The sequence below is a fragment of the Manacus candei genome, unplaced genomic scaffold, assembly GCF_025592945.1.
Source record: "Manacus candei isolate 608988 ecotype Guabito, Panama unplaced genomic scaffold, ASM2559294v1 h1tg000050l, whole genome shotgun sequence".
Lineage (NCBI taxonomy): Eukaryota > Metazoa > Chordata > Aves > Passeriformes > Pipridae > Manacus > Manacus candei.
In genome coordinates this window covers 34,874,257-34,946,345 of record NW_026138098.1, presented here as the reverse complement: position 1 = coordinate 34,946,345, position 72,089 = coordinate 34,874,257, and the positions used below count along the sequence as shown (strand labels likewise).

Sequence of the window (72,089 nt, the reverse complement as noted above, 5' to 3'; positions counted from 1 at the left end):
TCAAACACAACAAATTCACAGAGGACAACCCCTCTGCCAGCCACTGTCATGGTTTAAGAATGGAACTCTCCAGTTTAGTGCTCTCACTGAGACTCTCCAAACCACCTCTTGCTTGTTCAGGGCATGACATGGATGGTACAGACTAAGGGGTGGATAACGTCCAGGCAGCTGGAGAACACAAAGCTGGACATATGGCACCACTGCAGCCAGACATGGACATACCATACAGCCTCCACCCACCACCTCTGTGGTGTCCCCACTCAGCTGGAACCAGAAACAACTGAACCCATCCTCCTCTGAAACCACCAAGGTTAATTCTACTACAGTGAGAAATGGGTAAACTTTGTTGGTACTTGCTGTTTTTGAAGACAGCAGTGCAGCATGGCCTGCCTCAGCACTGCTCTTTTTCAGGGATTGCTCCAAAAAAAGCAAGAATTGCTGCTTTTTATGTCCTATTGATTTTAAAGCTCCTAGTTTCTCAGTGCCATTTGAGTACTGTATAAATTGCAGAATCTCCTTACACAGAATCCCTGCTCTCAGGGCTCATAATTTTAATATACGACTGAGATGAACAACCCTTCTTCTAATGAGCACTGATAAATAATCCCAATTACATACCTAATATGAGTGTTTGCCATTCACCTCTAATTGCCCTTTTCCACTCATAAAGGGAGAGGTTTTCGTCTCACCTATATATTTACTAATTTTCCCTCCCATGTTAACATTTCCAGTGCTATTTGACATTTCATTCTCAGGATTTTCTCTTCCAATTATTTTTTATTTGCTGTGCTTTTGTGCCTTTTATTAGAGGTGCAGAGGGCCATCTGCCAGAAACTCAACCACTGCTGCAGGGTTGACTCAATGGTGTGTCAATATTTCCGTCTAGAAAACAGGCTTGTAATTAAATAGTAAAATAAAATTTATAACCCACCAAAAATCTGACCTGTTTTTCTCCCCCTCTGCCCTGCTTTTCTGCCTGGAAATGAGGTTCCTCTTGTTAAAAAAAACCCCCTTGTTGCCACAGAAGCGTGATACTGTCAAATACTACTCAAATGCAGATATGCAGGAATATATCCATCAAGTTTAGTTGTTTTTTTTTATATTCCCCATTAGAGGTCACTTTTATCTAATATTTACAGACTATAATGGAGCCATGCATTTACCTTCTGCCAGGCCTTTTGGGTTGGTTGTGGTCATTATTTTTATTCAAATTGAGAATCACCAGAACTTCCTCTTTATTTGCTCTCAAATATCCTTTTTCTATTCCTACATTTTGCTCAGTTGCTCACAGTCCTCTGACTTGCAGTGTTAATGGTTATACAGCAGTTCCCTCTAATTGAGCAGTGACCTCTTGGCTTCCCAGACTATTTTTATTCTTCACAAATTCAGGTTAATTTGCAGTCCCTTTTGCAGCCAGTTGTCAGTGTAGAGTCGTGATGGCCAATAAAGATACAAGGAGTCAGTTATTTGCAGAAAAGATGTCCAAATTCTCTATTTTCTCATCTGCTTTTTTATACCCTTTGCTAGCAGCAAGTAGTATCCTTATTTTAGGTAAGCAAGCAACAGCGTTTTCATTGGCTAGGTTCTGTGGGAGACACATTTGGCAAAGCTCAAGGTCTTATTGCAGTTCCCACATCCTAGGCCTACCAACTTTACAGTCTGCCTTTGTTTTCTCCATTAGGGCTGGTATTGACTTCCTTATCATCAAGGACACACCCAAAAGTTTGCCCAGTCAATATTTTCATCCTGGGAGCTCATAGACCCGCTATTAACCCCTTCAGCCAGTGAAGCTGCACTGGTTGTATTATGCAGAGCAGTAGGTTCTTTTTCTCCTGAGACTTCATACCAACCCCTTTATCTCCATTACCCCTTTCCTTCTCCCTTTCTAGCACTCTCTCTTTGGTGTTACCAGGGTGCTAAATCTTAGTTCTTTCACCATTCAGATGACTGCAACCAGGTGCTGTCATTTCCCTACTTGGTAAATGCTTATTGTTCTTCAAAATTAACATCTTGCTACTCAGTTGCAGCTTCTGTTTTCACCTCACCGTCTTTTTCTTTCATCTTGACAGCTCTTGATGTAAAAAGTTTTTTTCTTAGTTTCCTTTCCATAGTAATTTGTGTTGAAAACAGTCTCTGCAAAAAGATATTTCCAGAATTTCTTATTGAAGCAGCTCTTCAATATACTATTCTGTATGGTCTGAATTTTCTGAAGTCACCCTTTCTATCAGGAACTTTGGGTTTAGTTTGGGCAGGATTACTGTGGGTGTATAACATTACAGTCACTAGAAGCCAAAAAGGAAAGGGACAAGTTGTTTTGGTCCTTCTCTTGTGATGACTGTTCCTAAATAATTTGCACTATGATTTCCTGCTCTTGGCAGCCTGGGCAGGTCCTGAGCACAAGATTTTGTTGCCATACAGGGCTTCAGGCCAACAGCAACAAAGCCCAGACCCTCCACTAGCAAACTGCTAATGCCTAGAATTTTTTCCCCCCTTTTTGTTCCCAGCCCTAACACAGTCACCACCCTGGCTTCTTGAGGCTCCCCAAACAACAGGTGCTTTTGGTTTCCCATTGCCTCTACAAAATGGGCAGGCAGAGGGATTGGCTTCTGTAGACCTTGTAATTGCCTGACACTACCCTGTGCCAACTGGCAACCAGTCATTACTGGAGAAGAAGAAAAGACTTGGGTTATCTGCAGGGCTCCCAGAGCCCTGAAACAGAACGGTACAGGACAAAAGAGGGAGTTCCACCCAGCTGCAATTTCCAGGCCAGAGCTTTGTGTTTCAAAGAGCAATTGGAGACTTGGCTTCGCTCTGATTTGGAGCAAAAACTATGTATTGCCTGGTTCCCTCATAGAGGAAATCACCACGTGAGCAGCTTGCACCAGAGCGAGAAACCCCAGGAGTCGGAGCTGTGGTTCAGCACAAGCCACTAACATAGGAATGTGGGATATCTGGGGACACAATCCAGATGCCCAAGGTGCAGATGAGCCTGTGGGAAACCCAATTCCTCCAGCAGCACAACCAGCTCCTGGTGGAACACCAGCACACTAAGCGTCTCATTTTCCACCAGCATGCCCATTTTCCAGCAGCATTCACTGCCTTTCCTCTCTCTCTGTCTGGAAAAATGGTTCAAGAGCAGGAGAGATTTATTCCTCACAAAAGTGTCTCTAGCTCCTGACGTTTTCATTGTATTATTGCTAAGCCCAAATCTTGCTTTGTTACTCAGTTCTTGTCTAATCCTACCCTTAAATATATTGCAATCTTTCCCAGTCATCTTCTGGTAGACTATCTTCCTAAATTACCATGTCACATATACAATTTTCAAATTGGTGTAATTTAGCATATCTTGATTCCATTCACATTATTCTACAGGAATTTTCTGTGACAGCAGTATCTGAGCTGTACTTTAAAAGCAGTCTAATGCTTTAGAGATAGATCAGTTCCTCTTGGGTTCCTATGCAGTACCACTACACAATTTCATCAGTTGCATTAAAAAAAAGAGCTGGAATTATTTTTCATAATTTTGTACTAAACAAGTGTGAATGGCCTCCAGGAAACATCAAACATAATGGCTATCTTTTTTAAGTTTTCAGAAGTTTTAAGCGTTAGTAATGGTACGCCTTGATAAAAAGGAGATAAACGTCACATTCTTACAAATAAAAATTAACAAGCCACTATTAAAACCACCTTTGAGTCTGGTGACAAAAACCTGGCACTATAAACAAAAGAGTAAGTGGGAATTACACTGTGATTCAGCAGTGCACACAGGTCATCCATTCTGAAGACAGGGATCTTCACAAGACCACTTTGTTATGACTGAAATGAATTATAAACCCACATACTGCTGATTAAGGTTGTACACTCATCCCTCTTACCACATCTATTGCTTTGTGTCACTCTCTAGAGAGATGCAGTGGTTGTCTACATGAATTGCAAAAACTTCTGAAAGTTGGTAGCCAACCATGGTGATAAATATTCCATTTTGTTCAGTCATTCACTGCTGTTCTTAATATCATACACTTGCTTTGGTCAGGAATCTTAGTTGCCTTTTGCAACCAGACATGTCTATCTCATATTGGCCTTTTTAGCTTGTAACAAATGTGGGTAGAGCCTTCCCCAAATCCTACTTAGTGAAGCCTAGCCATGATAACACTTGCTTTGGTATTAAGTTATATTACAGAGTTATATTATGGTTTTCCAATGTTGAGATTTGTTTAAAATGTTTCCTCATTCCTCTAGTGAAACCGTCCAGTAGTAACTTTAACATTTATTTTAATTTCCTCTTTATCTACTATTTTATTAATCTTTATTATTTCATCCTACTGTTTTATTAATCTTTATTATTTCATCTCTCTACTTTATTAAAATTCAAAAATTATCCTTTTATTTACACCTTCTACAAGGCATTTTTCCCTTAAGTGATGCTTAAGTACGATCCCTGAAAGTTTAAGGATTCGTGTTTAGAAGGCATTTAATCCTTTTTGTTGGGTTTTTTTTTAATTTTAATGCAGAATTATTAGTTTTGCAAGTAAATTTAAGCCAAATTATCTCAAATTTTTATTCTTCTGAATACAGTAGAAAGGTTTTCTCATTTTCTTCCACTCTTATTTGCACTCTGAACCATTCAGTGAAAAGTGCCGCTAAGTTTGAAGGGTTTTCTTCTCCCTGAATCCCCCCCTTTCAATATAATGGGGAAAAATTTTTTACAGCAAGGGTTATCTTAGAGGTCTTTTCCAATCTTAATGTTTGGGTGAGTCTAAGATTAGGGCAGATATAGGATGATATTTAATGCTTGTTATAAACTCCCAGTTTCAGCATGGGAAGCTCTTATTTTCATCCCTAGAAAAAGCTTTGAGTACATACACACGATTAGAGTGCAGTTAATTAGTGTTATTATTATGTTTGTATTCACTTACCACTGAGGGATCTCGTTATGGGTCTCGTTGTGATAGCCTCCTGCAAAAACCGAGCAAACAGGAAATCTCCTTCCCCAAAAGCTCACAATCCAGAAAAAAAGCAGCTCAAATCAAGCAAAGGAAGGTGGGAGATAATGGACCAGTCTCAGTCAGAATTCTGTCAAGTCCTCCATTGGCAAGTCAGAACTCAAGAGACTACAGAGTTCTTCCCTAAAGAAAATTAGGTGGCTTTTGCTCATAATGGCAAAGGTGCACATTTGGCTAAAAAGACCTGGCAAAATAAAACATGGGAGAACGAAGTTTCCGTGGAGGAATCCATCACTGCCAGGAGATTTCCACCTGGGTTTTACTGGGATGTGAGTATATGCCACAGCACACGAGCACTGAGTGCTGGGTCACTGGTGTGGTGAGCTGAAATCCCTGATAGCACGGGAGCCTACAACGAGAAAGGGCTCCTGACAGGAAGAACATGCGCACATCATACCATGAACCAGACTACACTGAGCCTTCAGCCAAAGTTTGATGTGATCAGACTGATGTCACTGTAGATATTTGGCAGTATCTAGTGACCTCCTTCCTGCCAGGCGCTTCAGTAGATTCTGAATTTATTTTCAGACTACCCAGTATGACAGGCAGCAGCATCAGCAGTACTAAATTTTTGTTCCAGTTTTCCCATTGCTCTCTCTCTTTCAAGCTGAATTAACTGTAGTTTGAGCTGACACCTTCCTCCTAGAGGAGGTTTTTAGACTTTCAAAATTGTATAAAATCAGCCAGAGCAGGAGGTTGCAGTGGCACAGGTTACAGATCTCTGGAGAGCTCTGGAGCAGATAAAAGATGTGAATACTGGTTATAGATTTGGCAAAGTAAATACCTTGAAGCTGTATCGAGGTAATGTCAAATAAAAAAAGTCATTCAAAAGAGTCTTTTCTACCCCCTTAACTGCTGTAGTGAAAATTAAAATAATAAATCATTCTTTGACAGGAAGCAATTTTAAAAACCAGTTTTAGATTTGGATTCCGACGACCATTATGCACTTTTTGCACACCTTTCACAACACAATTTAGTAGAGTGACAGTTTATATAAAGAACAGGAACATTAAGGAGTTTCATGTGTGCTGGTTTCAATCCAGAGGAAGACATCAGTGTGGTTGCTGAGATTTGAAAATAGATTAATTCATCTGTTTCAGATGAATTAACTACAAAATCAGAAGCGCTTTCCATCATAACATATCTCAGTGCACTAGCTGTAAAATGAAACTATGGATAGTTTGAAACACACCCAATTAAACACACATAGCCTGATTAGTAACTGGGAAACAAAGCACTACCCAATTTGCAGCTATTATAACTGAGGGTCTTGTTTACATATCAGTTCACTGCTAATAAACTTGGCTTGCAGATTCCATACTGCATTGTGGGACACTGAACAAAACCTTGGCATGGCCATATGTCTCCTGGCCAACGACTCGTAGCTGGAGTTTTTTCCTAACCTGTTTCCAGGCAGCTCACCAAGTTATGAAGGAATTCAGGAAGCAGTATCTATAAGCAGAGGTAAGTTGCTACAGCTCATCTTATCAGTGCTACATTAATGGTGCACCTGACCAACCTTCCTGATACTGTGACATGAAAGAAAATACTTGAGAATCCAACATCCCAAACCAGCTGAGGTTGCCAGCCATTCTGGGCAAGAGTATGAATAGTCTCATCTAACAGACAACAATATTTATGTCCAATTAGGTAAGCTGGATGTTGGCTTCATCTAAAGTTTTGACATATACATTAAAAGCAAACTTAAAGTCCAGTGCCGAGTCCAGAGCCTGCAGCCAGTAAAGGGGGAACAGAGACCTTTAAATGTCACTGAAGCAGAAAATTGTTTTTCAACCAGTCCTGCTGCAGCAAAGATGTGTTTAAATCTATATGGAGGGGAAATGGCTTCTACTCTGATAAGATGCAGGCCTTCTCTACTTAAAGGCATGGAGGTAAGAGATTAAACCTGTCAAGATCCCTGAAGACTCAAAAATTTGAGTCTGGTTAGGAAGTGGAGATATTCCACCAGGAGGAAAAGAGGTAATTGTGTAGGTCAATGCCTTTTATAGCCTATGTCCAGGGAATGACATTGAGCTGCATTGGGAGATGCAAAGTGTCTCCTCTGACAAAGCTTATCAATAGGAAAAGGAAATATGTTTAGGGTTTTTTTTAGTCTCTTTACTTTCTAGGTGTTATTTTGAAGTGCCTGTATTTTCAGGCTGTAAGACTGGGGTACTGCTTGGGCAGGATCAACATCTCAAGCCAACTGAAAAGAGCTCTGAGAGCAGGGAGGAAGGTGCCTTTTTAACTAAACTACCTTTTTTTTGCACAAAAATTCATAACAAGGATGGAGAGAAATTATAAGGAGGAGCATGGAGCCAAGTGAGGGAGGATTGTGTGGCTTCAGGAAGAAAAGCTGGCCAGGTAGATGAATTGCCTGTGATCCTAAAAGCTGCCAAGGCGACTGGACCCACATCTGGAAGCAGTGATTGACCTGCAAGGACACCATGGGGAGAGCTGGCTATTAAACCTTCATTTTATTCTGCCTTATCTTATCTTGGGTTTAAAAAACCTAGTTATACTAATGAATAATCTAACAAAACATGGCTTTTGAATTTAAAGAGCCTTTTAACTCTTCTCAGAGTGGTTAGGAGTAACGTATAAGTACATCTGCCTCAAAGGTTTGGCCAAAAACACAACAAATTATCCATTGGGCACCTATGATCTTACATTCCTTGTCCTCAGCTACAAGAGTTTCAGGACATTTCACTTAATAAGCAGACTTACTCTGGTCCACTTAAACTCTCTAAGTCATTGGTTTTATTCTGCCATGAGTATGGAAACATTTACATAAACATTAAAAACCTGCCAGCAACATCAGCTCTTCTTTTACATCAAACATTTAAAAAGTTTATGGGTTGCAGTTTTCTGCATATTAGAATAAAGATTTACTGCTAATATAGACAGTGATATTGCCTAATAGTCCTTAACCAGTTTGATACACTAACTACTATCCATAAGGTTTGAGTTACATTACAGGAAAAAAACTGCACTCCACACAGGGAGAGTCACAATTTTGAAAATAATACAAAAGTGAATATAGAGGAAGTAGGAGAGAAAACCTGCGAATCAGCTTGTTGTGAATAACGGGCAAAAGGAGTAATGAGATTACCTCACACACTCTCTGCATACAGCACCTTAGAGCACTGCCAGAAAAGAACTGCGTTTTTTCAGAGTTTTAAAAACCAGCTTCAGTTGCTCTAGTAACACTGGGAAATAACCTAAAGTAGAAAACATGCACAAAATAGGCACTCTGCATGGGCTGTCACAGACTTATCCATCCATCCGGGTGTGCAACCATACCCATGAAGATTTGCAGCCTTGGATACATGTGAATTGAGCAAAAGATTTGGAGAATACTATTATTCCGTTCTTTATTATTATTATTATTATTCCCTTAATCTTTTGATGTATACAGGCCACATTCACACCTAAGTTCTGGTGGCTTTGCTTCTCTCTAGTGACGCAAAGCAATTGTAAACCTTGCTCAGCTGTGCAGCTAAATTAGATTTACTGCTCCTCTGAACCTCCAGAGCTTGGGAAAGCATCTGGAGCCTACCAGTGAGCATAGTCTTGTGCTTCCCATAAAAGCAGTATGTACACCAGATATGATCTGCTTCCAGTGTGTGTTGCATTCCTGCCATCACTCTTTTCTCTCAGGTTGCCTTCATTAAAATACCTTGACATTCTCTGAACAATATTTTACTCATCATACAAGTGAAATCCATTGTCTCATTTTTTGCTTCATCTAGAAATCTTTTGGTTTATGGCAAATAATATTTCTGAACTGATAAACAAATCCTAAAATAAACTAGCTGGCAGCTCTCCAAATTATTACAATTCTATTACGACTCTGAGCAGCGCTACCTCAGGGGAACTTGCTTCTGCAGTAGGAATCAAACAGCAACTGCTAAAGCTGAGTTGTACTTGTGAACTTCAGTTAATATATTTTACTTGAATTTCACTGTTTGTGATATTTTAGTCCAGCTGAAACCAGAAGAAAACAAACAGCTTCAGTATTTAGGAGGGGAGTATCCCAACACCCCATGCCATTTTCCTTTCTACTCTACAAGCTGCTTCCTTGTGCACGTGCCCTGAAAGTGCAGCAGAGGATTCATGTTCCTGCTGAATGTTGCACAACTACAGCAGTGGAGCAGCCTGTCCAGATCCTGATAACTTCCTTTATGGCCCTGGAGTCCACAGTGATATGGAAGCTGACAAGGCTGAAGCACGGGCCAGGATGATAGGATTGATTTTGGAGCACACCCCACCAGCAATCAAAATGTTTGTGCAACAGCATGAATACATTTTGCTGCCATATTATTACAAATACTTTTTTGAAAGATTTTTCTCCTGAGGGCCTTTTAATAGATTGGTTTATTGAATGAAAACTTTCTCCTACTCCCTGTGAAGATTGACTATGTTCAGTGAGAGCACTGTATAACATTAAACATGCCAGGAAGAGAGAGTAGCTGAAGCTTTGAATGAGGGCTGCCACATCCTATCAGTCTTCTCTAGACACTAGCATTTCATGTTAAAGGTGAGAAGGATTTTCAGTAACATCACTTCAATGCTTTTTTTACAGAATTAATCTACTATTCATTTCAGTACTGAGTGGTAGCTGCCCAGCCCTGTTCAGTATTTAGCTCCTATAAAATTTTTACACGGTCAGGAGTCCCCCCACTACAAATTACAACGCTTAAAATGTCATCAGCCTCTACTGCTTTACACTCACCACTAAAAATAAAGGTAAGAATTGGCACTGTTTATCCACAGCAGCTTCCAGGTGATGATTGGAACAACAGCTCAGGAAAGAACAAGTCTTTATACTTTAATCAGGAGCTTCACGGTCAGAAGAGAAGAGAATGTTCAGTGGCAGCATCAACAACATATTTGGCTGAAGAAATACAAAGGCAGCTGTGGAAAAGAACAAGGTGAGCTGAATGGCAGTGATCTCCAAACCCAAAGCAAAGGTCCTTGAAAAGGCCCAGTTCTGAGGGCTTAAATAGCAAAGTACTAGAATCATTTTTATCTTTTCTTTGCAAGTCATTCACACATTTTCGAGGAGAGTGCACATTATGAGAAGAAGGGTGTCAAGACTTAAGAGAATTATAGAGACCAGGCCTACAGACAAATGGAGAATACTTGGAAAAATCTTGATTTGCATTAAAAGTCCTTACAGAAATTTTTGGGGATATTGCATATTGCCCTCAAGCCAATCAGACACCTGCCTGGGAATGATAACCCGAGGAGTCACTTTTGATGTAAAGAAATGAGCTGTGCATGCAGCCTTGCAATGATAAACTCCCCTCCAAGGAGGTTTAGATTGGATATTAGGAAAACTTTCTTCATAGAAAGGGTTGTAAAGCACTAGAATAGGCTACCCAGGGCAGTGGGGAGCTTCCATCCCTGGAAATGTTCAAAAACCATGTGGATGTGGCACTTAGGGACATGTTTTAGTGGTGAACACAGTGGTGCTGGGTTAACAGTAGGACTCAATGACCTTAAAGGTGTTCTCCAACCTTATTGATTTCATAATTCTATGTTATATTCAATATGTATAATATTGATATTGGCACTATGACTAAGAATGCTCCTGTCAGGTAAGAGGCTCTCTGTTTCTCTGCCCATCTCCTCCTCATCTAGAGAAGCAGATTGCTATTAATACTGAAGAATCATTAGAATAATTTTGTTTACAACTCCATTGTGCATTGTTTTAGCAGAGTGGCAATACACAGTATTTGATTTAATACTGTTACATCTTGAGCATTTGCATTGACTTTTAATCATCTGATATACTGTGCTTCATAATATCTGTTGTTTTCATTTAGCATCTTTCCCTTTCTAGCCACCAAAAACCTCTGAATAGATCATCTTAACAGCTCTACTGGCCCTGTGAGCCAGAGAGTGCAGATCCCTCCAAATCAGCACTCTGAACTAATGAGCTCTCAATTAAAAAGCTGCCTTGGAGTGATGAATAGATGGTATAGCAGAAGTCAGCACCTGTACAGAAGAAAACAGAGATTTGCTGCAATGACAACCATTACTTTTTGTTACGTTAGAAAAATTAAAACCAGTAAAGGTGAAGTAGAAAGAAGAGAGTCATGACTTTTCTAGATTTGTTTCAAATGTGTAAGAATATACCAACATATCACATTTGGTTCAGGCTTGCCCTGGGTCATTTATAGAGCATCCTCAGTAACTCCCATTCCAGGCAGAATAAATGTTTACATATAATATACACTGGTACATACAGTTTCTAGATATATATCAGCCATAATATTAACTTTAAAGCAAATTTCTATTACTTTGTGAATCAAAATACAGTATTTTCTGAAGGAAATAAAAGACTTTGTCTTTGCTTTGGCACTCTGCAGTTGCATTCAGTAGGAACACAATAATTGACAGAGAATGCATTTAAATCCAGGGACAAGTATTATTTTTGGAGACATCAAGTAGATGGATTCACTGCAGATCATGCTGAGCACAGAGCATAAGACTAGACTCTCATCTATCCTCAACAGATTGAGAAATATCTTCAGGAATATAAAGGACTTGCAATAGCATTCAGGCAGAAGGGATGTGTTTAGAATTAAATGCTATCATACACCTCTGCAATGGGCTTTGTACCCTCCTATTATCACATGCACTGAAGCATAAAGCGATCAAGCTAATTATTTTTCTTGCTTTACATCACCCTATACGTTATGCTGCCTTTTACAAGAATTACTCTGAGATTATAATTACTACTCTGCGTACAATCACACCTTTTGAAATGTTCCTGCAGTCTGTTCAGTCATCCAAAGCTTTACTTCTGTTCTGCCCAACAGCCTCGACCAGACGATCAGCACTGATTTCCTAACATTCTTGATGCAGTTCAAACATATTGATCCCATCACCTTGAAGCCTTTTCTCAGAGATGAATAACTCCAGTGTCTTAAATGTTACATTAAGATCTATGCACCTTCATACCATATGCCAAATAAGCTTCCCTAAGCCAACAAGCAATGTATTGGATTTTTTATCAAAAAGTAAAAATTCAAGTCAACCTTTTGAGAAACTTTCTTCCTGTGAGTTCGGGGTACATTGGAAGTACACTGCTCCAATTACAGTTCCAATTCAAACCTGTGGATCTATCACCCTTTAGTCTGCTCCCTGTATCTGATTATACACTTAAAATCCACAACTCATACTTCCAAAAGTTTCAGTATATCCAGAAAGAATTTAGCTCAAACTCTCCCCTTTCTATCAATGTCATAATAACAACCTAACATCTGTTCTTTTTATCATCATGGATCTTACAAACATGAATTTTAACAAACATAAACCTCCAGAGATGCAAATTCTCACACAAGATAGTATAATCTTGGAATGCATACAGAATACCAGGAATTTGGAAACCTCATCATATACAGTAAGTCTCAATAAGATATTGTGGCTAGGATATCACACCCTGTTGGTACCACAGCATGCTTTTACATCACTATTTAAACACAAGCATTGCTGTATGGCAAATACATGGGTGCTGAAAAGAAATGGAGCTGCACACCACACAGAGTTTGACTTCAGGATTTGCCCACCAATCTTTTTGGTGTTCTGCTTTCATTAGGTTTCCTTTGTAAACACCACCTAGTGTTGTCTTTTAGTTAACCAAGATTCCCAGGATCATCCTAAACCAGTGCTTTGATCCCACACATTCATGTGGTGGTTGTGTTCAGCCACGAGAGAAAAGCATGCAGACCATGCAGAACATTAAGTGGTGTTTGCTTTGAGAACACAGCACTGTCTTTACCCAAAACACCTGTCAATGCAAAACACTCTTTTTTGATCCTAATTAACTGAATGTGGGTGCTGATGGTTTAACTTTTTCCCACATCGTCCCCTTTTTTGTTTTAACACGAAAGGTTCACTGCAAACAGGGCCAGGACCCGGGCTTCTTGTCTTTGGGTTTGTCTGATATGCTTCCAGAGGACTTGAAATATCAAAAATAGACAAATTACTAAAAAATCCACGATTGATGCCGACATATTACACAATCTACTGGCCACTGTATGCATAGCCTGCACTGAAGGGGCCAATGCAGAAGTAGCCATGGCTGCAGTAGCAGCTGTGATTGCTGCAGAGATGATAAAAGCAATTAGCCATCCAATGATGATTTCTTGATTGTGTTAACAGTTTCATTAATTTACTGTATCCTGCATCATCCTCCCAGCTTCTGGTTGGGTTCCCTGGGAGCCACAGTTTGGCTCTTCTGCACATGGGAATTATTAGATTGAGAGTGGATACATTTTGATTCATAATATGACTAAAATAATAAGGATTACTTACAGGGATGTTAAAGGTATTGCCAGTCACACGAAGGACAACGTCAGGTGTGGCCAAGGGGGCATCTGAGTGACAGGGACACACCGTGGCTGAGTCATTAAGCCAGTTAGTAAGAGGTAAAAGGCACAATGAATTTTCCCTACAGTATTTTCTTCCATGTGACATCCCTGCAGGCCTTGCACTGCTCAGCATTCACTGGTCTCCTTCTGGGATTCTTGAGGGACAGCCTCTGCATCTGCAGAATCAGATTGTGTCAGGTCTGTCCCAGTCACGATAAGGTTTCATCAAATGTGCTGGAAGTCAGCAGGGTCCTGTGGGAGAAAAACACAAGCATACCCCTTCCCCATGCCAACAACTCAACAGGACCTTGCTATAGGGCACTTTCATGCGGGTTTTTGTAAAATACTTATTGATCCAATTTTAAAAAAAATAAGGGTAAATACAGCTTTGTCTACTTAGGGTGTCATATTCCCTCTTTTTTGTTTTAAAAGTATGGTTTTCATTACAGAGTACATATTTCTTGCACCTGGGATAGGCACAAGAACAAGAACAAAGTTATAGGCCCTCAAATTATCAAATAGTTTCAATGGTTCCAGTGCTGTGCATCCATTCTTCAGAGGCTTCATGCATCCAAGCTCCCCCCCTCTGCTTTTTTGTCTTCTCCCTTCCTTTCTTTCTCTCTTTCCTCCTCTTCTTTCGGTTTCATGGTTGTGATTCAGACCTGACACGTTGGCAACTGTGGAGCAGATAGAAACAGCAGGTAATACATCCTCCTTCTTCCTGAAGAGGTCGTCTAAGAAGTCAAAAAGAGTGTATTTTCAAGTTGTCCTGATTTAAATATAATATTAGTACCATTGTCCCTTTGTCCCTATATCAGGCTCTGTTACTCCCAATGGTTGCAAAGCATGCACAAAAGTAAATGTTCCAGTTGTTCATCCATAACCTTATGTCCTGCTGCATTCAAGACCTGTTGCAAAAACCTTCAGATAAAGTCTGTGTTCTTGGGAAATCCCCTGCCCCATTACTACTACAGGACTCCACAGATTCCTGTCCTGCAGGCTCCTCTGTCCTGTTCTCATGGGATGGATTACAGGCACTTACCAACCCCATTGAGTCATGGCCACTGAAAAAGGGTCCCATAATGCAGGTTGCGTGTCAGAGTCACCAGATATGGCAAATATGGGCTCTGAAAAGAAATGGAGCTGCACACCACACAGAGTTGGACTTCGGGATTTGTCCACTGATCTTTTTGGTGTTCCCCTTCTATTGGGGTTTGCTTTGAGAACACAGCACTGTCTTTATCAAAACGACCAGTCAAGGCCAAAACACTCCTTTTTGATCCTAATTAACTGAATGCAGGTACAGCTGGCTTAACTTTTTCCCACATTGCTGTATTCCCCCAGGCAGCTGGAATTTAGACTAGTGCCTCAATTAAAATACAAGGTGTTTCACTTAAAAGATTTAGTAGAATTTATTTCCTCCAGATCACAGCAGTGGGTACCACACAGCATTCATTCTCCTGTCAGGGTTCTGCAGTATTTGGTGTGAACCCAAATAATTGCCAATTCGTTATCTTACAAGTGGATAAAGTTTATCAATCCAATATTGCAAAACACTCTATACAGGACAAATGATGACATTATTTGGAATATCTGATCCTGAAACAACACAGGGATTTGGAGGGAGAAATTTGACAGGAAATTCTCAAAGAACAAAAGCAAGTGTTTTGCAAGTCTGAGAGTATTTTAGAGATTTAAATTCAGAAATTTTACTCAAAATCCAGTACTCTGTTCCTAATAGCCTGTTCATATTTTCATACTGTGAGGGCATGAAGAGTTCAAAACTCCATGGAGGATCAGCCAAAGTTCCTGCAGGTTCCCACTGAAGTTGGGCAAGTCTGTGTTTGGTCTCTGGCCAGACCTGAGGGCAAATGAGTTTGAGCAGATGGCCATCTCTGACACTTGATTTGCTCAGTTCATTTTGTTTTCTATGACAAAAGGAACAGATTTTTTTAAATTCTCCTTTCATTCAAGCAGATCCCCTGTAGTCAGCAAGGTGCTTCACACACTGTGATATGTCACAGTTAAAGAACTGTGTTATGTATCTTTGGAAAAAAATGTGAAAAGCGGTAGGAAATTTGAGAATTGAACAGAAACACTGATATATATTTTTTTAGCAGGCAAATGAAGGGACATGCAAAGAGCAGAAGAGTTATGGTCCATCTAATACAGTATGGCAACTTCTTCACAGTGATTTTGCAACATTTTGAGTTCAGCCAAAGAGCTGAATATTTGTTTTGTTATATATTTTAGCTGCTGATGGTTTCCTTACTGAAATGGAGCACATACTCCTTTATATATCTCTAAATCCTTTCTTAGCACTTGCCATTTCCACAACCCGCATACAATCATTTTTTTGGACAAGTCATTAGCCCTGCTGATCTCTATCAGCAGCTCCAGCTTCCTTTCACCCCAGCCTGTGGAGAAGCTTGAGCAATTTCCAACATTGCTCTGCTCGTGCCATAAACAACAACATCTTTACCAAACCCATCAAGACATTTTGAACCTTGCCCTATCCAACCAGTGGTGTTCAAACCCCATGCCAGGAATATGGTGGGGTTCCAGGAGATGGCACACAAGGTTCCCGTGACAGCTAACACATGCAATTGGATAGTGACATTTGCATAAGGAGGTAAATTCATCTTCATTTTACTCATCTGACTTTTCTGAAAGGTTCAGTGGTGATAAAGATAAAAAACTTGTAAGCTCATAGAGTAAGAATAACTTATATTCTCCCCTTTTAACCTCACTGCTGCATGAGCAGAAACTTAGGAACACAGATTCAGCCAGAGCTTTAAAAAAATAAATTACAGGTTCACAAGAGTCTTGTGAAAACTAACATGCATTTTACGTTTTCCAAACAACAAACAAACAGAATTAGAGGACCCCATCTCATGCTGTGCTGGAAGCCTGTTTCAGACAATTCATTTTGGTCATTTAGATGTCATCCACAACCATTGCAGACTTTTGCATGCAAGTGGCCTTTCCAAAATGCTGCACTAGCCAGGCTGGTCAGTGAAATCTGAGGCAAATGTTTTGATTCCCAGACAGGTACACATACAAAAAAAATAAAACCCCACAAGGTGAACTTGTACGATCTCTGCCAAAGTGAACTGAGAAGATTGATGCCAGATGTCATAGCAGATAACCAAAACTAAGGTAAATTAATTTTCCTCCAAGTTTTGCAGTCATATGGCCCAGGCCATCCCTCCCAGGAGCTTCACTGCTTACAGTCTTCATAATCTGTATTTGTGTGTTCACGGGGAAGTAATTAGATGGGAAAGAAATGCTTTATATGCAATTAGAACACCATGTCCATCCAAATGTAACAATGGAAAAAAAAATCAGTTAAAAAAAAATCCCTGTGTCACAATGGGGGAAATTCACTCAAGAAGAAAACTTCAGTTGGTAATGTCTACAACAAATACTTTTGCTTTCATTAAATGAACAGGAAATGTCACTAATTTCGGTGATGAAGCATCTGATGTCCTTCCCATTTCTTCATTACTAAAAGGTCATATAAGCTTTGTGTTAGTATAAATTTCCTGCTTTACATCAAACCTAAACCCCAGATCTTGAGAAACAGAAACGCCTCTTTTTTGTTATTTTAACTTCCATTTCATCTTCGTATACAGAAGGTGACTTAGAGCTGCAAATCATTATAGTTTCATCTCCACTGTTACATTTTTCAGCTCCTTCAAAGCTGATTTCAGCATTTTTTGATGGCCCAGGGTATAACATCTTATTGACCAACAAAGAAACATCCTGAAATACATTTCCATCTATTGATTTAAGTCAAACCTGGCAATCATTTCAAATCAGACATTTTACAGGCTGCCAGAACAACCTGGAACACACAACGACAACTAGATGTACAAAGGCCTCAAAAACCTCCAAAACAACATACAGGGCCCTTTATTCCAAACTCAATAAACAAGGTCTCATCTCCAAAGCATCAGTGCTCCATAACCTCTCAAGGCACACATACAAGGTAAAAGACTGCAAAAAATACCTTAGAAGATTTGAGAAGGTCAATCCATTTGGATTATCAAATGAAAGGTTAAATGGTGGCCTCTTGCCATCTGCAAAAAATGGGCAATCCTTTAATTCAGCATTCCAAGCAGACCAGACTGAGGGTAGCCCAACCAGATGCAGAAATACAGGATGGTTTTTAAATAGCGAGGCAATTACCAACTGGTCATGGGCTGATGTGGATTCTCTGCAACTGGGATGGCATGGTCTGAAAAAAAAGAAGTGCTCTTTGTGAGTGGCTTTCAAACATTTTTTTGTGGAGTCTTGAAAAATTTGAGAAGATGCAAACCTCCAGAAATCTCCCTATAGATAGATACTTCAAGGCTGCTTACAAATGAGAGTATAAATGTTCTTTTTTATGTTACCTTTCTTTGGTAAGTGGATGCAATATTAGGAGCTAAAAAGAATGCACAGACTAGTGGTCTTATTCACTGTCACTTAGCTCAGAGAAGTTTAGGTTACAAAAGAGCCCCCACTATCAGACCACAAGTGATCTCTTACCATCTTCCAGTTCTGCATCGATGGGACCTGCTAGAACAGCAAGAGGACACAGAACCATGCCTCCAGAGATAGTAAACACCTCAAAGGTGCTTTGGAAAGACCAGTAGATGGAAAGGTACAAAGCAGATGGTGCAGCAGAAGAAACCAGCAGAGAATAATGACTCTCAATGGAAGGGCCCCATATTTGCCAAGTGACAGTAACACCCACCAAGATACGTATTTTCTCACTTATGTAAATGCTTGATTTGTACCTAGTATGATCTACCTCTTCCACTCCTGCTTTTACTGAATGGTAAAAATACACTAGGGGAAGATCATGCATTGATATTTCTGTCATTCTTGTAAGTGAAGTCACAAAGAAAAATGTCTGGCATGCTAATCATTTCAGAAGCCTCATAATTGTTTTCCAGTGGAAGCTGATGATGGTGTGATGGCTCTCTGAAGACATGTATTCAGCAAAATTGCTTTCCCGTTGTTTCACACATAAACTGTAAGCCTGATGAACAGCCCCATACTCCAGGAAGTATTTTCCACACTACAAGTGAAAGTTTGTGATGTACAAAAAGTGAAGTTTATACCACAGGAAGCTCTAAGAATCATGTAAGAACAGACAAAGCTACATGCTAAAGGGCAAAGCATCCTGCCTCCTTCAGCACCTCCTGCTCAAAACTGTTTGGTCCATACTAATGGGACAGGGCTTGGGTCAACTCCACAGGCATCACATGCTGCAAAGATCTGGTACTGACTACATGAAGATATTAATTATTTATATGAAAACTTTTTACTGGAACAATTGTGTTCACGTAGAAAACATTTCTACCCTTAAGAACTAAATCAAAACTCCGTTAATTTCTCTAACAGACGTAAGAGTCTTTGGTGCTCATACACAAAATCGAAGCAAGTATCTAAAAGTTTTACAGGAAGGGTTGCACTGAATAGTAACAACAAACATTTGGTTCTCATACACAAAATCGAAGTAAGTATCTAAAAGTTTTACAGGAAGGGTTGCACGGAATAGTAACAACAAATATCATAATACATTCATGTTCTTTTAATTGCTGAATGGCATAGCTTTAATTGCTTCTGACATCAAAAGTCAAAATATGCCACCAAATCACTTGAAAATTCATTATAAGCTGCACTGCAACTCTTACGAAAATTAATAAATGTGTAACTCTTCTCTAACATGAACCAGCAGAATAAGGCATATTAAGTATAAGGGTGTCTCAGTTTAATGAGACAGAAGTGTTTGTTAAGGAGGATGAGCTATGAGGAAGACCAAGCTCCTCCCTCTAATCAATTGTAAATCTGAAATTAAGAGGCTTCCATCAAGGAAATATGGAGAGAGAAAAGATAATATCCCTTTATTAAAGGATATATGTTGCATAGGCACCACAACAAAAGAACAAACAACAAACAACCATCCCACACCCAGGGTTTCCACCACCACCACCACCACCCACCCCATCCTCTGAGGCCCATTAGCTTGGAATGTGGGGTTGCTGGCTACTTCTTCTGTGTGTGAATCACTCCAGCCCCTGCCCCCCCCCACTCCCCCTTCCCTCGCCTCATTCAACACCTTTCTTTCATGGTGGGACAGGGGGAAAATTCCAAGCTGGGGTTTTTTTAGGACAAATATATGTATGACAAAGGCACATGACCAAGGTATGACACGTATGCATGAACTGGACAGTTTTTACTTCTTCTGAAGTTTTAAGTGTGAGGAATTGTGCATGTAGAGAAGCAGCCCTGCTGTTGATGCCTTGCTGCTGTTAAACCATAAGGATTGTCAGCGTGGTACTAAACGATGAGGGATGGCTTGTGTGATGTGTGTCTGACCTCACAAGCAACGACTGTCAAATGTACACTCTGATGCTTTCACCACACAAGCATGAAGTATTTCCTATGATACCTTCACAGGTCTGTTTAAAAGCACAGGCCTGATTCAAGAACAGGTCTTCTTTTTACCTTGCAGGCCGATTTTTATGGAACAAGCGTTTCAGCTGAGGTATGAAGAAGAGACCACAGCAGTGACTGGAGGGGCCCTGGAAGGGGTCAGTGTGTATCAGACCACACACAGAAGAAGGGACCACAGGCTGGTAGCACTCTTCCATGGGTACAGCTCCCAAAGGAGATTTTTCTCCCAGCAAGCAGCCAGCACGGGGAGCACAGGGGCTTAGGGTCTGTCTAACCACCCATTTGAGCATCAGGTTGTAGCAAGGGCTACAAAACACAGCTCCAAAGAGACTTTATCCACAGGAGAAGCTGATGGCAAAGGCCTTCTTATCTTTGCCTCGGCACTGATCACCTAAGGCTGAATGATTGCCAATGCATGCAATCAGCACGTTGTTATTAATGCCTGTAGTGGACAGGGGGCTGATGCTGTGGTGCCAGATGGTGCTTTAAAAAAGGTGCTGACTCACAGAAGAAAGAGGAATAATGAGATACTAAGCTACTAATAATTTAGCTCGACTCTAAATCCCAGTGTGCCATTGTCTTCCGGTAAATATCCCATAACAACCATCAAGCAAAGAACCAGATCAGCAGAAAAATGCAGCGTGACTACTTAATGGTTTGTGCTTTTATACTGAAGGGGTATTTTGCATAACAGATGCAGGGAGAAAGGAAGCAACATTACCAGGGATGAGGGAGGAACATTCACCTTTCTTTTGGGACATCCTAAAAGCATAGCAGATCTGGGCTGGGTAGCATAAGGCATTTTGGTGGTATTTTGCAATACTCATGTAATGCAGGTTTCTCTCAAGTGCAGCCACAGAGGCACCAACACAGACACTCAAAGTGTGTCTGATTTTAGCCTCTGAACAAATCACGTGTTGGTATATCAAAAAATACATTTATTTTTTTAAAACCAGCTTTCAATCCCGTGGCCATTTTCGTGGGTTAAACTTTAAAGCACAACATAGGATTTGCTATTGTTTTGCAAACAGACTTTCACAGAACTAAAATATATTTTCCAAGCCAGTCATCTTTTGCAGTGCCCATTTAATTCAAACACGTTGGAAGTTTTTCTCAGAAGTTTTGGTTGGATGACATAGGTCGTAACCTATGCATATTTTTACTTTGTTGGTCTTTCTTACAGACATTTATTTTATATTGGAAACATTTAAATAACACATATGGCATTGGTAGGGTTAGGATTTTCCCAGTGTCTACAAGTCACCTGGCTGGCTGCAGTGCCAACTGTGATCTTGTTTTTCTGAAGTCACAGAGAACCCAGTAGCACTTTCCTATGAGTACCTGTGAGATTCAGTTCAGTTTCAGCAGTATGAATAGGTTTTTTACCTTCCAGTAGCTTTCAAAACCCCAGGAATGACATTGTTTTCTATCTAAAACTGTATCCAATTTAAACTAGTGATTTATTACAATTAATGCAAATGGTTTAAAGTACATTCAGGTGTCTACATCAGGTCAAATACACTAATTATTTGAAAACAATCTCATTATTCTGACATGCAGATAGAAGTTTGTGAGCATATATACTCAGGAAAATCATCTTCCACACACAACCAAGTACTTAATGATATTCTAAAACTGCCTTTTCAGTTTGAGAAAAATTAAACTATATAGAACCAAATAGATTTCTATTTAAATCTCAATTTTACTTTCCAAATGGACTGTATTATCAAAGAAATTGCTCCCATTAACAATAGAGGAAGCATTTAGAGCAGTGAAGTACTGACAATTAGTAAATGTGGTGATAGACTCAGTCTTGTGGAAAGCAAAAGCAATTTTGCCTTAGGTTAGACATGAGATGTTTGATGCAGCTGCCTCCTCTGCTGGTGTAGATCCAGAGAAGGCTCAAAGCCAGTCCCCTGGCTTTCTGCACTGCGATGGCTCAAAAGGAAAGCTGAGGGGAGTCAAATTAGTCAAGCCTGGAATTTTTTCAATATGTCCACCAGAATTTGATGCAGGGAAAGGAATGGGAGAACAGGCCTCAAAAAGTGGGTTGCTACAGAAAATGTTCAATGAGGAGGTAGTTTCCTCAATACAGATAATCAAAGATAATCAAATAGTTAAGATCATTGCAGACCTCTGTGAGGACAGACCTGTGCACTTCAGAAAGCAGTGCTGTGAAAAGTAATGAGCTCCCAGCTATAAAGTCCCTCACAAACACCATAGGCCTAGAAACTTTTACTCTGTTATGCAAGAGAAAGGGAAAGGGAAAGCAGGCAGCACTTGTGAAGAAGTCTGAGAATTGTCCTCAGCACTGTTTACCTACTTCTTCAGTCAACTGGCATCATCAGTAAAATCTGAAACGCAAAGAACACTCAGAAAGGTGGCAAATGGCCCTTATACAGAAGTTTCCCTGGAAAGGAAAAAAGAATTCTGTCTAGTTTTAAGAGTGAACATATACTGACATCGAGTGGTAGAATAAATCTTCCTTCCCTATTCCCTGTAGAGTTTCCTGGGTTTGGAACAACAGTTTCCAATTCGAGCCATCTCTATGAAGGTAATGGCCATTTACCCAACATTTTATGCATTGCTCCTCGGCCAAAGGCTTCAGCTTGCTCTAATCAGAGGAAAAAATCAAAATTAAAGGGTGCATTTACATATTTGCCAGGAGAAATGTGCTCATTTGCCTGACAGCTGTCTGTCATAACTCATAACCACAACAAGAGTAACGGATAATGTGCATTTTGCTCGCTTAGATAATAATGATTAGTTTTGATCATTAAAAACCCTCTGCATTAGTTAGACATGAGAGTGGCTAATCAATCTGACTCAAACTAGGGATATCAGATTTAGGAGCAGAACAAAGAGAAAGCTTCCAGGAAATCATAGCTTTTCTGACACATTTCAATTTACACTATCAGTCCTGAATAGGAGCAGTTCATGGGGCTCTTAATTAGGTGACAAAGCTATGAAAGGAGTCTCCAAAGCACCTGCTAAACATGCAGAAGAACAGTATCGTTCCACGTGTAAATGAGAGCCAGTAGTTAAGACTGTTTTACACTCTTGAATTGTGCAAGGAATTCAAATCCCAGATTTATCTTAAAAAATAAAAACTGGGCATCTCTTTGCAGGCACCAACACAAACCTTCTGCAAGCCAGACACTTGGAGCTAGGTTTGTTTAATCACCCAAAGAGGAGGCTGCAGGGTTGGGGGTGAGGGAGAGGGAGTTGCATGATTCTTAATGCTGCCAACCACCACACCAAACTAAGTCCACAAAAAGCCTTCTCAAACACTGGAACCCTAAGAAGTCGTAAAATACCCTGTCCTTGAAGATGCTCTCAACCAGACAGGCTCTAAGTAATCTGATCTAATTTGGAAGTTGGAGCAAACCTTAAAGCCAGCCATACAACTTCCAGAGGTCCCTCCCAAGCAAAGTAATTCTGTGATTTTGTTACCTGGAACACAAATCAGTTGCTGTGAGAATGTAACACTTTCTACTACACTGTTACTGCAGGTGTTTTCCTACAGAAAAGAAAAATAGTCTAATGCATCAATAAATTAACAAGCAATCTGAAAATATGCCAGTTCCAGTAATGTACAAAAATTACGAATTTAAATCCCCAAACTCTCCAATATGAGGAAGAAACAGTCAACTAAACAGGAAGGAAATGTATCATACGTACAGTCCTCTCAAATGTGTGTTGCACTCTCCAGCATTTAGTCTGTTTTTTAGGCATCTTCTAACTCCATTTTTTCCTCTAATCTTACACTAAAGCTGTAGATAAATATATATGATAATACGTCTCAAAGTTACATGAAAAATAAGCTTACACAGAATCCACAGTGAAAAAAAATTAATCCCTGGTACTATCTCCTGTGTGTAATGACAAAAGGGATGAATACAACCCAAGCACATATAATTGATGCAAAGCCAGACACAGCTCCTTTTTGGAGTCCCCTATTGCCTGATTTTCTTACTATCTTCCAGCTGTGGGACTCCTGGTCAGGCTCCAACTGTTCAATTACTGCATTTTCTCCAGAGCTCCAATTCTCTCTTGTTTCACAGGTTTTCAAGGTGGACTGTAGGAGTTGTCTAGCCTTAATCTCAGCTTTCCTACCAAGTTGCCAGTAAATCCTTGTTCTCCACTACCTGCATCAGCTCAGCTGTTCCAAGTTTCTTGTTGCAAAAGAATTGACATCAAGACTGTTTCAGTGGAAAGGACCGCAAATCCCAGGATTAATGGCTGGAGCCAGGGACATGGATCACCTCTCACAATGCATCCTGTACCAATAGCTGTGTGATCACACCAGACAGGTTCCTGCTCCAGAGACAAAATGCTTTCACACTGTGGCTGCTGCTATGGCCTTTGATCCACATGCTGACTCTGTAAGGGTGAACACTTCTCAATATGCAATTGGCAATGCAAAGAATGCCTTAGTTATAGGCAGAAAATCTTTTCAGCATGTGATAAACAAAGTCTCGAGTTTCTATAAGTTTCCAATAATAGTTTATTATCTGGTAAAAGCAGGCAGCCAGCTGGGTGACAGAAATGGGACCAGTTTCCCAAATCTGCACACCCCTACTACAGAGTACATTTAGTATTTATCTTAGCTAATTCATGCATATTAATTATATCATATACATATACATTCTACAGGTTTTTGCTAAGTATTTAATAGATGGGTTTTCTTACAGCTAAAGCTAAAAGGGTTATCTCTACAACCAGTCATAATTCATGCATTCTTGGACAAACAGGTGCCTAAAGATTTAAAGTTCTACTATATTTTATTCTTAGGATAGTAAGGAGGTTTTAAGCCTCTTGACCTTGTGAGGGTCTGTTTTTTTTCTTTATGGGGGTGTAATTAAGTTTTACAATCCGTTTGTTTTATTTTGATGTAATCACCCATTTGTTTCACGAATCACGATTATTTATATATCACAAGCATAACAAAAATATTCTCTCGTGTTCCCAATGTAACAGATGTCCTGTCTTGTATAAAATCTTCACCCTGGTCTGCAATAATTGGGCCCAAAGTCCCTTTAAGCTAATACCAGAAGTTGAGGGTTTATGGTTTCTTACAAAATATGACACTTGTTTTTTTCTTCAGCAGTACTTTACGAGGAAGTGAAACAGAGAAGATTCTAATTTAAAACCAATTAAAGATCAGTTACTCCATGTGTTCAGTAACTGTACTCTATTGAGGTGGCATTTGTTTTCCAACCTCGCACAATGCCATGGCTATGGAATAAATCCAAATTATACTCTCGTGTAATGACAGGTTCTCTTCTACTGGTACACAAATGAGGCCATGGGATATACGAATCATGACTGTCAAATAGCATTTTAATGCCTCTGAGAAGCCCAAAATTAAGCAGGCTTCAAAAAAGCTGGAGGGCCTTTACAATTAGAACGATTACAAGTTGATTTACCTTCTCCCTCTACAAGATTTCAAGCTTGGATTAGTTAAAAAAAAAAGTAATTAACTTTCCTCTCATTCAAAGTAACAGAATTTTCAAAAGAAATTAGAAAAAAAACCCTGTTGGTTCCAAAATAATTAAACTTTTAAAACTGCGTTGCTTGGCCTTGGTGTTGGAGGAGAAGTCCTTAACTCACAGGCTAATTATATTGCTCCTCACGGACATGACTTTGTCTTTGCTGCCTCCTCAGACACTCCTCAGGAACAATAGGAGCCTGCAGAGCCTGTGAGAGGACACTGACAGGCAGCCAATGGATCAGACAGACCAGGCTACAGTGCTGCCTTGGGCACTCAGACCCCGAGAAAATGAGGTCTCAGAGGGGGTCAACGGTCAGGGTTAAGCCCTAGTTTGGGAATCAAGTCTCTGGCCTCCAGCAGATTCCTTATCCAACCCTGGAAATGCTGTCCCATACTTCCCTATCTCAGGTACTGCCATCAGACAGATGTGCACAGCACGACTCTTCATGGTGGCAGACTTCAGGAGGCTAAACACCTTCCTAACTTTGATATACACTGGCAGGCAGATATGAATGTGAAGCCTGGTCTGTGACAGAGGTTACAACTTCGAAAATAAGAAATGTTGTTAGAATTAGTGAATGCAAAGAAATAAGGATTGAAATCAAAATAGAAGTAAAACAAGATTTCTCTTATTAAAAGCCCAAGTATCAGTTGCCTCTGGGAAGGCAAGAATCAATCTATCTAAAAAATTATGCCAGATAAAGTCAACTACAGAACAGAACTTGGATGCATATTGCAAAACAATATTGGGGTAATAAGCACCACAAAAATCACCCCAACTTTCTGAAATACTGGAGACGCTCTTCCTGCAAAACCTGATAAAGACAAAGCATCAGTTCCTGAAGGTACAGATAACAAGATAATCTGTATTTTCTTTGAAACAAGAGTGTGAATCACTGCAGGATCACAGCAGAAGAAGCAAAAGCGAAACAAGGTTCAGATGAAGAAATAATGATTTATGACACGAAGGCAAGCTCTGTTAACACCTGCATTCCAATACAGAATAAAGTGAAGTGAATTTGAAACTTATTTCTATTGAATCCAGTCTGCATTTTAGTATTTCAGTTAAAAGTGTTTCAATAAAGCTAACAGAATGAGAAGAAATGGCTGTTCCTAGGCAAATGAAGTTCTCCATCTCCACATGGCTAATGAGGCTCCCAAGTGCAATAACCACTGCTACCATGCACAGGCCATGTCAAAGACCCTGAGAGACACTAGAAATTACATCAGAGTAGATGATCACAGGGGTCCCTTTGACCTTTAAAGTCAAATAGTGCATGGTAGAGTTGCTTTTTTTCTCCACAAAACATTACAGATAGATACCAAGCAAGCAAAGAAACCAAAAACTTGAAAGAGCACAGGGTTAATTTCTGTAGCTTGAAAGATAGCTCCTACATTAACACACCATAGTAGTTTCAGGAGGTTTGTTGTATTTTATCCCCTTTTTCCAACTTTGGGAGGGACTATCTCCTTAAGGATGAATTCCCTCCCACCTTGCATCCCCTTGCCCCCTGCCAGAGTGGGGAGGAGAAGAGAAAAAAAAAACACAACTACATGCGGAGTGATGGACTGGAACTCTGTTTTTCTCTTCTCCAGAACCACATGGGTTGCTGCTTAGAGGGTCAGCATGGCTTTTTGTCCTTTGCTGGGGCCTCAGCCACTGCCCCTGCTGCTCCAGACCCTGAGCCCAGATCCACCACCCACACCATCAGATGGTTGCCATTTCACACCAGAGGGGATCTGCACAATGCTGGCATCAAAGCAGCCCAGGGCCATCCCTGCCCCAGCCACTGCCACCAGGGAGAGAACCAAAGTGAGACAAACCACTGCCATTGTCACTGCCTGTGCCAGGAACCCCCCTCAGTGCCAGGAACCCCCCTCAGTGCCAGGACCCTCGATTCCCCCAACCTGCAGCCCAACCAAGCCAAGAGGGGTAACACGTAGTGCCAGAGCCAACACGTGGCAGAGAACAAAGAGGTTTCTGGACTGACACCACTCGTACAGTCAAAACCTGAACTTGACCAGGTGTGGTGGTTTGAGCCACCACAAAAGTCCAAAATCCAATTTCCAGGCTTCCCCCACCCCTTCCCACAATTTATCTCAACACTGAAGAGAAACTTTCAGGCAAGAGGTTTCTATAGGGGAAAAGGGGGAGTATATATACATTAATTACTATACAAATAAATACTGTACAAGCTAAAAGTAACTATATATATAATATATTACACACTTCTATCAGTCTTTTTAAGCTTCTCCATCAATTCAGTCCAGGAAAAGCCTTTTAGGCTGATAGGTAACCAGTCTTTCTCTTGTGGGAGTGTTCAGGGAAAAGGGTTTACTCCCCCCACCAACCTCCATCTGTTTACTGAAGTCCTTTCTTCCTCAGGAAGTCCAAGAAGATAGCTCTGAGTCCTTTCTCCTTGGTTCTGTGCCGTCTCTGCTGTGTCATTCTCTCTCTCATACCTCAGTTCCGTGCTGCTGTAGTTTAGTTCAGCTCATCACATGTACATGTCCTGGAATCTTCATTCCTCCTCCAAGTGAGCAGTTTAATAGTATAATGCCTTGTGAACAACACAGTTTTCCTAGGTTTTTCTTTTGTCCCTATTCCCCACTGTTTCTTTTGTTTAGTTGGGCAGATGGGAGTGGTTGGAGGAGAAGACCCTCTGCCATGTTCTCATCCCTTTGTTCTCAGGAGATGATGCAGTGAATTCCCTTTCTTTTTTGGGTAAGCCATTTCCTTTGTATCTTTGTGGTGCTGCTATTTTCTTGTCAGTAAACTGTTATTTTTTCCCTTATACCTCCTTGCATTTTGTCTCTCTATATCAGTGAGGAATAGAAGAGGAGGGAGTTCATTTTATTGGAGTTCCCACCCCAATATTTATCTTTAAACCAAGACACACATTTACCCTGGCATCATGGAAGATGTGCATTGGATGAATCATTAGACAACGACCCCACAGAATCAGGAAATGGTGGTGCAGTGTAAAACAGTGAGGTCAAATATTTTTTCACACTTCTCAAGAAGCCATGGGGATCTCCTGCACCTCCTGGTTGAACTGTGCTAGAGTTGTCTCAGTTTCTCTGCATATGAAATTTCTCACTTACTTTGATATAAGAACTCCTCTGGGAGTAGGTTAAGTAAAAGTCACATACAGTTGAATTTACTGAGACACCCTGGATGACATGCCACCAGCTGGGTTTTGCTAGCACGAGCAATAAAAATCTTGCTTCCTGCAGCCTGAAATGCTGCAGCCCTTCAACTGGAAATTTGCAGACCAAATTCTCTACACACCTTGGTGTTTAGTAATTTATTTTTTAAGACATCTGGGGGAAAAAAAGTATGACTTTCCTTTTATTACTTTCTTCAGTAGTTCACTTTCCCTCCTGCAAACACTTTTGCTTTCACTTTCTATTTTCGTTATACTCTACCACATTGCTGATTTTCTTCCTTTTCTTCTCTTCCTTTGGGTTAAAGCAGTTAATAATAAAAGTCACATGAAGGTCAGAACTACAGAGGAAAACCCTGCAGCCTAAAGACTGTGCTTTTAAAATGTGTTCTTCAACTGGACAGGTCTGACAGCCTGGGGAGAAGGCAGGAGATGAAAATGAGCAAATCCCTCAGTATCTTCAAAGGAGTCCTGCTGCTTTCCACCTGCTGGGAGTCTGCAGGGTCATCCCCACAGGAGAGATCCACCACAGTGAGAACTCTGGGGGCTTTTCATGGTCTTTTGGAGGCACATTTTCACAGAATTTTCCCAGGTCTGCCTTACCACACAAAACCTGAAGAAGCTTTCAGCAATGGGGGCCAGGTGAGAAGAGCTCATCTGAGCCCCCCCATCAGAGGGATGAGCAGCTCCAAAAGCCTTCACAAACCCCAGAGCCTTGTACCATGCCTTGGATCTCCTGCCTCATCCCTTGGTCACCAGGATCCAGGTGCACAACACTTGCATCCTGTTCAAGCAGAGAAATGGTTCTTTGGATTATTTTTCTCCTAAGGTTACTCATAATTTTGGAGTAGCTACTCACTGCTCTCTGTCGAAGTCATACTCTCTTTCTGGCTTTATATTATTACTGACAGGGTGGTTAATAATTCACATGACTTTGTGCTTCACAACTATTAAATAACCAATTAGCAGCATTAATAAAATGAACCTTATACTTCCCCTTTCTGCTCATGAATAGGCACATGAACCTTGGATCAGGGAAGAAGTTATGCATAAAATACATCCGCTACCTGCCCCACTTTAAATTATAGCTGCAGGGTTAATTAAACACCCCAGTCTAATCTCCCTCAGTGGTGCATCACACTGTACTGCATCAGCATTTTCACTTGAGTTTATTATTTTAAACAACCACAATAAGACACTGACTGCAGAGAGAAAAACAGCATTATGGGAAAATATTTAAAAGCAATGGCCCTGTTGAGATCACCAGAAAGGGTCCTATTTTAACAGGCTTGAGAACAGCATTTTTCAAATTTCAGCACATTTTTACCAAGTTATTCCTTTATATTTCCTGAATTTAAAGTCTGTTCCACATCAAGGCTAAACTATACAGGATATCAAGAACAGAACAACAAAATCACTGAGGTCATGATGGTATGGAAAAGTTATCTGAATCAGATAGACACTTCAGCCCATTTGATAATAAGGTTTTGGAGGACATAAATTTTATTACATATCACATTAACGCAGAAATACTCGTTCATACTTCCTACTCATTCTTAAAATCCTACTGGTTCAGAGAATTAATATTTTTTTTCTACTGAATACATAAGCTCCTATTATATTAAAAACAGTCTCAAAAACCCTTGTGTATTACCAGTTTTATATTATTGGTATTTCCACTGATATCTAATTGCTTGACCATGTAGTCATTAGCAGAACTGGGAACAGAAAAAGTTTTACAAGAGTGGCATAATTTTAATAAAAGGGCCCTGAAACTCAGCCAAGCCAAATCCAAACCAGTCAACTTTTAAGGCCTGCCCATTTTGACATATAAATAAACTACCTGTCACACCTTTAATCCACGTGTTGCTCTCCCTGTAGCTATTTGTTGCGTGGATTGTTATCTCAGCAAGTGCTGGAAATAGCCCTAGACCTCCCCCGGGCACAGGAGAACAGCTACCTCTTGCACTTAATAAAACCTGACAATCATGGAGCTATCAGCTGTGTCAGTGTTCCATATCTTTCTCAGCAATATGGAAAACCAGAGCAATCCTTTCACACTATAATGCAGAAAGAAAATGGCACTAAACCAGCAGCACCCACCACAAATACAGACCCTTAGCACGAACTGCCAGCACAAACTATTCACACATATTGCAAACAAAACACACATTGAAAAACACCACAGAAGGGAATAAATGGATACTGGAGAATTACACAGTCTTAGTCAGCCTCTGACCAAGCAAATTGTCACTTTTTAAGCTTTTTGGTTTCAAAACCAGCTAATTCCTCAGCAAACCACTGAATTATTTTCAACGCTAACTGTGTCTGAATTGTAAGTCGAAGGAGCAAAGAAACTTATTCATGGGAAGTGGTCTGAGAAATCGTAGTATTAGACAACAAAAGTTGTCAAAATAGGGGAGTTATGACGACAAAGCACTCAAACCTTGCTCTTCTCAGTCCCCTCACTGAAAGAGCCTGGACAGTGACAACATCTGACTCACTTTGCAGTGTCTCAGAAACAACATGTGTTTAATGCAGCCAGTCAAAAATCCTCCTCTTCATCAGGTAGGAGCACACACTGGGATTCCAATGGAAGGATGATGGTCCTTAAGGCAAGCAGAGAAAACTGGAAACAGGAGGCCTCAGCAGTGTGCCCCAGAGGCACAGGAGTGGTGGCTGCTGCTGTCACAGTAGTGGCAGCTCAGTGTTCTACACTCTTAGAGGGTTGAAAATTTGCCATTAACAAGTGGGACTGGAATAGCAAAACATATCATCCTTCTTTCTTAATGTCTACAGATGATAGTCAGGGGCAATATTAAAGACTCAGTGATCATCACTCGCTTTTAATTTACTCTCTGTTCCCGACACATTTCCTTTAGCAAGCATAACCATGTGTCCAGATGAACTCATCCAGCAAGCAAGCATAGGCTTCTACCTAAACCTGCGTTGAAAAATTGAGATTTTCTACATATTCACACCCTGGATAGGCCATTGCTGACCCAAGACTGCCAACTCAAATATGGACAAGTGGAAATAGCCTGTCACACTAAGAAAACATTAATTAGTCTATTTCAAATACAATAGGAGAAAAATGTAAAAGGTGCTTTTAAAATCCAAAGAGATGAAACCAACAGCAAGGTCAAATTAAGAAATAAGAAATAAAAAGAGACAGAAAGACAGCCCAGTATGGCTCCAGGAAAATTTTATAAACATACTCTTATAAACACTCCTTATAAAAATGAACAGAGAAGGATCTCTGACAGAGCCATTTCTGTCCTCTGGGTGCTTGATGGGATCCCAGATCAGCAGGTAGGATGCAAATACAAGTTAACAGAAAGAAACTGAAGAGTGGCTTGCATGTCTAAAATTCAACTTTCAATGTTTTAAATTTAAGTCCTTCATATAATAAAACACATAAAAAGCAAAAATGAAATATTAGAGTAATAAACTCACAACAATTGCCTCACATCAGAGATCTACTTCCCCCCTGCCCAAAGAAATACAAGCAAACAACAAGAATAACAACAGAAAGGTTAGTGAATTTCCTAAACTGACTTTAAAAACCCCTTACCTTTGTCTTAACCATAACATCCCAAACTCAAAGTAAGACCATGCTGTGAGTCCCTCTAGTGCCTTCCCTCCCTAGGCAAAGGGAGAAAAATCCCACACCATCAGCAACAATTTTTCTTTAGGGTGTAGGAAGGACAGCACGAAGCTTGGCTCACAGCTCAGTTCAGATGCCCAGCAACCTTTAGCTGCAGTTCATGAGTTAGATAGCTTTAAATACAAGCACTGATTTCAAGACAAAATATGCAAACTACAAATTGAATTACAGCTGCAGGACAACTATCTGTGCATAAGACATTGCAGGAGTTCGTATAAAGTCACTCAGACACTTCACATTTGAATCCTAGTGGTGGTCTGCATGCTTATACTGCAGCAACAACTGGGCAGATGCTGTTTCTAAGTCCCTTAAAACAGAAAAAAACCTTCACAAAACAGGACAAGAACATGAACAGAAACACTGGTTTACAGCTTGTTTTCCATCGTTGCTCTTATGGGATGGTGACAGTCCAAGTTCTTGTGGTGGTTTTTGGTACAACTGCAGATTGATAAAGAATTCCAATCCTGTGTCTGACACACAGTCTTTTTTGCAATATTGAACTTAAAGGGGTTTTCAGGAGCTGAAAAATTACTCCACCTGCCAACAGCAAGTTTTATTTATCAAGTGTGTATCTTCAGGAAAATGAACTTGCCATTCTATCAGAAATTGTCTGCTTTGGGAGGTGTGATTAGACTTTAACCATTGGTGTAGAAATGTCATTTTTTCTTGCAGTTCACTGCTTTCCAACCCACTGGACTATAGATAATATAATACCTTAAAATGAATTGTGGGTGTAGGAACTGCTTATAAAAAAATCAAATCTGACTGCATGTTTCGAATAAAAATTCACTTTTGCACTTGTGTTATGAGGAATCTTTATCTCACTCAAGCCTTAAAAGGAGCACATGGCTGGTGAATAGTAAAGGAATTGAGCCTCTCTCTGCATTTTTATGAGGTAGAAGCAGCTTGCAAGGTACAGAGAAGTCCAGAGAGATGCCAGAACAGCAGACACAGTCCAAATATTAAAAAGAGACAACCAATGGAAAAAACAGGGTGTAAGCAGGTCTCAGCCTAGGAAAGAAAGGCAGGCTTCAGAGTTCAGTGATCTCTACTCATACCTGTTCACTCAGAATAAAAATTAAGGGCTGGGACTGATTTAAAGGTCAAGGAGAACCTTTTCTCAAGAACTGCTAAAAGCAGCAGGTTTGAAACAACTTAAGATTTAAGATTGACCTATAATGAGATTGTTTGTTCTATGTGGCAAAGGGACCTCCCCATCCCTCCTAGGTGTCTATGATTTGGAGGAGTCATCAGAGGAGACTCAGTATTTCTCTCCTAGTTAGAGGCTAGACCTGGGAAGAGCAACACAGAACACGAAAGGCAGAACATCTCTACCAATATATGGGGAGCTCCTTTGGTGCCACCTCTGGCAGGGCATCATGCTCCAATCAGCCCATCACCATCTGCTCAGGCCTTTACAAGTTGTTATAAGAATGTTAAGTATTACAGATCTAAAAGGAGCCCTCCCTATCACCAAGCTATACCCAAAGAGGTTGGTTCTGTCCCCTGTAAAACCAGAACCTGACTGAAAGATCCGTATTTCTCTTGTTGGATGCCATTATATCATTTTTTTATTTGAATCAAAGTAGGTGCTACAAATAAAACGTAGAATAGGTAGTTGTAAGGGATGCACCAGAAATGCCTCAGAAGCAGAGAAAGCTCAGACAAGCTCTGGGAAGAGTTTGTAAAGGAAACTTCCCCCCACACTCAAACAGTCAGACCAGGTTTCCTCACCACCTCCACCCCGGGTTTCCCAGAGCAGAGTCTCAGATGTCCATATCCTTAAAATAATTTAATAATGATGCAATAACTAAATAAAAAAATAACAGCTCACGCTGGTTCCGAGGAGGAGGGACCTGGAACAAAGGAACCCCTGGAATCCACTCACAGCCTGATCCTGAAAGCCTGGAGTCATCAGCTGTGTCTCTGTGTCCCTCTCCTGGCTGTGCCACAAAGGGTCAGCAGTTCACTGCCTCTTGCCTCGGGCTTGGGCTCCTCCAGAGCTCAGCCTGCAGCTGCACCCCGACCTACCAGCACTAAATGGGTTCTTTAACAAGTTGTCACCATGGGTTTTCTTCTGCCAGGGGTAAAGAGTTTTGCTTTTAAACTCTCGCCTTCACGGGCTCCTAGAGACATTGTCACCCTCCAGAAAAGTCCTAGCAGAAACTCCACCAGTGACCAGCCCCACTGCACTCCACCTCCTGTACAAATACAAGGGTACCTTCCTGATTCTATTGAAAGTTGTAAGAAATAAAACATTCTCTGCGGGTCTGGGGAGTACCAGTTTTGATGGCACACATCTCAAATAGCCAAAGAGGAAAATATATAAAGACTGGAGTTATTAATCTGTCATACACTGTATGATAGCCTTTGAAGATATTGTAGCATAACTCTTCTCCCATCACAACAGCTAATCTTTTGTAAGTCTAATACTTAAACACTAGCATTTTTACTAGGCAGAAAAGAAAAAAAGACTGAGCCCTGTATGTATTACATAATCTCTACCCAGGGATGAAAGCAATGGGATTGCTTTCATCAACCTTTCATTCTTATAAAGGGACAAAAATCAATATCAAATTTATTCAGGCAAGTGAAAGGCAATTTCAAGCAATTTCATAAGGAATTTCATTTTCATTGCTTTTTTCCTCCCACAAATTCTAATAAAAAATAATATGATCTGTCCAATGTAAGACAAACACAAAAAGCAAGATATTGTCAGCTCCTGAAAGGCACAGAGTAAAACTTCCTTTTTACAGCTGGATAATTGTCTTACTAAAAATATTGCTTACTTTGGAATCCTAAGCAAGTCTGCAAGGCTCTGTCTTACTGACAACTGTGTTGCACACTACTGAGCTGGTCTCTTAAATAAAGCACCTATATACAGATTTTTTCCTATAACAAATTAAGCAATTTCTTTTTGGTGCACTTTGCCCTTTCATGCCATGAACAGAGGCTTAAATTACAGGGATTTTGATGCACTTTCTGGCTTTGCTTTCCTGTTATATATTCCACGGCATTTTGCTTTTTAAAGAGCTGGCTTTGAATTCACAGTCAAACATCTGACAAAAGCAATGATAAAAACCACAAAGTAATTCAGCAGCTGCTCCACTTTCCACAGAGGAAAAAAAAATGCTGAAAAGCACAAAGCAGGATTAATAACTGTTTAATTTAATCTGTGACTTGACCTCTTTCCATTTCTCCTCATATTCTTTCAGAGTCTGTCACAGTGCCATGGGGGGCAGAGAGGGAGCAGGGGCAACCCCAGCCTGGTGTATCAGGCCCCTCACAGTCCACCTAACTCCCAACATGGGGTCTTTTATTTGTTGCTGTTGTTGTTATTATAGTAACCTTTAAAAATATCTTCAAAATTAAAATTATAAGTTACTTCTATAAAGCACCATTATTCCATACACGCATCTTTACCCCAGCTGTTCATTTTCAATTGGCTTTGGTTCCCTTGCCCACACGTGATGCTTTTGGAGACTTTGAGGTCAGTCACAACTCCTTTTCAAAAGTTCTGTTTCTAGGGAAACTTGTGAATTATTTGCACTATTCAAAACTGATCTAAGATTACATAAAGTTGATCAGAATTTGAATGCCAAACTACCACCCATCAGCAAAGGCATTTAAAATGAGATCAGTTCCTTCTGGTGCTGTTTCTCCTTATACAGTTGTTTAGAAGGAAACATCATCTCTCTTCTGGTGGCTGAAATTAGGGGTGCTGAGTCCACCAGAATGGCTTCCTAAAACCCTTGGTTGTCCTCTGAGCACTTGCATTGCACAGGAACAAGCAACTCCTCTTCCACTTCTCTTTGCTGGCACAGAGCAGTGTGTTTGCTTTGAGGATGAGAGAAATAACCATTTGTTACTTCTTCCATCACGTTTTCCATGGGGGAGTGGAGCTGGAGATCTTGGGAAATGTGCAGGTTTCCTGTGAAATATTAATGGATGAGAAAGCAAGCCCAAAATTGCAGCATTGTGTTGCCTAAATCTGCAGTGCATTTGGACGCATGATTCAGTAAGCCTGTGCCCAAAAACGAACATGAAAATAAGTCAAGATATTCTTGTTGCTGTAAGAGGAGGAAAACCAGACAAAGCCCACTCAAACTCAAGTGAGAAAGTACAGAAGAGTCATAAAAACTTCCAAAAACATCTCTAGGTCTTTTTGATTGTTGTTACAAGGCTACAGGGCAGCTATTCCATGCAAACTGCCACCAGGAAACTTTTGGGAATATTTCATATAAACGTGACCTTAATATGGCTGTAATACTGGAGAACCACCAGAAATGCTAGGAATTCAGTTTGCACAGCTCAAAAACTCCCCATAATCAGTGTCTGGGTGTATTCACTGTAAATTAAATTATAACACACAAAAAGATGAAGGAAATCATAGGGGACAAAAAGCTGCCAGTTAAAGGGATCTAATTCCAGTAAATGTCTTGTTTCATAAAAAATTACTGTATAAATATTACCATGTTTTTAGGATGCTGTGTAATTCACCATCACCTCGAAGCAAGGAAAAAGTAGATAGCAAGGAAATATTCTGGGGAAAAGGGAAGAGGTCTGTGGTGTTGTTTTTCTTTTTAATTCTGCAAAACAGCAACAAGGAAAAGGAAAAAAACACCTGAAGGTGTAGAAAGCACTGAAAAGGCTTCTCATCTTTTCTCAGTGAAGTGTGAGTTGGCAGGTGTGAAGGACCTGCTTTTGACAAGGATGAATCTACTGCTAATTTCTATTGATCATAGAAATACAATATTTATACACTAATTTCAATTATTTACTGAGGAACTTCACAGAAACTCATAGCTGTTCTCAAAGACTAATACTTTTATATATACAGTTCTAAATTTTTGCTCCTTTATGCAAACCAAATTTGAAGTGACACTATGGTTTTCCCACAAGACCCAATAATCCATTTCCTAGATGAAGTAGTCAAAGGTCTCATTAGCAAGAAACTAATTAGCAGAAGAACTGCAAGAAGGGCAAGGGATCAGCACCCAGGTACACTTCCTGAGTGAACTTTGGATGGGAATTTCCCGAAGGGATTATCTGTCAGAGAACATCCAAACCACTCATTTCCACTCCACTTGCATATCAGACAGCAATTTTTGAAGTCGAGTTTGCCAAAGAATCAGAAATGCACATTTTACCAATCATTAGAGACTAGTTAGGTCTGTCCAATTTGAGCTTGTTTTCAGACAGGACTGAGGACTTATATTTAAGCTAGAATTGCACAAGCACAGGGCTAGAAAGAGTACAGGTGATCACCAGTGAGCCTCTAGCAATGCAGGATAGACAATATTTGTTGTCCATAAGAGATGTTAATCTAGTTTAACCTCAAAGAACTCCACAGAATGGATGGAAGTGCTATGTTTTGTCACACCACTGTATTCTACTGCCTAATTTCCCATGCAGTCAAAATAATTTCACAAATAGCTGGCCAGAACTTCCCTCACTGCAGTTCAAGCTCTTTTCCTACTCATGCTACACACTTTGACTTATGAGAGCATGTGGATATTTATGACCCTTGGAAGCTATTCAGTAGTGTCCTTAGCCCAGACAGATATCTTCTCCCTTGTCAGTCACAGCCAACCCCAAACTCTAGGTACAGATCAACTACTTTCTCACCAGTAGAAGTTACCATTTTTCTGATGCAAGAAGAGTTCTAGCTCCACTGGGAAATTACACAGCTTTTATGGTGGCAGTGCTCTTCCTGGACTGCTATTAATCAAACTCTCAAGTCAATCTAGGTATCAGTGCAGGTTATTGCTTATTTATGCTGAAATTTTGTCATGAGAGCCTCCCTTGTCATTCCCTGACACAAAGGGCAGTGTTCAAAACTGTAATTTTCAACAAGGTTTAAGACATCTTGTTTAGATTAAATGTGATGTGTGTATGTTCTTTTCAATGCAAAGCAGGACACTAGAATGGTTGATTTATGGTCTCCCTCAATTCGCCCAAGGCACAAAGTTCTTTTGCTCTCACTGCAGTCAGTCGAAGACATTAGTGGGCTAATGTTTAAATAGAGAGAGCAATTAAACCACTTTATGCACAGATCATAAGCTGGGCTTCTTTCTCTCATGACAAAATAAGTAATAGCTGGCATCTAGAATTAATCAATTATTCCTCCTCTTGCAGTTATTATTCCAATTAGTTTTCTTTTTTCATTCACCATTCTGGGAGGAAACTGAACTCCTTGAACATCCCTCATACTATGTCCAGAAGCAAAGAGAGTGTAACATTGGCATTCTCTCTGAGATAGATACAAAGGGAGGCAAAAAGGAGAGCAGGGAACCATACAATCCACTTTTAGCTCCGTGTCTGTCTCCATTCCTGAACAGGAATACTTTGAACCTTAGTAGGACATTTAGCTTTATGAAAGCCCTATGAATGCCCCCTCTTGCCATGTCTGGTCAACTTTTTAGTCCTGACAGAGCTCTTCAGCATCTACAAGCAGGAGGTGGGTGAGCACAGGAACAATGCTAGGCTGCAGCACAGCCCTCCTTACCTTTCACCAACCAAAATCGTCACTTAGAGACCTAGGGAGAAATTAAATTCCTTTCATATGGACTCAACAGGAGGTCCATATGAAATATTTTGCAGTACATGAATTATAAACACCTGCCCTTGGCAATTCACAATAAAACACTTGAATAACATATAGTAGTCAGGCATATTAATTAGAGTTAAGAGCTGTATTTTATCCCGAGAATTGCCTTTGGAGCTAACAGTGGCAGTAGGTATTCGGGGGAAAAAGGCTGTGGTTTTGGCTTACAGATACTCCCAGAAAAAAGGTCAGCTAAACACAGAAGCAGTAAATAGACACAGAGAACAGAGACTGAACACTCTCCAAACTCCCCTGCATCAAAAAGCCATCACTTAGAGGTCCAGGATGTAGGCAAAAAGATGCCAGTCACTGTTTGGCAGATGCACTTGAACATTGGCTTTCTTACCCCAACAAGGAATTGGAAGCTTTTGGGGAGCAGAGGGGAGCTTCCCAAGATTGGGATGCAGTAAGGCACTGCTGGAATTCAGTCCTGTGGGCACTGTGATCTTTCTTCTGCAAGTTCAGTCCTGTTGTAAAAAAACAAATAGCTAAAACTTTTACTTAGGTTTTAAACTTCTGCCCTCTCCATTTCTCATTCCTTGGATTAAAACTTCCTCTGATCCAAATGAGCTATAAAGAGAGATATTTTTGTGCTGCTCTCACTTTAAACTGTTTTACAAATCTATTTATCTCATATAAATTATAAGTGTATATTATACAGTATTTTTATAATGCTAATTTATACACATCCTCTGTACACTTTTTATATGTAAAATTCTTGTAGAAATTAGAATAGAATATAGTGGCCAAAATGTAAGGAACCACATGAAAGTATTTTGCCACAGGGAAACTTCTCACAGATGGGGGGCAAAGTGAGTATTAAGGAGAATAAATACATGCTGGAGATATTATGAAGTGAAGCCTACTTGAAAAGGATTTGGAGGATACTCATGGACAACATGATTGAACAGCAAAAGAAAATGTCGGTAAGAACATCCACAAAGTACTCCCAACGATAGCAAGGAAGATTTCCTTCCTTTCAGTGAAATAAGAACAAGGTACAAGACACCCATAGTACAGGCCAGGCCAGTCCTATTCCCAGCACAAAAGAGAAGATACCACGATTCAACACATTCTATAGTCTGAGAGCTGAAAAAGACCATTAAGGTTCCCAAATATTCAACAGCTTAAAAAACATGCTCGTTCACCTACCATGTTTTCCACACCTTTTTCACTTTCTTGCATTGCATTCTGCTCTCCTGGGAAATTAAGAAGTTCATCTTCTAATAAAATATGCCTAAGGTGGCCCTTAATTTATCTCCAAATTATTTATTTCATTAGCTACAGTACTACCTCTTTTTTTGCTTTTGAATAACCCCATTTGCCAATCCAGACATGACAAATTCCACATTTATCACAACATATCTACTGATATTTTGTCTATATGGTTTTACATAGAAAACATTATTTTAAAATGAAACTATGCTACACCATATACCCCAGTGAAATTATTTATTCTGACTTACTTTTCTTACAGGGAGTATTTGAACTTTCACACAGCATTTTTAAAATTAGAATTACTTGGCTGCCCATCTTCTAGCTAGTGGAGCATAGCTGTCCATATACACCTTACAAGTAAACTTGCTGCAGTCTGATAACATACCTGAATCATCTGCATACTCAGCCACAGGCATATTCAAAATATTTTATATTTGTAAGCTTATTCTAAAACACACAAACACACTTTGAAGTTGTCAGTGGTATAAAGCTAGAAAATTTTTATCCAAAACACCCCGACACATATCCCTTTTTAGATGGTCAAAGTGCTAAAAAGTGCTTTCTAAACCTGAATATTCTTGATAAAATCTTATTAGAAGATGTCAGGGGGCATAGAGATCTATAATCCTTTAAAAAAATCAAAAAAGGCTCTGTTCTCTCCCTTGAGGAAGTTTGTCTCTTTTATATCATGTAGATTTACATACTGAATATTCAGTATCAGCTACACATCTCTCTCCAGTGCCAGAAACAGGTCGTTAACTTGGGTTTTTTCTCTTAATTATGAAGTTAGACAAATTTATTTTCCACTTGTTTTGAACAGGAAAGAGACAAGTTCCCAATTAACTCAGCATTCAGATCCCATCAGTGTCATCGAGCTTGAGAACTCTTCCAAGCAGAATGGCAGCAGCATGACTGACCATTTTCCCCACTTACAGAGCTCCTTGTACTTGCTCCTCTGAAGGCACCAAGGGCCCCTGGAATGGGCATTCACAACTGGGGGCACTTATATCCTTTTCCTCATCTACCTCAGCATTTTCCCAAAGAAGGGCATCATTTCAGCTGATGTGTACCGAGTTATTGGGCATCAAGTTGCTGTTTCCAAAGCAGAGAATTTGCAGCCTGTCAGAAGGAGTGAGTTACTGCTGGCGTATTTTTTTTCATCTGACACTGCACTAATCACATTTCAGCTTGTTCTGCTTTTCACTCATCGGTTATGTTGAATCTGAACTTTCCCTTACTCTCACTGGGGAAGAAAAGCAATATACTGCAGCACTAATTCCCTTCCTTTTTGTGTTGCTTTTTATCTCTGTATCATAAAATGCTCTGCAAAATTTGCTAAATGTGTTTAATTTAAAATCAGTTATCTATTTTGGTATCAGACTGTAGTGGTTTCACCTGTCTGGCCTCCCCTGGGGCTGGAAATGGTTAATCCCAAGTAACTTTGGGATTGCCAATGGAGAGCTGTGTTTCACCCCTGTGAGGTTTGGATGAGGGCAGCCAAAAAATGAAGGATGAGGAATGGGGGGGGAATGCCCCCCTTGCTGGTGCTGCAGCTGAGACAGGGAGAAGCCAAACCAAGCAAGCTTTTTCTGGGTAAGGACTTCAATGAAAAATATTTGGGGTATAAGACTGAGCAAAAACCTGGAAAATCCTGCAACCTGGGGAGGAAGAGTGGATCTGAAGTGGAGGAGTCCTTGAAATCTTACTCCCTGGGAGCAACAAGCCAATGCCAATACACACAAAGGCTAAAGAAAAGGGTTTTAAAAAGAGTGTTTGGAAGAACCAATCTAGATAAAGTCAGACCATTCTCTGCTCTTCTCTGCACTGAACAAACACATAGTGTTCCAAATGACAAATCCAGCTGTTTTTCTACCTACTTGACACAGCTGACTGCAGAGCCCTGTCACAAGTTCACGTGTGAGATCTTGTGCTCCTGCCTGCTGCAGAACCCCGGCGAGGCCGAACAGGTGGATTGAAAAATTAAAAACAAATTTTCCTGTGCACTGAAAACCATGGAGGGGTTTTGCTAATGATTCTTATTTCCAAATTGACTGTGTTGTGAACAGAAGCATAATCAGCAAAGCCTGCAGCGAGCTCAAGGGCATCAGGCAGCCTTTCTCTCCTGCCTCTGAAACCTGTGGTGCTGACAAGTGAGCAGCACCAAACCCAGCTGCCAGAGACAAAAACAAACATAAAGTAATCTTGGGAAGATGTGTTAGATGAAATGTGATTACAAATTTGAGACAAGACAATCAACCCCAAGAATGGACCCTATTAATTAACCCTACTCCATGGATGCAAGAAACACAAAGCAGAACTGACAGATGCATTATAACAGCCAAAATGACCAGCGTTTTCCTGCATCATTTAGAGGATTTGTTTTCCAAGTCTGCCTTGCCTTAAGTAACCACCTACCAAGTATTACTTAGTTTTAGGTCTTCCATCTCTGCCAGAAGAAAATACTCTTCAATGAAGGTACATTAGGAAATACTGCTTTGGTTTTAGTACTGTGCCAGCTAAGTCTCTTTGGTCATTCAGGTCATATTTGGTCATACAGCTTTATGTTCTGGTTGTAAAACAAGGGGTTTCTGTTATTTTAATAACTGGATCATTAAGATATTGGATATACAACTCTGCCACAAAAGCTTTTGGGTTTTTTTTATTAAAATGCAACCGATGGGTACACATAAGAACTTGTGTGCAAGGCAGTCAAAGCCAGAAAGTAAAGCAAGGAATCTTGTCAGAAACTGAACACACTCTTTGCTCTTTTTCATTAAAAGAAATATCACACCATTATTTAGACTGTGCTTGGGTATCAGATCCTTAAATAACCAAAAATTAGTGCTCAAAAAAAGTAGCCTGGTTGTGCCCATTACTCCACATAAGAAATCCACCTTAACTGATAGCATGAAATTTCTTCTATCTTGTTAGTAATGCCCATGGCTCTGTTTAGTCCTTTAAGACACCATGAATATCCAGCTATTCCTCTGATGGTTTGAAGAATGAGACAATTCTAATCCCTGTAGACCTAAATACATAAAGGTCTCTGTTTGTGCTGTGGTTGCAAGAAGAAACTGGTTAAAGTCAAAAGGATTCATGCAAAAGGTGGGAAACCATCCAAGTCTCCCTTCAAATTCCCTGAGCTAGAGTGTCATGTTTAAGCTATGCCATGATGCTCACAAGAAAAGTTACAAATTTAATGCAAAACCCATGTTTTGTATTTCTCATGATATGTTGTATCCTGCTTTAAAGTAAGTCTTCAGAAATCCTGAGATGGGAATGTACTGAGGTACGAAAACACAAGACAAAAGAGAAAGGGCAGTAAGAAAAGTGGTCATTTAGCAGCACAGCCCAACATGTCTTAGGTCTCAACATCTAGAAAGTAGGAGGTGAGGTCTTGCAAGGCATTACTGAGAAGGGTGTTTGGCTCTGACACTGGTTCACCATCTCATGGGAAAAGGGACAGAGCTCATTTTGTATCCTCCCTTTCTCTGGATGAGGAAGAAGGGACAGTGTAAGGCTAGAAGGGACTTCCATAATCAAAGCAAGAGACTCACTTCAAGTTAAAAGAGGACATTCCAGTTAAACTGGGGTGTAGGAGAGGTAAAAGCTAACTAAGGTGCTCAAAGACCCAAAGATCACCTCAACTGCCAGCTTTTCTTTTGACAGCATGTCTCCTCCTATGCTGCTGACTACACCTGAAGCAAAATCGACTTCATCCTTAAATCTTTCTCAGCAATACATCTAACTCTAGATAGATACAATGCACTTCTGGTCAATCCAGAGAAGCAGCCTTTAAACCTGTGCTCCTGAGGCATACCAGCAAGCTCCCAGTTCCCCTTCACACCACTTCAAGAGGCCAAGGACTGTGTCTCTATAGACAGTGGCTTGAGAGCAGATATCCCTGGAGGTAACAGCAGATCATCTTGGCTCCTGGTGCCCAGAGATAACCAAGGAAGCTCTCCAGGGCAGTTTGGGAAGATACCCAACCTGCAGACATCTCAGAGGCATGTGTGATACCACTAAGCCCAAGTAAATATTGCTTTCAATCTCAGCCTTTTGCAGGGCTTTGACTGACCTGTATTTTATCATCTCTGTCTTAATTACTGGGGAGGACAATTTTATTTTTTTTGTTAAACTCTGTCTTGTATAAACTTCCAGAAAATGGAACTGGCAGGTATTCCCATCTGACCATCTTGTGAAAATTGCCATCTAATGACCTAGTCCTTTTATATCAGCTCATGAATACATCTCCATGAGAATGACTGCCAGAAACTTGTCTGTCTTTGCATATTTACAGTGCCCAAGTCCAAGAAATTAAATAGCAATGACAGAGTTCAAAAGGCTAAGTTTAAGCAATGGACAATTTAATGCCATTCTTACCAAAGAAATAATTTTCCAGCCCAAAGTTATCACTGGTTTTGCACCTCTGCATATGTTACAGCAAGTAATTAGATGCCAGCTTTTAGTATGTTTTCAGAATTTTGGCTGACAAAACAACAGGTGAGTGTGCAGGACATCAGCCCAAGTGTACCTGATGAAATATCACTTTTCCCAATTCAATTAAAAAAAAAAAATCCTATAACTTAACTGTCAATCTTTTAGAGATAGATCTATCTTCTCCTCAATTCTAAGCCATGGATTCTCCATAAATTTTATCATTTGACCTCCTTGTGGAAGACTTGTGGTGTTTGAAGAATAAATCAATAGTGTGTTATGAAACACTGGCTCACTGAAGAGATTGTCTGAAATGACACATTCAAGAAAAATCGGATTTTCTAGAAAGACTCTCTGTTTTCCATTTTGGAAAAATAGCATCTGACATTCAGCATCACTTTCAGTTTAACCAGAGCAAAGAAGCCACCTAAAATCTCAATGACAGTCACAGGAAAGCTGTATCTGAAAGAGAGGCTTCAACAAAGTGGAAAATTTAAGGAAATTTACTTGGACTCTAGAAATAGAGAGTTTGGCTCCTACTATTGCTGCCCAGGACATCTTACTGAACACCAAACAAGCCTTTTCCCCTGTTGTGGCTCTAATTCACACAAAGGGACATATTTGTCTTTCCTTTTTGAGATTGTAAATCAGTAAAGGAAAGGGTAAAGTCACTATGGAAAGGAAAGTTTCATTTTAAGGGGCATAGAGCATTCTGTCCTCCGTATATCAGTTGTATTTTTCAAAGGGAAGACCCCTATTAATAAGAAAGGGGATTTTGACCTCTTTAGAAGTGGAAGCATTTTTGTATTAGCAGCAAAAGATGTCACAAACAGTGGTTCATGAGAAGTTACAAATAGTCTGAACAGTCTTAACAGCTCTTACCTGCAGCAAAAGCTAAACCATCTTTTGTTATTACTCTTCTTTCCTGTAAATACCATAGTTGATATCCAAGCAAAAACACTGATAAAAAGCTTCAGTCAACTTCCCACTTAAGCTGAAAATCAGTCATCATCAATCCCAAACAAGGTAAATTGTCAGCAGCAGAGGAGCCAGGAGCTCCTCTCACCACAGATATATCTGTTGAAAGACTTCTCAGAGAAGATAAATACCAAAAAAATACCAAGTTTTAATAGCCAAAGGCAGCAGCTGGGCAGTTAGGAATACGCTGGAGATGACCTGAGGGAGTAATAATGTCAAAATTTACTCCAGTTCAGTAAACTGGCTGCCAGCAACTCAGCACCTTTCATGAGCAATCAAGGAAAAAAAACATCTGAAGTTAACAATGTCACTGGAGAGCTCATTTAAATGTCTTTGCTTTAGGTTTTTTTCATGGAGGTTAAAAAAATTAAAAATAAAAAAAAATTAAAAATATAAAAAATTAAAATTCTGGTTTATGGACCAATAATTGTTGCTTTGTGGAAAAAGACACTGCTTCAAAAAATCAGTATCCCCTCCCCAGCCTGTTTGCTTCCCTGTTACTAGCAGCACTGCCAGTCCTTTTCTACCACGTTTAAAATTTATTCCTTGTTCTGCAAATTTGCATTAGGGGTGCTCCAGACTTGATCTTACCACATACATCTTAATATACTGGAGGCTGGATCCTGCCAGTACTGTCAAATAGCTAAACAACCAAACAAGAACAAACATTTTCCAACGTTTTGTTTGGAGAGAGGAAAGTTATCAATATAGCTTATACACAATTTGCTGCTCCCAAGGCTCCTCTCGCCAAACCTTTACAATATCAGCTTGTTTTTCCCTCAACCTCTCACACCCCTTATGCTCCCAAACAAATGATGCACATATTACTCCTCTTCCTTTCAGTCTGATTCTGGTCTTTTTTTTTTTTCCCCAGAATCACACCTGTTCAATTTTTTGTCTTCTTCCCTATGCCAAATTCATAATACTTCCCTCACGTTGCCAGTCGTGGTGCAGAGGCAGCTGCCACATCAGCTCCCCAGCTGCTCTCAGCTGGAACTGTCATTCAGAAATGAAAAGTCACTGTTTTAACTCAATAAAATAAAAAATATATACAATTCTTTTAGCTGTGGTGACTTAGTTTTTTTTTCCCTGGGGAAACAAACCTTCAACAAGCATCCTCATAGAGCTTACAAAAATTGCATCGTGCCACACAATATTCTGTGTAGATCCTCACAGAATAAAAAAAGTATGTCTTGAATAGAAAAGAAGGCACAACCTCAATAGAAAAGAATGAACTTGAGTAAGATAAACCAGCATTCCTAAAGGTTTAGGAATGGTATTCTCCAATTTAGTAGTCCCACTAAAAAAACCCACACACGGCTCCCCCTTTCCCCCTCCAACTGGAGGCACAAAGAGCACAGATCATGGGTTGAGTTAAGAACAATTTACTGGGAACAGCAACAAGATAAGAAAACAAAGTTATGCAACAATATTAATAGCAGAAGTATACAGAGTGATTCACCTGAAAAAATGCTCACAACAGAGCCCACAACAATAAACAATACCAGTTGTCTTGACTGCAGCAGAACCTCTTCTCCTTGGAAGAGAAAGTCACTTTTCCCAGCCCCTGGAATGATGGTATAGGTGGTACAGAATAACCTCCATGTCCTAACCATGCCCTCTCAGAGCTACTGCAGAATGTAACCCTGCCAGGGCCAAAACCAGGTCAACCCACGTAGAATTTAAAGACTTTTTTATGCTGGCCCATTAATTTTGTTTTTAAAAACTCATTGCTTCCATTAGACTTCTTCACCCTGCATGAGAGACTTGCATCAAAACCCCTCCAGTAAGTGGCTCATCATTTCCCATACTTCTGCCCAGTGCTGTAGCAATGCAATATCAGCCCAATGCAGCAAATCCACATTTGCTTGCCAGAGTGGTCATATGCTGGGTGCTCTACTACCAGATGGAAAACCTATGCCAGCCCTCTGTTATTTATGCAGAGATTCCTCAGAAAAAAATCAGTTTGTTTCTTTTCACATTTTGAGGCTTTTACTAAGGGAAAAGCAAGAGGAAGTCCACAAAAAAAAATCCTTGTTCTTCCTGGAAGGGAGTTGCCAACACTGGCTTGAGCTGAATACATTGGCATAGCAGGAGAAGAAGCAGGAGCCAGGAAAATCCTGCACCACTGAGAACACTCTGGCACCCATTTCTGGCACTCACAGGAAGCTCATGCACCACTGCTGGATTCCCATTTTCATACATCTACTGTCAGCACCACAGGCTCTGGATTTTTCTTCTCCAGCTGCCTCAACCTGGCACTGAGTATCAAGTCAGACTTTGGAGCCTGGGCACTTGCACCAGCTCCTGCAAACAAGGTGTAGGAGAACATGCAGCCTTAACAAGCACTTTGCAGAACTGACCCTGTTAAAAGCACAATAATATTTTGGGGGTTTCTCTTGTGTGCTGCACACAGATAGAAATCCATTTTGGAATTATATTTATCTGATCTTTCCCTCTTGTAAATAAAACCAGAGCTGGTAACACACAAAGGTGCTTTGGGCCTCCTCAAACAGGTTCTGGTAAGTTGTGGGGTCTTTTTCTGCTTTGGAATTTAGTGGGGTTTCAGGGTTTTTTCCCCAAAAGAATTAGAACTAGAAGATGTCTTAAAATTAGTAGGAAAATAATTATAATTTTTAAAAGGATGTGTGAACTGATTTGGACTTAGCATTATTGTAATCACATCAGTAAGTTAGGCATGGGTTTATTAAAAAAACAAACAAAACAAACAAAACAAACAAAACAAACAAAACAAACAAACAAAACAAACAAACAAACAAGCCAAAAAACCAGTATATGCAACAATCACAGACAACTTTAAGCAATTTAACTGAATCTGCTTGGAAATTCCTTTCAACCAAGAGAAAGCCCTTCATATTCTCAGCAGTTTCCAAATTCATTGAAATCCAGGTGGGATGGGGTTTGGAGCAACCTGGTCTAGTGGAAGGTATCCCTGTCCATGGCAGGAGGGTTGGAATGAGATGGTTTTTAAGGTCCCTTCCAACCCAAACCATTCCATGATTTCAAGAGTCGTCTTGGACACAGCAAAGCATTTCACAAGTACAAAAAAAAAGACATTAAACCTCTTTTAAGGGAAACTATACAAAAAGAGAGGCTTGAAACCATTCAGGAACATCAAAAGTTCCAAATATAGCTTTTTACCATCCAAAAAATTCCCATTTATCATCCAAAAAATATCTGCCAGTCTAGAGGTGATCAGAGCCACCAACACGCATCAAGACATCGTTCCCACCATTGTCTACTGGACCCAAAAAATTGCTGTTGTGCCTGTCCTTTGAAGGAAGGGTTCACAAGTAGAGGAGTTTGAAAAGTATAAATAGCTTGCATTGCATTTTAGCCCACAACATTTCACAGGGAAATCATTAAAAAAAATCCTTACACTGAGACCACAAGCGTGACGTGGGCTGTAAATGCACGATCCTGGTACAATGATATTGTGGTTTGGAGCTGGCTCCCTGTCAAGTCTCCAAGCACCACAGCAAAAGCTTCCCCCCCCCCCAAAAAAAAAACAAGGGAAAAGAGAAAAAAACCCAAGAGAACCGAAATAAGAGAGCTAAAACAATATGTAAGTATATTTACAGTTATATTACATTTATATACAATTACAAAGACTATCTACACATAAGAAAGGAACACCCAGCACCCCCAAAGGAAAAGGAAAAGGGAAAAGGGATAAAACAGCATTTCCTCGAGAATATCCACCTTAGGAACTGTGTCCTCCTCACACAAAAATACTGCAAGGACTGTCCAAAGGAGGCTAAAATGGACAGGCAATTTCCAAACACATACTGCAGCCATTCCAAAAGATAGAATATAGCACATATACCAAGCATGCATAGTAAATCAAGGCTTATCACCTATTTTGGGGTATTTTGCACAAATTAAGGCATGGCACATAAGTGATGCACATCTTTGCATAGCCCTTTTGCTTAACACAGAGGTGTGAATGCTTGGGAAAGGCAGTGTGTGCTGTGTCTGCCAAGAACCATCAGTGCACAGACAGCTCAGGGCCCACACAAACTGCTCACAACAGCAAAACCCACACCAGAGAGGAGCCATGAGAAGAGAAGGATGAACTAGGTAGGCCCACAGATTTGGTAAGAAAGCCACAAGGTTGCATTTAGCACTCTGGGAATTTTGTAGTTTAGCTCTTTGTGCCCAGCACCCACTTCCCAGGGTCAGTGGGATTAACCAAAATCTCCACTTCAGTCTCAAAAGCTCTTTTAGCTCCCATTAACGTCTAATTTGCATTTTCAGGCTGAACATGTGTCTATATAACATATACATTATGCAAATATACCACACCTGTCTACATTTCAATGAAAAGAATTGAATGCAACCAATTCCATCAGTCAGGTAAATGAGATAAAATAACATCAACCCTGGTCCATGTGCCTGGCAAGTGTCTCATGCTTTTGAAGCAAACCTAGGCTACTGGGCACACAAACCAAACACATGTTATTTGTGGGTCACCTGAAAATAGTTTCTGGATTGGACAGCAGCTTTAAATTCACTATATCCCCCACATTAATTTGTGTTGATTTCACTTGCATAAACTCCAGGGGCAGAAAATAAATATTTTTCTGCTGCTTACTCTGGTTCACTTATCTGCAGCACACAAATATTTAAACCAGCTACAACAATAAACAGCCAAAGGCCACTTCTTAGCAGAACAGTCTGCATTAGCATTTGCTGCCAAGGAAGGAATTCAGGCACAAGCCTACAGAGCAGCAGCATCCCTAATTTCCAGTGTTTGTAAGAGAGGAGGAAAGTTTTCTCACATATCTTTCAGAGGAAGTGACTTGGATCCCCAGCTCTCACACTGAAATGTGACCCCACTGATTGCACAGGCAGTTTTGAGACACACACATCCTTCTCTGGGGTGGAGACTGTATCAAAATCTGGAGGAGATTGCATCAAAATGCAGGAGATCAAAAGGGCTCTCCCAGCCCATCATCCTGAAGTGACTAACAGATAACCCAGGGGGATACCAGTCTTTTATTCTAACACCAACTCCATGGGAAGGCAATTTAATGTTATTTGTTAACTTTGCATGTTAACAGATAGGTTAACAGATATTTTGCTGCCTCTCAACAGATCTCTTATCCCTCTACAGCTTTAGAAGAGAACCTTCAAAGTGATTTTTCCTGATCAATTATTCAAGACACAGAAAAAATTTTCCATAACATGGGTGATCAAGAGAGTACATTCTTTAAATGCTCTACTTAACTTTAAGGCCTCAGAGCACAGGATCAGTTGAGCATCAGCTTCCAGCCATGCTGCAATGCTAGGTCATCCTGGCACTTACACATCCTTTTTACATCATTCTAAGATAACATTTGGGTGCAATCACTAGAGTTTGAACCATCCATGCTACCAGTTGCATACAGATTATTGTTCCTTCCCTGAGCCAATAAAAGAATTACACAGGAGGTTGAGGTTAAGGCTTAAATCAGCACATCACAAGAGCTATCTCTGCAAATACAAGAGGGAGAAAATAGCATGGCAGGATCCTGGCTTGTTCAAGCCTTTGGGATGGATTTCTTTAAACTCTCCCCTTACAGTGAGCTGCCCACCACGGTTTCTTCTGAATTAAAAAACAGCTTAGTTTTTTTAACCATCAAAACAACAAAGCAATCAGCAAAGAAAAACCACAAAGAAAAGCACAAGGTGTATATGCAACCCTTGACCACTGCAAGCCTGTAGCTGGGCTGTGCTTCCATCCTTGGGTTCAGTTGGGTAAGTGGCTATCAGAGCAGCTCAGTGTCTTCTCAGTCTCCTCATGCCAGCTCATGGCTGTGACTGCTGTTCATCCAATCCTGCTGCTTCTCAAACTTCCTCAAACACACACAGGAATTGGACCCAGTTATGAACATAAAGAAACAAAATGGGAGGAAGAGCAAATGCTGTCAGTCACCGAGAGCATCAATGCTCCAGAACAATTGAAAGCTCTTTACCAACATGCACCAGAGCTTGGAAATAAAACACAAAACCTCCAGCACTCATCTGCTCTGCTCCCCTGGGTGCTCTCTGCAGTTCCACTGGAGAGCCTGTTTGTACACTGAAAGTGTGATGTTTGGGGGTAGTCATGACTCCTTGCACAAGAATAACATGCTCACAGAAATAACTATAACCCAGACAGTGTTTCACAGCTCAGAATAAAAAGCAGATGCCAACTGGGCAGAGGTATCTGCAGCAATTTCACTACTATTCACTGATGGCCATGCAGGGATCAGACAGGAAACAGACCCCCAGCACTAAGGACCAGACAGCTGCTGCCATAAGAACAGGGAGGGGGAACACTGGTACAGAACAGAACTCTCAGTTACATCCCTGTTAAAATCTGTAACATGAGAGGGCCTGGACTAGAGTGTCACATGCCTGGCTCAGGCCTCAAACTCTCAGGCAGCAGCCAGGCACACAGTGTGCCTCAGAAACACCAGCTCCTGGGTTTTCCAAGGTTTCTGTTGACACCATGAAACTTGAGTTTTCAACACTGGTACACAGCACTGGAAAGCTTCTTTGCATGAGTCTTATCCTTCTGAGCACACACACTTACCCTTCTTCACAGCTAACCCAGGGAGTGTTACCACTGAAAGAACAGTTTACCTCCTCCTTTTCAGCCAAGCTGTTGGACAGCTCTTTTTGGCAGTGTTTACAGGAAAGTTCACTCTGCTGCAGAGGAATTAGCCCTACAACCAAAATCAAAAAGAGCTTTCAGTCTTCCTGCCCTCACTTCTCTCCTGCAGCCATGCCTAGAAACTAAACTATCCTCCTTGTACCTTCTACTGCTGCATCAGTTTTCCCCACAGCCTGCACAGTTATTTCTGTACCCCTTCTGTGCAGGTTAGGCTCAGACAACATTTACAAACCCTTCACTGAGTAAGAACTGGACATTTCATAGATACAGATAGACATTATATATATATATATACATATATACACATATATATGTATGTATTATCTGTATTCCAAGATATTCTGAAGTCCTTTGGAGACTCTCTAACTAAAGCAGTAACTGTTTGGATTTATAAATTATATCATTTTATCTGTCTAAGAAAAGGGCAGATGAAGATTGCACTGACAGGACAAGTGTGGGGAGAGGGCTGTGGTGAAACAACTCCAGTTAATTCACTCTGGACTTACCTGATTTTCAAACCTATGAAGATATACAGACTTATAACTGTGTCAAATATCTTAAAATATCAGCAAGTTAAACAAAGCAAAAAACGAGGCTACAAGTTTGACAGACTGCAAAACTTTCATGAGTTTTTACAGAGTTTTCTTCTCAAAAAATATAATTTTGTCAAGTGGAAATACTTTGAGAAAACAGCTTGGTAGATGGCTTTTTCCTTGACCATAAATAATAAAAATGAGGCATCTATGAGACACTTAGCCCTAACCCTAGCTGCAGTTCTTGCAAAGTCCCTGGTGAAATCCTACTGTCCTCTGCTAACATAGAGCATCTCTGTATATCCTGGCTTTAACATGCAATTTTAGTGGAAAGGACTCTAGGCCAAAACAGAAACTGTGTGCTACGTTTGTTTTAGCCTTTCACCCCCTCCATCTATTTAAAATAAGATAAATGAAAAGCTGAAAAGCCATGCACTGCTTTCTCCTGTCAAGGATACCAGGACCAAACAGCTTCAGGAAACAAAAACTGTGGGGACCTGAGACTTGTCCTGGCTCCTCCAGCAGCACCAATGCTCTCCAACACTGCTGCTACAACCCACCCCAGAAGTGGAGAGTAACCCAGGTTCTTGTTAATAAATCCCTTGGGGTGGATTAGAGTGAAATGACACTGAATAATTGGTGTTTGTAAATAAGTATCTGTATGCTTTATTTTAGAACAATTTGGATTCAAAGGAAAGTAGGTGTATAGCCATTTTGGTTGTTATCATCTATAGTAATACAGTAATATTAAATAAAAATAACACTTAAGGAAACGTATAAGGAAAAGAAAGAAAGGATAAAAGTGGGAAGATATATATAGTCACCATCTGCTGGATCCAGTGATGAAAATTGGTAATTGCAGCTTCAATGTCTGTAGGCTGAAGATGGTGGTTGGAGTCCTGTCGAAGTGATGGTCTTGATCTGTTGGGGGTGGGAGAAGCCCCCTCAAAATTCAAAGATTTTCATGACTTATATACCCTCAGGCTAAGGTGGGAATGCCTCATACCTTCCCTCGTACCTTTTAATGTCTTTAATACTTCCTGGAGGGGTTTTCACAGCAGAGTCACCATGTAAGGGAGGACATGTACATGATAAGAAGGATTATCCCACCTCAAGGGTCTGCCTCTCCCCTTATCTGGAAATTCAGTTTGTAGATTCAGGTATGCACCTGGAATAGTTGGACAATAGTACTCCCCTTATGTTATCTCGAGGTCCTTTTGCAGTCCAAATTAGGAGGCGTATTCCTGGAAGGATGTGCATGAGCAGCTGTTTCTTTGCAGTTTGGAACAGTGGACAAAAGTCTTTTGGTGATCTTAACAATGTTGAAGCTACCAAACATTTCAGTCTCTGGCACACGCCATCTCCAGTGTGGAAACCTTTTGGAAACCCTGGAACAGCAAAGAGCAGCAAGAAAGTGCACTCACAGTTTACCCATGTTTTACCAATAAGAGCAGCTCTTTCAAGACAAGCCAGCACAGATGCACAGCTAACACACACAATGTAAGATACAAATTGGACTTTTGAATTAGACCCTTGAATTAGATTATTTCTTTGCCAGTGAAAACTAGAAAACACAGATTTAGAGCAAACCTATTATCATTGCATTCTTAATACACAAAGTAATACCATGGTACTTCAGACATCGTATAAATTCCTCCAGAAGAAACCACTTTTTATTCAACTTGACCAACAACAACAGGATCTTCACTTGCATTCCTCTTCCTCCAGCTCTAGGCAACGACATGAATTTACTCAGCTCCTGCAAAACCAGGGCAAGGCAAATGCTGAGAGCTGGGAATCACAAATGTCTGCAACCAAGCCCAAACCCCAGCTTTAGCCTTTATTTTGCAAAACACTGTTTTCAATACAATCATTGATACGATTATTAAAATAATGCATAATATAAATTCTGGAGATGCATATGTTATGCTTTGAGTTTGGAAAATGCTCTGTAGTTTTGTAGGGCAGCACAGGGAAAACAAGTAATGGGAAAGAAACAGCTTTATAACCCTCTTAAGTTTGGTTTGGCTGCAATCAGGAAAACATAAACCAGCACATTAAGGATTAGCCCAGGAAGAATATCAATTCAGACACAATAGCTGTTTGCACTGCCAGAATGTTCCAATTCTTTTAAATGAAGTGTAACAGCAGTAATTGTGTTTCTCTGAGTGAGCTAAGAGGCAAATGGTGCATGAATCAATAACGATGTGACTTGTTCACCATTTATCTCCTTGCATGGACCACAGGAAATCCAACTGCATTATGACATTATTCAAAGCCTGTCGAGGGCACAGAATAACTGGCTATCGTTAGCAGGTGTGTACCCATCCTCAAAGGGCAGACACCCACCCAGGAGGATCCATCAGTCAAAGCTTCCACTAATAATGGGGTCACACTCCCTGAAATTACCAGTGCTGCACAAGGGGACTTAATTTTTGCTGTCAGAGAACCAATTGCAATAAATATCTCCAACATTTAGACATTTTTTTAAGCTTCAAAGTCTTTCAGCTGCTACATTGAGTGGTACTGATATGTCTGCTGACTCCAGAAGTCAGACTGCAAGGAATGAGTTAGGACATTCAGACACAGGTACTTTAACACAGTTATAAACCCCCAACTCAGATACCTCAGGAAGCTGCAGGTATAGAAGAAAGTTTGCAAACCTAAGTGCTAAAACCACTGCTTGTATGAATAGCCTCTAGTGGATGAAATGTGCTGGTGGTCAACAAGCATGTGGTTTAATGATTTATCTTCCATCATAGCTGAAGCACACATTTGGAGTGTTGAACAATTTCTGCTACAACATTTCCAAATTCCCATTTAGGCCACTGGGAATGGGACAGCAGTGCCACCTCTGGTGACAAGTCCAGGATGGCAATGCACATATTTAAAAATGCACATATTTAAAAATGCACATATTTAAAAATGCACATATTTTTAAATCCTCAATTATATCCCAGTGAGATGGGAACCCAGGAAAGGCCACTGGTCCTGACCAAGCACACAGCTCCTTCCTCTGCTAGCTGGCCAACCTCCACCTCTCCAATCTAATGCTGTAAAATATTCATCTCCTCCCCATGTAATTTATCTTGCTCTGAAAAATTCCAATATGAAACCACAAAGACCAATCCTTCTGACCCACTTAATTTAATGAACTGCAAGTTTCTACACGTCCCTTATTGATCTGGAGAACACTAAACACTAGGAGATGTGTGGCTAAGGCACAAGGAGTTTGCAGCTGTATGGGGAGGAAGAGGTTGAAAACAGAAGCTTGACAAGGAGAAAAGTTGGTTTTAGAATTGTTTTCAGTCAAAGACCAAACTTGCAGCTGGGAAATGTTGCTTCAGTGTGGGAATTTTCATACCCTGTGTTTCCTTTGGATTGTTTTCTGTCCATTGAAAGAAATGGAGTTCTCTCTAAGAAGATAACAGAATGTTGTTCAAAACTTAGAAGTGTTTTTTTCCCCACAGGCCTGGGGGGAAGGGAGATAAGAAAGTTTAGCACTGCAAGAACAACCTAGTGAGCTATTTGTGCATGTGTCAGGCCTTTGATATATAAAGCAAAGCCCAGACCAGGCTGGTGTTTTTTGCCTCTGCTAAGTTTGCACTAATTTAGCAGTGTATGGATGTCCCTGAAACGATGGAACAGATCCACTCTTCACACTGCAGTGGTGGGTCGTGGCCATCTTGGTGTTACCTGAGTATAATCAATTCTTGCAAGCTGCAATACAAAAGTTGATCTTCTTCAGCTCAGAAAACATCTGTCTTCAGCTGGCTGCATTTAAAAGAAAACAAAAAGAAAAAGATAACACGCATAAATATAAATTATTTAAGAATAAAAATTATTCCATGGTGCAGTTTTACAGTTTGTTTTCTGTACAAATTGCCTGCTTCTTTATATCTAAATCAAATAAAGCAGTTACTGCCAGCTGTATCTGAAACTCAGAGTTTTAGCCAGGAGGGACACTGAACACTCCACCAGGTTCCCCTCCCTCTCCTACAAAGAACTCTTCTAAACCTGCAGTCAGATACTCAGAGGGCATCTGCACTTCAAGCCTTTTTGCTGCACTGTTCTGCCTGCACTTCCCTCCCTATGTCAGAATTAAATAAAAAGTAAGCCCAAAGAATTCTTTACAAATTATTTCCTTTAGTCATCGTAGAGTAAGAGTGTCCCCAAAGAAGCTGTTGTACCACAGATGAGTAAATGTCTTCCCAAGGCAAAAACAGATGAGTTACAGGTCTCCATTGTTTATGAAACAGGGAGAGATTTGTTGCCTCATACATCCTCTTCTGCCATAGCATTATCAATTTAATAGTTGACTTGCTTAAAAGCAATACTGCAGTGTGCTGTGGCTAAAGGTAGTTACTTTTATCAACAGGATGGATTAGAGTTACATGATATAAAACCACGATAAGAACCCAACCTTATACTGTAAAAACAACTTAGTTTTATTACTAGCCCCGAAGGAAAAAATAGGAAATGGAAAAATTCAAATAAACACTAAAAAAACCCCAGCAAGTCTTAATGGACAGATGAAGACTTGAAAAAATTCAAAAGCTGAAAACAGCAAATACTTTTTAAAGATATCAAGTTAATTTATATGGATTTTTTAATACAGTCCTAGTTTTACCACAATCATCACTTGCAAGAGAAGAGTTGAACTGCTTTACTATTAGCATCTTGTAAATCAAAACAGACCCCAGAGTTTGGCATCATGCAAATGAGATGATAGAAGAAACCAGGAATTTCACTTTGAGGTCATATCAAGAACCACATGTGAAAGATCAATTCCCATACAAAGACCCACTTCAAGATGACCTGCTCTTTAAAATAATGCAATTTGGCTAGCATTTATCTATTGATAACGATGTCTAGTCCCTGCTACTCCAGTATTCTTTACTTTGGGATAACCCAAGATAAGCTCTGTTCTAAAGATGCCCAGGGAACAAGGGGCCATGAATAAGACAAATGTTTCTTTCTTTTTTTGGTTATGAAATAAAGTAGGAGACAAAAATATCAAATACAGATATTTTACATTACTGATACTAAATTGGTTTTATTTTTAAAAGAAACAACCCAAAACAAAAACATAAGCCTTTTTGCCACAGATTCTACCAAGCCTTTCATGCAGCTTTATTCTTTAACAAATTCCACAGTATAGCGTTCAAAAAAAGTGATCCACATCAAGAAGACCAAAAGTAGACATAAGGTCAAATCCTGACTAAATTCTTTATAAAAAAGAGTAGTTTACAGAATTATTCAGTTTTTCTCTGTAGAAGTACACACACACTTTTATGAGCTACAAAAAAAGAGTGACATATAATACGATACTTGTCTGTGGACACATTCATCCTTCTCAGCATAATTTGAAATGCTGTTTTCCCAAAAGCACTGAACTGAAATGAAACCACAAAATTCCTCTTACCTGGCCCCAGAGTGAGTTTGCTGGTTAGATCAACTTTACAAAACTGCAACTCCCAAAGAGTCCTCCCACACTGCCTGAAGCGGGGAGGGGGCTCAGGGCTCCTTCGTTCCCTCATTAACAGACAAGAAACACTGTCTCACAATCAGGTCTTCAAAAAATAAAAGCAACAAAAATATCCTGAAGAAATGGATACCAAAAAATGATTGTCACTTCAAAGGAAGAAGACCAGGAGGGCCAAACTGCGGTCTCCCGAGGAAGATGGAGTGAAAGCACGTCACTGTGTGCCTAAATTTTGACTGAGCTGTGTTTGTGACACGTTCTGTTTTACCATAACAAGCACAGCCATGGTCATTCTTGCTACACTTTCAGTAGTATTTAAAATAATATTTTGACTGTAGTTCAATCACAGACTTCTAAAACACTCCACGATCAAAGGTTTGCCGGGTTTATTCATGCCAGCGCAGCTCCACTAATGAATTTCAGCTGCAGATTCAACTTTGGCCCAAGGATACTAATTTATAAGGCCTATAAGGTTTAGAGAAGTTCAAAATTTAAACAAAATTAATCCATATACATAGAGCACCTATCATGCATCAGATGCACTGATGTGTATAACATCTAATGGCAACCCATCATCTTGGCACAAAGCCAAGTGAAATCAAGGAAATAAGATTCTCTCCAAACCTCAGGGGTGTGAAGTGACTATAAATAGGCTGCTCTACTTCTCACTCTTGAGGATGAGACATTGAATGGGTACAGAAAAGCTACTGGTGTGAAAGCACTTGGGGACCACTCGGCAAAGAAGTAAATCAGCAGTGACACCAACCTCCTACAGAACATATGGGCAGGAGGGCTCGTTCCACTCTCATTTGTGACAAGGAACATTCTTCTGAGAAAGGTGTGGGGTTGAGGGGGCACACTCTTTATTTTTGTCCCATGGGCTATGGGAGAGCATCTCAGTTTTTAGTCTTATGTATATGCAGTAACTTCTTTTAACAATTTGGAGCCCAAGACACCTGTGACACAGAGCAGGGCATGTATGCAAAGACAAGATTCGTGAGATTAAAGGAAGTACTCTTGTGAGAAAGCTGAAATGGATTTTGTAGGTGAGCGACTCCTCTGCTCTCCTAATTTTGGATATTTCTCAACTCCTTTTAGACTCAAAAACAAATACACAGAAAAACTCAGTCCCCTCAAAAGTGAGAGATTCTCCTTGCACCAAAGAATGTGGCACCTGGCCAGCAGGAACTCAACGGTTCCCATAATCCTTAAAGTCTGCAAGTTCCCAGTTATTCCTGGCCACCATCAGAGGCAGACTTTTGGTCTGAGCCACTACAATCACACTTATTTTTGTATTCCAAGGAAAGGATAGTGACATATGTAGGACTTGACCTCGAGTACACAGAAGACAGTACTGCTCAGGGCAAAAAGCTAGTGCTGCTGTAACTCACTCAACTGCGTGCACATGTTGCAGATCCTGTGCTGTGCCAATCCCCTTGTGCTGGGAATTGTTACAGCCCATGGCTATGGAGTGTAGGCTCTGCAGTGCGAGCTCCAAGAGCAGCATGTCATTTTTCAGGTTATCAAAACCCCAGCTCAGCTAACAGGTAATTTATATGTGTGTTTAAACACAACGAGGCTCAGTTGCTCAGGGCTAGAGACCTGTGAGAAAGATAACATTTTAAATTATTTAAGGTAATGCAGAGGAGGGCTTAGAAGCCCCTGACTGGAGGAGTTACAAGCAGCCATGTCCAACCTGATTTCAGACACGCTATGTAAGGCTCAAATGAAACACAATAAACAGAACACAGCAGAAGGATAAGCTACAAACATGAGCAGTCCCACAGAGAGACACACAAAGGAGGATTTTTACCAGCAGAGGTTAGCAAAAACAAGAGTTAGTTGTCCAATAGAGATGTAAGATAAATGTGTTCTGAGGCAGCAGTCAGTGCATAAAAAGAAAAGAAGGAGTATGGGGTGGGAAGTTGACACACCACATGACTTTTCCTTAATATATTAGAAGATCCTCAAAAACACACATCAAATTTTATTTCATCAGGGAATTCCACAGCATAATTCCTCCCATTGCTGGTAATTTCAGCTCTACTGTACTAGGATAAATGGTACTGCAAGACACCTGAGAATTAGCAACTCCTCATTTAAAACAGCTTATGAAAACCCATATGGACAGCTGACAATGCACGGAGATCAGACATCAGACTCTGTCTGCACTGACACAATGGACTATTATTGCTTGTTTGGGTTTTTGCAAAGTCTCTCTACCTGGAGATAAAACCTGAGAAAAATCTGTTCCATTTGCAGTTATGTTCAATGAATTTTAGCAAGAAAAATTGCGCTTTGTACATATAATGCTCAGTTACTCAAGTACAAATCTGGTTAACCAGGCAAATAAAGGAAAAAATATCCCGATAGAAGAGAAAATAGAGAAAGGAGAACATAAATATGACGTCTTGCCTTTTTCAAACCTCTGTACACATTTTCATCCGTTATGAATTTAGCTGCAAGTTTTCCATACGAAACCAGTGCTCATCACCTGAGCTGGATTTCCCCCCTTTGGCTAACAAAAAAGGTTGGCTTCATCACATGCAGTCACTGGGAAAACTGGCAGTGGGAAAAGCTGCTGATTACCCACATTAGTGGAAGTAACTTAACGGAATGTAGCAAAGCACAGAAGCACTCTTCAGTGGAGAAAATTCCAACATTACACCACATAATGGCATTTTGTGCTGAAGAGGGTATTGCAGTCTGTTTTCATTATGGGAACATTTGATAGGTATTTACGGGATTTGAAAAACTCAGAAGAGCTCCTTGAAAAATAAGATAGTGTTGTGGTCCTCAGTGTTACAATCAAATGCTGAAACTCAAGTGACAAAAAAAAAGCATATTCTGCCAGCACTACCAGATCAAACTGTTAATCTACCCGTCTGTATTGTAACAAAGCAAGAAATTAGTTACCTTTCATTTGCTTAAGCTGTACCAAAGTGAAGAAGGAGGTGTCTTTTTTAATGTACTATAAATATCTGGAAAATTAATGCTAAAAAGAAATATTTTTAACAACAGAGGACAATTTGCCCAAAATAAAGTGAAAAGCCTAACACAGAAAAGATATTTATCTGTTTGGAGAGATAATCAATGCTTTTTGCATTTTAATTCTTCTCTTTATCACTACGTCTTCCTTTTTCTCTTGTTCCCCCTGCAGCAAATTTGTAGGCTGAGCACAGCTGTTCAAGCTGCACAGACTCAGGTATTACTGGTGCCAGGAAATAATGTACAATTCTACATGTATAACAAAATTACCTCCAACCTTTCCCAAGCAGGTATTTGTATACTAGATGGCTGCAACTCCAAGCTGCCACAGCCCTCTCAAACTTGCCTTTGTCATACCTACATTTAGGTTCAGCTTCTGTCCATCCCCTTGAGTTGAGACATGGGTTGAATTACTATCTTTACACATTCAATTAATCCAAGAGCTCTCATCCTAAACCCTAGCAGCATTCATACCTTGTGCAGCTGATTTAGGACTAACTTTGTGTTACAGTAATTGGGCACTGCACCAAATGTGGGTCAAAGTAGCTTTTATACATGCCCAAGAATACCCTCTGAATTCTGATTTATTTCTCAGTAATTCAATTGGTAATATGTATACCCATATGTATATGGATGACAACACATCCACATTGGTTTTAATTGTATACCTCTTAAGTTGTGTCCAACCTGTTAATACTTACTGTAACTATGTTTAAAAAAATAACTCAAGTGGACTGCAGAAGGAGCTTTTTATCATTATTTCTATTCTCACCTTCTTTTCTTAAGGTCAAATTGTATCCAAGATTAGAGGACTGAATTAATTTCCATTATCACCTTATAAGGGAAGTTCTGACATAATGCAATTCTACTTATAGCAAATCATCTTCCAAAAATCCACTGTCATGCTGCTTTAGCTTCTGTCACTCAAAAGCCCATTTGCTCTAGGATGTTCTGGATGCAGTTTAGAGGATTTTGAGGTGAAGGAGCCAAGTTCTGTACAAGAGAAATCCATGAGGGTTACAAAACATGGAGGAGCTTCTTCACACTTGGAAAAAATTTACTCAAGGGTCAGAAAGTAAAAAGTGGTTGGATGCATGAGGAAGAGGAGAGGAAGCAGGGAGACAGGAGGGAGAGCATTTTAAGGGTTTTTCTTAGGCTCTTCCTGAGGTGCCCACTTCTGGTCACTGTTAGAGAAAGGATCTGAGCCTGGGCTTGGTCTGGTCCTGCTCAGTTGTCCCACACTGTGTTATCTATCACAGAGGCACCACGTGTTTAGGAAAGTGAGATGGAATCCATTTCCCATAACATTAAGATAATTATTAATTAAGACTTAGCTGCAGCTCTTACTTGAGATTTCACACAGGAGGAAAAAAAAAATAAAACCAAAACCAAAACAAATAATAAAAAAAAAAAAAATCCACAAACTAGGAAATTAAAGTTCAATCACAATTTCAGGGAACTAAACAGACTTTTTACAGAAAGCAACATTGCATCAACATAGGTTGTGTTGATGTACATACAGGTGCACACTGGAATGGCAAGTGCAAGCAGCAGTGTCACTCAAATGTGAAGTACAAAGCTGTTATTGCCCAGTTGTCCATCATGACCCTTCTGAGAGATCACTGCTACTGAACCAGAGGTTAAACTTTTGACTGATGTTACATGAAAAAGCACTTTGTCACCTTCAGCACTGTTAGACCCATATTGGTAGGTGACATCAGCCTCCTGGAGGGGCTGTGTGGCTGAGAAGTGCAAGTCTTGCTATGGAAGAGTGGCCAGGCAGCTTCACAGAAGGGGCCAATTCCATACACACAGCACTGGGACAGTGAAAGGCAAACACAGTGCCCCTCCAGACCACCCTTATTCTACTGACTCATGTACTTAACATTCATATTTATCTTTTCCTCCTGAGTGCCTGTAAAAAGAACAGGATTATATTATTATATTAGTGACAAGAAGTATGAAATTTCTCTTTTGATCCTGAACACCGCTGAAAAGTAAATGTCCCCAAAATCCCTATTTATCAGCCTTACCACAGCTCCACTGAAGGCTGAACCAAGCTGAATACTCACCCAGGAAGTATTTGTAATGTGAGAGTTTTACAGGACAGCAGTGGGAGGCCCAAATGCTCCTCACAGGTCAGAAGAGGCCAAGGAAGGAGATTCTGAAAGCTCAAGTTGTAACAAAGCAGCTGAAAGCTACTGAAAGCTGTGCCTAGCTGAGCCTCTCTTTTGCATCAAGAAGCTGACAGTATAAAATGTTTAAAAAATAATGGTGATTTTTTTTAAACCAACAAATAATGCAATGTTTAAAACCAGTAGTAATACAGAAAGGTCAAATTCTAGCATGGGCCATAAGACATATGCCCAGAGAATAAAGCAAGAAATCTAATGGCACACTAGGGTGGGCATTAATGTCTGCCAAACCCACACACATAATCCTGTGATTACAGAGCATGTGTGGGTACAGAAGGAAGGCAACAGGAAAGATGCACACCTATGTTGGTGTATAAACCTCCATCACAGAAACACAGAATATGACTTGGAAGGGACCCACAAGGAACATCAAGTCCAACTCCTGGCCCTGCACAGGACCATCCCTAAGAGTCACCCCCTGTGCCCCAGAGCATCATCCAAACCCTCCTGCAGCTCTGGCAGCCTTGGGGCTGTGCCCACTGCCCTGGGGAGCCTGGGCAGTGCCCAGCCAGCCTCTGGAGGAAGAGCCTGTTCCTGAGATCCAGCCTAACCCTGCCCTGACACAGCTCCAGCCATTCCCTGGCTGCTGTCCCTGGTCCCCCCAGAGCAGAGCTCAGTCCCTGCCCCTCCTCTGCCCCTGCCCAGGCAGTTGGAACTGCACTGAGGTCTCCCCTCAGTCTCCTCTTCTCCAGCTGAACACACCAAGTACCCTCAGTGTCCTCACACAGCCCTTCCCCTCAAGACCCTAACTGCTAGGGAGACCCTTCAAAAAACCAGGATTAACCCATCTGAGGCTCAGGTAGATCCCTGTCTGCCTCACATAACCCCCATTACTCCTCAAAAACTACCTCCTGGCTCTGCAACTGCAAATTCAAATGTTGGTTTGTTTTGTTTGGTTTTAATAACGGGGTAAGAGCACTTACCCAGGAGCTGCTTACATTTTGTTTGCTCTTTTCCTTTCCTTCATGTGCATCAACACGAAAGATAAACACAATCTTTAGGCAGTATTTGGGAAAAAGCACATTAAGAGGGTAAATATTGGTACTGTGGCCCTTCCTTTGTCACACTGCCTGAAACAACAGCTGGAAACAGAATATTGCTGATATGTTGCACTTAGCTCCAGATTTCTGAAGAGTAAAATAAAAATAAACAAGCTAGAAGAAAAGTCAGCTTCTGAAAGTTACTGCAGTCAGAAATACAAGTTTTGGTAAATGGTTACAAGCTGCTCATTCCCGTTTTGTAAACTTCACAAGGAACATATCAGGTCATCCCATCAAGAAAGAGCTGGGGGACAGGGGAGGTGGGGAAAAAAGGAAAACCCAAGAAGGGCAAGAACCGTCACCGAGAAATAAATTTAGCTGTAACTTCTTTCTAAAACATCCTGGAAGGGAATTTTAAAATTTAAGATGCAAAATCTCTAAACTCAGAAGCTGGTTAAATATTTACTTTCAGAAAATTCTTATCAAATACATATTTTATATATGCCCAAAACCACCACGTTATGTAAAACGCATATCAGTTGTCACACAGAGACATTCAGATCATCAGATCTACTTTTAAATAATATTTAGTTTTCTCCTACCTGTAGTAAATGGAAGTAAATTCCCAGCTCTTTCCTATGACAAATCATTTACTCATACATGAAAAAGAAGAGCTGACCACAATCACCACTAACTAAACAAGTCCATGTCCTGCCTGCTGCTGCACGGAGGGTTGTTACACTCTGTGTGACCTTTCAGCTCTAGAACAACTGACATTCAATGAATGCCATAAAATCTTTCACCTTCCACACAGAGCTAAAATTCTATTAGGGAGTGTTGTAGCAGGAGTGCAGCTGAGCCAACGCTGACATGCAATTGTGAAGCTAAACTCAATGGCAGAAATTTCCAACATATCTAAGGATTGTTGGAAGAAAACCCACTAAAGGATAAAAACATTTTTAACAAATTACGAAGACCTTGAAGTTGGGCCAAAGAATATTGTTTAGCAGCAATATTGCTCTGTGGGGCTGCTCACTGGTCATAATTGCCCTGCCTCTGAAAACAGGAGAATTATGGCCTGCACTGTTACTTCGCAGTTGTGCAGAGAATAATTATGTTTTTTTAAAGTGTTGAAAGGACACACCACTTCCCTCAGATCTGCATCTTGACATTTGTCGAGAATTGTATAACAATTCAGCCCAATAACTGAAGATTGACAGGTGAGTAAATTCCAAACAGAATACTTCAGAAGAATCTGAAATATTACACTATTCCCAAAATGCAAAGCTGGTAGCTCCAGAAAGGTTTGAGAATAAAGATCAGTAAAAGTATTTGTAAGCTGGCAGAAAAAAACCCCCACAGATTCCTAAAATAAAATCAGGCAGTTATATTCCATGTCAGACTTCCAGGACTTTTTAAAAAAGAATTGTTCCTATATTGACAGGGACTACATAATCTGAATTGAAATTAAGAAGCCCCTAGACCTCTGTTATTTTTTATATTACCATTTTTTCAGACAGAAACTTCCTGGAAACAGCAACATTTTCATGTATTAGATGCCAGCATTTCCAAAGCCAGCTCATTTCTTCTGGCTCCTCTGTCTTTATGAGCTGTTAACAAGCAAAGACGATGATTGTAAACTCAAAACATGAACTGATATTCATCTTGTGATTCGTGCTTTTTCTTCTTTAATCAGATTTCAAGGTGAATAAAGAGTTACAGGATTTAACTACACAAGGTGCTTCATTGGTAACTTCTCCAAGGATAACACAGAGGTTTTACTCAGTGCAGAAAGCCAACAATAAACTTCCAACACTGGGACAGTTTTAACTGCTGCTTTATGCCAGGTCCTTATCAAACAAAACCAGAAGCAATCAGGCCAAATAAAATAAAATTACACAATTTAAAAGGTTTATTCTTTTTCAGAGAGCTTCAAGGAAGCCATGGGCTTTCAAGGAGCTTGTTTGGCACTGTTGGCATATTTTTTGCATGAAGGTGGGATGGTTCCAAGAGACTCGTCTGTGCAGAAATCATTTCAAAAGCCATTTGTTCCAGATTTGACTCAAAAGGAGTTTTTAATAAGCAACTTGACTGTTTAATAACCAGAAAAACAAAGAACAACATTCAAACCTACGATTGCCTGTTTACTCTGCGTTCCCTTGATTTCTCAGAGGCATTTGGTCACCATGAAAAGAGGAAAAGAAAAAGAATTAAGCAAGCTTTAAATCTTAGGTCATTGCCTGCTTCTCAAAATCCACAGCAGCTCTAGTTAGATCAGTGACACACATATAAACAAGATTAATACCAGATGTTTTCAGATAGATTTAATACTGTGCTGGGTGGATAGAGAGTTTCATTTGCATAATATTTTCTTTTTTAGCCCTAGAGCAACAAATGCAACTACAAACAACGTGGTGATTGGAATGAAAATGCATTTGAACCTTTTGCCATTTAATCAAAGATAATAAAGGTATAATTACAATTTTACAGGTTTTGCGACAATCAAAGCACGTCACATTTTTAGCTACAGAACTTCCAAAGAAAACAGTCATTAAAATGAACTAGAAGGTCACACACCACTCTTCCTTCTATTTAGGAATCTGAAAACAAGAAATCAAGGATGTCATACTGAAGAAAAATTTTATTGTGTTTTATTAACCATCTACATCATGCCTGCTCTAGGGCTGGAGGGCTAGGTAACATTTTGCCTTTGTTGGTTTTGTGGGCAAACCATTTTTCTCTGTATTGTTCTGTTATTTGCAAGGTTTTTTCTACCTCAGTAAAATTTTGACTCTAACATCTTTAACCTCTCACAGTCTTGTTTTCTTTGTTTTCCCCTCCTCTGTCAGAGGGGGGCAGCTCAAGCAGTCTTAACTTTTTCCCCGCTGAGCTTTTAAAACCAGCACAATTAAACTTAAGAGGCATTTGAAATTTTATTTGGCCTTAATATATGCGTGCAATTCTATTATTCATTCACAATTACTTGGTGGTTTCTGAAAGGCCTACTTAGATTCAGATTTCTGGGCTTTAGCTTTGGGGTGGGTTTTTAAAATTATTTTATGTATTTTTAAACCTTGTGCATTGTGTAACAAGTTTAACAGTCTCTGCCATCCAAGCACTACAAGTTATTTTAGCTAGGAGTTTAATTATTGTACACTGCAATAATATTTTGGATATTTAGTAAAATCTTTAGTTGCCACACTTTACTTGGCATCAGCATAAATTTAAGACAAAAGATGCTACTTTCTGAGAAGTAGAATAATGTAGGAAAAACACCAAATGACAAAACTGAAGCATATTAACCTTCTATCTCCTTAACATTCTTGCTTCTCTTAAAATGGTCCTAGCTTCTGCATGTAGTTTTCAAGAAGCCAAAGGGGAAGGAAGTCATGAAAACCAGCAGCTCTGTGTCCTCTTCCTCCTGTTTCAAGGTCCCAGCCTTGCCTGGCTATCACTTCCAACACCATTAACTCTTTTCTCCCTGTTACATACCAGGCATGGACACCATCTCTGTCACCTTGCCACCTCCTACTAACCACTTTTACACTATAACTATCAGGCTCAAGGCATCTCTAACTCTTTTAACTTTCCAGAAGCATTGCACAAAGCATTACTGGGAATTAAACGTGCAGCCCTCCCAGAAACCTCACAGGGGTAAACCACCACAGGCAGTGAAACTGGGGAAGGGCCAGCCTTTCTTCTGGCTAATAGAGGCTTCTGGTTTTACAGGTTCTTTTGGAGGAACCCTCACCCCATTCAGCTGGGTCAAAGCTTCACCAGCACAGTCATCAACCTATCCAGCCCCCCTTTTCCTACATCCTCCTGCAAACCAGCCTGGCACCAAAGTGCCCCCCTCCTGGCATGCTGCACGTGCAACAACAGCTGCTGGCAGGATGAGGCTGGAATGCTTCTATCCTAAGAGCTCATCATCTCCATCTCATCCTGAAGACATCACAGCTCTTCTCCATTGCAGAATTTGACACCTACTTTTTGGGAAGAGAGGCCAAATCAAAAGCTCCATCCTTAAGTGCTTGTCTAGAACAGGGCAGCTACCTGCTCCAGCTTTCATCCCAGCAGCTGCTGGAGTTTCTCTTACAATGAGCAGCTACAGGAGAGATTTAGTGGCTTATACCCAAAACCACCCCACTTACTCATATCTCCACAATTTAATATTGAGTACAATTTAATATTGAGCACCCATCCCTCCTAACATCCTAAATAAGACTGTTTCAACATTACACAATGGAAAGCTCAGAAAAAGAGACATATGATGTGGTTTCATCTTCCAAAAATTAATAAACTCTTTATCAACATACCTGTTTACTGATGTTAAAACAAGTTCAATCCCTAATACACAGGGATCTGAACCTCAGATTAATCCTTTCAATTACATTCATTAACTCAGACTCTTGATTCTGTCTTCTCACTAGGTTAGCAAGAATATCAACTTCTGGACTTTAAGACCTAATAAATGTAATTGCAACAATTCATATTATTGCTTCAGCTTTCCTTTTTGTTCACTTTTAAACTTAAAATTGCCAGATTTATAACATACCCAAAATTCTGCCAGTAGCAGCAGGACTCATACAAGCAGGTCTTTGAGGTTTAGTCTGTCACCTCCCAGCACCTTCGCCCACAAGTCTCTTTGGCTTCCTCTTATCTCACATTATTTCCAAGTCCCACCTGCCCACATATCATCTGCCCCTGGGGGCTCCTAAACTGCAGGTGATTTTCAACAACAGGCAGTTCAAGTGAAGTGAAGTTAAACTTCTTTGTTACCCTCACCTCAAAAGCTACCAGTAGCCAAGACAACAGTCAGGGCTGCAACCTAGCTTTAAAAATGTTGCCCTCCATCATTAAAAGAATCCAATTGCTGGAAAACCCTGTTTATGCTGGATTTTGAATGTTTGAAATGTTATGACCAGCAACAACAACAACAAAATTACATAAACAATTCTTGCAGTTTTGACTGTCTTAAGGCTGAGCTAAGGAATCATCAGCATTTTCTACTTACCATGTGATCCAGAATATCATTCACATACTCCCTCTCCAAGAAGCTGGAAACAATAAATCTACTCTGGTTAGAAATAAGGTAAGAAATAGCTGAAAGGGGATAGGATTTTTCTGATGTGCTGGAAGAGTTTAAAGCTATAAAAAGCTCCCCAGCGTGGTCTGGAGTCTCTCCACAAGGAACAAGGCAAGTGTCAGGGGACTTACCTGAAGGGCAATGGGCTGGGAAAAGGAGGAAATAAACCTCCTGCTGCCAGCACTCGTGTTTCCAGCAGAAGGACAGCAAAATTACAAGCTTAAAGCTGACACTGCCTTACTTGTGTCACTGCAAACTCAGTCACTTTGCCATTATCAGGAGGCCACTTATGGAAGAGGCTTAAATGGAGGGAAAACATCCACAAGATACAGTAAAGGCCAAGCCTGCTGAAGAGGTGAAGTTATTTATTTCTTTAGCAGGCTGAGTAACACTTACTGGAGTTGCCCAAGTGAGCAATTCCTGAGAAAAGCTGTTGAAGTCCCAACACTTATTTTTTTTCTGTCCCAGTTGTTTCAAATGCTGCAAAAAAGGACAATATATTCTCATTTTTCTTGTAAGCTTGTTGGCCTAAGTACACTCCAGTGTCCTACATCTTTAATTTGCACAATTCTTCAAGAAGAGGTGGAGTGAGACACAGGGAGAAGACATCTAGGAGACACCACAAGAAGAAAGAGCATTTGGAAGTAAGAACAAGAAAGAATCAATTAGAGGAAAAAAAGAAAGAAAATTGAAAGCCTGGTGTAAACTCAGACCTTCATCTATCCAATCCCACTGCAGTACTATTCACAGCACAACTGAATTATGTGTTACTTAAGATTTACAGAGCTTTTCTGCAAGAACAACCGTGGTTTTGAAGCATTTTTGAGAGTTGCCTTGAGAATTTATGACTCACTCAGAAGTTTGAATTCACAAGATGAAAGCTAGGGGACAGAAAAGGGACTTAAGTCTGTGTCACAAGGCAGACCTGCTTTTCTGGGGGATAAATAACTCCTAATTTATAGTGCCACGTTCAGACATGCAGATAAGTCCTTACAGAAACAAACAGAATGTCTGGGCTGCCACATTTTTCATGATTGCAGTGATACCAAGAGCAATTCTTCTTCTCCATGTCCATATTCTCAGAATAAAGGAGCTTGCATAGAAATGTGTAAACAAATTTCACAAAAAATATAACAATTTATTTTAACCAAAAGCTGTGCTGTCTAAGAGTAGAAAGAGATTTAAGTGTTCTTTTACCACTAATTGTTTCATTGCTACAGTCCCATTAAAGTCTTTACAACGGGAAAACACTCAGTTCAAACAGAGAAATCTGCAGCACAGTGTCTAGACTTTTGTGCTGGAGAAGGCACCACATGAATGAATGCACCCTACCACCCACATATGTCTCCCCTAAGTAAAGTTCTGAGCACCTGTCAAACTTACAAACACACTCCTTGGCTGAGACACCCATCCAGACAAGCTTCCCAGTCTAATATCTGCAAGTTATGAAGCTGAAATGAAACAGCATGCTATTTCCATCTGACATGCTGCCCAGAGTTAAATCCTGTTTGCACTAAAATCATAACCTGTAGAAAAACAGAGCAACTAGTTTCTAAAATAAACCAATGTCAGAAAATCCTCCGTAGTGAAGAGCAAGTTGTCCCAAATCTTAAGTATTCATCCAGCAGGAGAAAGCCAAGTCTTATCTTCTGAACTGTTAAATACCTGTTACCTTAGGGAAAGATACAGACTATCACCAAGTCACCCTTCAAATTCTGCTTTTATAAAAAAATTTAACAAATTGATGATACAAATGTTTTAATTGGAAAATTAGGGGAATGGAAAGTTTGTAAAATTTGAAATTTTTGTTAAAAAATTTAAAAACAAAAATTAATGATGATTAGAGGGAAAGTCCCTAGATCATTGCAAAAAATGACAAAATTTTTGTAATTTTTTGTGAAATTGATGACAAAAAATATGTCTGGCGTGCATTAATTAAACTGCAACTTTTAAGGCAACCCTTGCTCGTTCTCCAGGCAACCCTCCTGATTCTGCTCAGGGCTCTCTCTGGTTTCCAGCTTCCCCCTCAGCCCCCATCCCAAACCAGCAGGGCTCAGGGCAGGATTGAAGGCACCGTGCTGGTGACACAGCAAGGGCAGCAAAGCTTTCCCCTGCTCGTCCTTGTATGCTGTGCACACAGTCATGGATCAGCACATCAGTTTATCTTCCCCTCATTTCACATTTAGTCCTGTTACAAGGCATAGTACACCAAATTCATCAAGCAACCGAAATTACACTGAACCAATGATCTCATTGCCCCTTATTTATCACTCAAACTTCCCCCCAAGGTTAGGAGTTAACAGATAGTGGTTGTTTGTGCCATCTGAAAATTTCTATTGCTAATATCCTACTAGGATTTAATTTCCCCCTCAAACCACTGATTTAACATCAAAATTGCATGGAGACAAGGCACAAATTGTGTGAAACATGAAAGGAAAACTGCTTTAAACCTACAGGTGAATGATTATTGTATTAAATCACAATCTCTGCAGTCCCACTAGTTTTGGATGGTTAAATTCTCAACTCATGACAGCCAAGTTTGCATCTCACAGAAAAGTGTACTGTATCAACATTATTAGTTTTATCATGTGTGATCTCATCAGTTTTACAAGATGTATTTTCTACACCTGTGTTTCGTATGAGATAATTACTTTCTGATCTTGCATTCATCATTCAAAACCTGCCTCAGTATTTCACAGCCACAACCAAGATCAGGGTAAATCAAACCAGCAGTCACTTAAGTCTCTTTCTCTCTG

General features: G+C 40.2%; 1 long non-coding RNA gene across 2 annotated transcripts; it reads right to left on the bottom strand.

The window, feature by feature from the left end:
* Positions 1–52,064: 52,064 nt before the first annotated feature.
* Positions 52,065–64,967, bottom strand: LOC127476637 (uncharacterized). Of its 2 annotated transcripts, XR_007906688.1 has the most exons (4): positions 64,850–64,967; positions 56,296–56,373; positions 53,424–54,358; positions 52,065–52,118 (listed from the first exon to the last, which is right to left on the bottom strand). It is a non-coding gene; the product is annotated as an uncharacterized LOC127476637 (long non-coding RNA). The 2 variants fall into 2 exon arrangements; XR_007906687.1 differs by lacking the exon at positions 52,065–52,118 and having other exon boundaries at positions 53,289–54,358.
* Positions 64,968–72,089: the final 7,122 nt, after the last annotated feature.